The 72,089-nt window shown below is 36.5% G+C and overlaps 1 protein-coding gene and 3 long non-coding RNA genes across 5 annotated transcripts in view; 3 read left to right on the plus strand and 1 right to left on the minus strand.

The window, feature by feature from the left end:
• The window catches only part of LOC133789375 (uncharacterized), a 2,425-nt gene extending 840 nt beyond the window's left edge, over positions 1-1,585 (plus strand). The window contains exon 3 of the long non-coding RNA XR_009873544.1: positions 1,337-1,585. This is a non-coding gene — a long non-coding RNA (uncharacterized LOC133789375). The remainder of the gene's footprint in view (positions 1-1,336) is intronic.
• A 10,659-nt stretch (positions 1,586-12,244) lies between these two features.
• On the plus strand, positions 12,245-13,084 carry LOC133789376 (uncharacterized). The gene is made up of 2 exons (XM_062227221.1): positions 12,245-12,625; positions 12,709-13,084. Exons 1-2 carry the CDS (start codon positions 12,527-12,529, stop codon positions 13,057-13,059), a joined length of 450 nt encoding a protein of 149 aa, XP_062083205.1. The 5' UTR covers positions 12,245-12,526; the 3' UTR covers positions 13,060-13,084.
• A 14,169-nt stretch (positions 13,085-27,253) lies between these two features.
• LOC133790413 (uncharacterized) lies at positions 27,254-28,868 on the minus strand. Its single transcript, XR_009874007.1, has 2 exons — positions 27,611-28,868; positions 27,254-27,464 (listed from the first exon to the last, which is right to left on the minus strand). It is a non-coding gene; the product is annotated as an uncharacterized LOC133790413 (long non-coding RNA).
• A 2,797-nt stretch (positions 28,869-31,665) lies between these two features.
• LOC133790414 (uncharacterized) lies at positions 31,666-34,594 on the plus strand. 2 transcript variants are annotated; one of them, XR_009874009.1, is made up of 2 exons: positions 31,666-33,769; positions 33,907-34,594. It is a non-coding gene; the product is annotated as an uncharacterized LOC133790414 (long non-coding RNA). The 2 variants fall into 2 exon arrangements; XR_009874008.1 differs by having other exon boundaries at positions 31,666-33,566.
• Positions 34,595-72,089: the final 37,495 nt, after the last annotated feature.

Raw genomic sequence — 72,089 nt, forward strand, 5'->3', positions numbered from 1 at the left:
TATAAAAAATTAAGAATAAATAATTATATATATAATAAATTATTTGTTGATTAATTTTTAATAATTTAATGAATTAAATAATAAAAGTTTGATATAATATTATCTAAATAAATAATTTAATTTAATTTTTTTATTGAATAATATTGTTAAATATAAATTACATGAATATAGAAATTGATAATAATATTTAATAAAAGTATAAAAAAATTAAGAATAAATAATTATATAAATAATAATTTAATTTTTTATTAATTTTTCATAATTTAATTTATTAAATTATAAAAGTTTGATATATTATTATTTAATTAAATAATTTAATTTAATTTGTTTATTGAATAATATTGTTTAATATAAATTACATTAATATAAAAATTGATAATTATATTTAATAAAATTATAAAAAATTATGAATAAATAATAATTTATTTTTAATTATTTTTTATTAATTTAATTAATTAAATAATATCTAATTAAATTATATAATTTAATTTGTTTATTGAATAACATTATCCAATATTAAATAGTTATAAATTACATGAATATAGAAATTGATAATTATATTTAATAAAAGTATAAAAAATTATGAATAAATAATTATATAAATAATAACTTATTTTTTGATTAATTTTTAATAATTTAATGAATTAAATAATAAAAGTTTGATATAATATTATCTAAATAAATAATTTAATTTAATTTGTTTATTGAATAATATTATCTAATATTAAATAGTTATAAATTACATGTATATAGAAATTGATAATAATATTTAATAAAAGTAGAAAAAATTAAGAATAAATAATTATTTAAATAATAATTTAATTTTTGATTAATTTTTAATAATTTAATGAATTAAATAATAAAAGTTTGATATAATATTATCTAAATAAATAATTTAATTTAATTTCTATTCATGTCAAGTTTTTATTTCATATATTTGTTGGTAGCTTTCATTTATATCAGCAATAATAAATTTCTTTATATTTTTTTATGTAACTTATCCATATCATATTTTATACTTTCATAAACTTAATTCCTAGAATTTAGTTACTCAATGTAATTGATTTTATTATTTTAATTTAAATCAAACAAGTGCATGCATTTTAAGCACTTGCAAAAGTTAGATTAATAAATTGACTAAAATAAATATACTTGTGTATGTCATTGTTGTAAGTGGTATAGAAACACTTGTTTTATACTAGCTACTTTTGTGCTCTCTCCTTTAATCATCTTCAATGGTGAATAATGGTGTATTTTATACTAGCTACTTAGTTTTATATTATTTTGGTTTGAATTTTTTTCGAGTATCTTTTGGTATTAATTTTTTTTTTATCAGGACAGCGACACACCCACGACCCCGACACACACACGACCTTGGCACACCCTCAACAGATGTGGATATATTTTTTGTAATTAATATCTTTTGTATTTTTTGAATAATTTATTTTGTATTTGTTTAGTGTATAATATTTGAGTTTTGAGTCCTTTAGTTAGTATCCTTGGTATGTAAATCTTGACATCTATTGTTAAGATATATGTGTTTGTTCTTACTTTATTTTTTAATCTTGGTATGTAAATAATTATAGGACTGTTTTGGTTTAAAATAAAATTTAAGTGATAATTTAAATTAATTTATAAAATATAATAATAGATGATTTATTATTAAGTAAAATATAGTGTTTTTGTTAATATTGAATAAAGAAGATTTAAACTTGATCAATCAGATTATTAGCACCCATATTTTCTTTATCACCATTTTCTTAATTATATAATATTAATTAAACTAAGTGCTAGAAAAATATACAAATTCAATTAAAATTAATTTAAATTTTAAAATATTTTTTTAATGTTTGAATCATTTTTAAATTTTAGTAATAAATTTTGAATTATTTTTTATTTTAAAAAAATTTGTAATTATTTTTAAATTAAAATTGAAACAAACTAATTATATCACGTCTGTGTTACTCTATTGCCATTATTAGCGGCCATACCAAATTTTTTGAACTACTTGTTAATTATTGTAAAAAAAAAATGCATTTAGTCAAATAAGTGAAAGTTTTTATACTACTAACTAACTTTCACCGCAACTTGATATTTTTAATAGGGAAACTAATTTTGTTTAGATTGTGAAATTTTTTGAAACAAATTTAAGATAGTTTATTTAATAAAAAAAGTGAGTATAGAAAAAAAAAACAACAATAAGTGCATATTATCATGTTATTTTATTCTTTTTTCTCCTTTTGCTTGAACATATATTATTATTATTATTATTATTATTATTATTATTATTATTATTATTATTATTTGTAAAAATAGAACAAAAAAATTAATTAGTAGTTAATTTATTTTCTTAGTATCGGTATGTTTGTGATTGATGGTTGTTGACTACAACCATCAATTACATGGATATCGGCACATAAATGATAAGGTTAAAATATTATTAATAAAATTTATCTAATTATTTAAAAATATAAATTAGTCTTAAATTCAAATAATAATTAATTTATAAAATTATTATTATTATTATTACAAATAAAAAAATTATGAATAAATAATAATTTATAAATTACATGAATATAGAAATTGATAATTATATTTATTAAAAGTTTAAAAAATTAAGAATAAATAATAATTTATTTTTTAATTAATTTATAATAATGTAATTAATTAAATAATAAAAGTTAGATATAATATTTAATAAAATTTTAATACATAATAAATTAGTTTAGGAAAAAAAAAATTTGTTTATAAATAACATTATCAAATAAAACATCATAAAATAGCATAAGATATTATAATATTGCATAAGATTTCAAAAATGATAACAAATCTCCTTTGTTATCCATTTCCATTCACATTATTAAAACTCACACTCTTATAACACTTTAGATGGCGATTGACAAGACTTGGACAACATTGAGAAATCGTGGTTGTCAAGAATATTGGAATGGTCTGCAAGCTTTTTTGAGGATGGCGTCGGAACATAAAGATTCTGATGGAAGAATTAGGTGCCCGTGTGTGAGATGCAATAATAATAGATTTGAATCTTTGGATGTAGTTCGGGCACACGTATTCGATAGGGGTTTTCATCAAGCTTATGATAAGTGGATTTTTCATGGTGAGGTGGAAGAAATTGTTGCTGATGAGGTGGTTGATGAGAATGAAGACGATGAGATGATTCAAGTTGTGGAAGACTTCCTTTTACCGACAACTGAGGAAGTAGAAAGGGATCCCGGTGGGAGTCAGTATTATGACGAGTTATATGAGGAGATTGAAGCGGAGTTGTATCCTGGCTGTGATTGGATTTCATCCCTGAACTTTTTAGCAAAGTTATTGCATCTAAAAGTTAGAGGGAAGATGCCTAACAACATATTTGATGAATTGCTGAAGTTGTTAAAGCTTGCCTTTCCTAAGGAGAACAAAATCCTCGGATCGTACTACGAGGCGAAAAAGAGATTGAAAAAATTAGGGTTGGGATACGAGTCCATTCATGTGTGTCAGTATGATTGCTGCTTATTTTACAATGAGCATGCATCTAAAGAGACATGTCCAGTATGCGGAAGTAGTAGATGGATTACTTCCGAAATGACGAAAGGAAAAAAAGTTCCACACAAGGTGATGCGTTACTTTCCGTTGACCCCTCGGTTGAAAAGATTATGCAGTTCAAGGATTACAGCAAAACACATGATATGGCATCACGCCGGGAAATCAAAAGATGAAGGGGTGATGCGACACCCGGTGGACGGCTCTGCGTGGAAGGACTTTGATGCCAAGCATCCTGATTTTTCAAGGGATCCCAGAAATGTTCGTCTGGGCTTAGCTGCTGATGGATTTAATCCATTTGGCAACATGAATCTTGCATACAGTATGTGGCCTGTGGTGTTGGAAAACTATAATCTGCCACCATGGTTGTGCATGAAAGACAATTATTTCATGTTGACCCTCCTTATTCCTGGGCCAAAATCACCCGGTAAGGACATGGATGTATTTCTGAGACCATTGGTGGATGAGATGAAGGATCTGTGGGTTAACGGAGTTGATACAAGAGATAGTACGACCAACAGGATGTTCAAGATGCGGGCAGCCCTTTTGTGGATAGTGAACGATTTTCCAGCTCGCAGTAGTTTGTCTGGATGGAGTGGTCAGGGATACAAAGCTTGTCCTACGTGTAATGAGGACACAACTTCCATCCGAGTGATCGGTAAGACTTCTTACGTTGGTCACAGAAGATTCTTGCCAAGTACTCATCGAATGAGAAGAGACAAAGAGTTCGATGGAGAAGTTGAGAGAAGACGTCCTCCGAGACGGTTTACTTGTGAGGATATACTAGAACAAGTTAATGCTCTTGCAGCGCAAGTTCCAGGAAAACATGTCCAGTTTGGGGGTGTGAAACGTAAAAGAGGAGTAGATGAAGGTAATTGGAGGAAAAAAAGTATTTTTTACGAGCTTGAGTATTGGTGTACAAACAAATTAAAACACAATATAGATGTCATGCATGTTGAGAAGAATGTGTGTGATAGTCTCCTTGGCACCATCTTAGACAGTGATAAATCTAAGGACACCACTAATGCCAGACATGATTTGAAAAAGATGGGTGTGAGAGAATCATTGTGGATTTATGAAGATGAGAATGGGAAGCTGATGAAGCCGCACGCTCCTTATGTGTTAACTGTGACAGCCAGAATCCCGTGATCCGTAAGGGGAAAGACCGGGTAAGCTGTGCAATCCCACACCGCCTGGGGAAGGTCAAGTGTAATGATTCTAAGACTGAGTAGGTATGGGACTACACAGTTGAAGAGGGCTTAAATGGATTGATGGGTACTACCTATATCAGGAAGGTGCATCTTCTTTTCGGTAGCCCATCACTTGAGAACTCCATGGTTAAGCGTGCTTGGCCTGGAGTAATCTAGGGATGGGTGACCTCCTGGGAAGTTTTCCCAGGAAGTGTGCGAGTGAGGACAAAGCACGCTGGAAAGACTTGTCTTGGTTTGTAGGGCCAGTCGTCATTCGAGAAAGCAGCCATAGTGATGTGGGGCGTCACATAACTTTAAAGACTACTTGGATAAATTCGTCGTTGTGTATCAGAGAAAACGGTTTCTTCGCATGAAGTTCTCCTCGATACACATGCTCAAAGCTCCGAATCGGACCGCCAAGTAAGTGTTTAAGTTACAAGTTACTTTACTTATGTATATAGCTAACTTTAGTGTTTATGTTTCAGTTAAGAATGAACGGAGCCTTAACCTATCAAGATATCCGAGCCATTAAGGCCTTAAAAATAATAAGGGAGCCAAGAAACACCGTAGGAGCCCTAGAAAGGATCACTAGAAGATTGCTTTTGTTTCACCAAGAGATAGGTGGCCTTCAAGAGGCTAAACAAATAATGCTAAGATCAACGGAACAATATGTATTAGTAATTAGGTTGTTTAAGGATTTTCATTCTGTAATAGCAGCCTTAGAAGAAATATGGGAAGAAATGCGTGAGGAGGATGAATTGCCTTTAGCAATGAGATATTATTTCCTCTTAGTTAGGTTTACCGCGAAATCTGAGTTTCAATTCACCAATGAGCAAAAGAATAGGATTCTCACCAACCTACCTATAGGACGTTTCGATGCTCATGATAATGATGATTATGAGCAAATAGATGATGATATGTTAGATGACGGATCAGATGTAGAAGATCCCGATTTTTAGATTTGTAGTTTTTATTTGTTTTATTTTTTATTGTAATAAGTGAATTGTTTTCCAAATGAATAACATGTTATTTGAATATCATGTGTGAGTTTGATTTTTTTTTTTTCGCAATCATAATAAATACTAAATAAAATGAATAATGACTAAGTTCGGTGAGGGTGGATACAAATCAATGAACCTGGTTTCCTTATTGAGAGTTAGGGGGCCATAGTAGTGGGAACGATTTTACTGATCCCAGCCCTCCCTCAATATGGTTAACTTTGGAACAAAGATAAGTTTCGAGCCTGAGAATTAAGTCATATAGGATGATTAGAAACACACTTAGAAAATAAAGATGACTTGTTTTTCTAAGTATAGAAACCCGCTCTAATAATAAATAAAGACCTATATAATTTTTCATAAGAAGTCATAATAAATAGGTCCGAGTTATGTTTGTTTTAGAATAAGTTTTTGCCTTAGAGCCTATTAGGAAAAGTTCTAACATGTTTCTTTCAACTGTTAGAACTCTGCTACGATGTCTCTCCGAAGATCTGCACGCACCAACGGAAACGCCTCCAACGATGCTCCAGCGACCAATGCGGTTCCTACTGTTCGCCGAAGGGGAGTGCGTGCCACTGCTCGCCGCAACGCGCCGGCACAGCCAGCTGACAACACTGCAGAGATTGCCAGACTACGACAGCAAGTCGAGGAACTTCTGCAGCAACAACGCCAACAGGCTCAATCTCAGCCTCAGCCTCCGCCACAGCCGCAGCCACAGCCAATGGCCCCAGCACCCCAAAAAGTTGGTCCGTATGGGGGATGGCCTATGACGAACTACGCTCCATATCCAGTACAGCACATGGAGCCAGTGTACGAGAGGTTCCGCAAGCAGCACGCTCCGAACTTCGAAGGGACTACGGACCCCTTTGAAGCAGAAGAGTGGCTAAGGAATGTGGAGTCGATCATAGCCCACATGAACCTCAGTAATGCTGACCGCATATCCTGCGTCTCGTCTTTACTCAAGAAAGATGCCAGGATATGGTGGGATTTGGTCCAGCAATCCCACGATGCTGCCACCATGACGTGGACCCGATTTGTGGAGCTCTTCCACAAGAAGTACTACAATTCAGCGGTACTTGCTACGAGAGTTTAGGAGTTCACCAATCTGAAGCAAGGGAATTTAACAGTGGCGGAATATGCTCATCAGTTTGACCGCTTAGCCAAGTTCGCGGCAGAGTTAGTTCCAACCGATTATTTGAGGGTGAACAAATTCGTGAGAGGACTCCGACCAAAGATCGAGATGGGGGTGAAGCTAGCAAACCCGGGAAACACTTCATATGCTGACGTTCTCGAGACGGCAATTGAAGTAGAAAGGTTGCAGGCCAATGTCAGCAAGGAAGAAGCTAGCAAGCCTGAACCCAGACAGCAGAGCCAACCTCAGGCCAGTCGAAACAACAATCAGCCTAGCAATAGCGGCAACAATCAGTCCAACAACAACGGTAACGGACAGAAGAGAAGGCATCCTGACAACAAGCAATCTGACAACAATAAAAGGGCACGACCAAATAATGGGGGAAATAAGTCGAGCTACGTGGAATACCCGTCATGTGCCAAATGTCAGAAGAAGCACCCCGGAGAATGTCGTGCCAACACCAGGGAGTGTTTCAATTGTGGTCAAGAGGGGCATCGCAAGAAAGATTGTCCTCAGCAAAAGCCGGAAGGAAAGAAGGACGAAAAGATGGTTCCTGCTCGGGTTTTTGCTTTAACCAAAGGAGAGGCGGATGCTAGCAACAAGGTGGTCACAGGTCAGGTTTCCATCCTCGATAATTTATGTCATGTATTATTTGATTCGGGTGCCACTCATTCGTATATTTCGTTAGGAATGATAGATAAACTAGACAAACCTAGTGAAAGATTTAGAACTAGGTTTGTAACCGAGTTGCCTTCGGGCAAAGTAGTTCTATCATCACGAATTGTACGAGGCGTGCCAATCAAGATTGAGGACAAGGAACTAGAAGGAGACCTGATAGAACTGATGATCAAAGACTTCGACGTAATCCTAGGCATGGATTGGCTAGCACGGCATGGCGCAACGATCGACTGCAGACGCAAGAAGGTGATGTTCGAGACTCCTGACGGCCAGAAACTGTGCTTCATGGGACAAGCTTCAGGACTACGCACCCCGTTAGTATCATCTCTCAAAGCTCAGAGAATGATGGAGAAAGGATGTCAAGCATTCTTAGCCAACATCACGAATGTGGAGAAGGAGACATCACTCAAAGTTGGAGATGTTCGAGTCATACAAGAATTTCCAGAAGTATTTCCCGATGACTTGCCAGGATTGCCGCCAACTAGAGAAATAGACTTCACGATAGAATTAGTACCGGGCACCGAGCCTATCTCTAAGGCACCATACCGGATGGCACCTACGGAACTCAAGGAGTTAAAGACACAGCTACAAGAACTCCTAGACTTGGGTTTCATTAGGCCAAGCCATTCACCATGGGGAGTTGGAAGAGGACATGCAGAGCCGGTATCCGGAGTTATTTGGTAAGTAAATTTCGAGGACGAAATTCTTTTTAGTAGGGGGGAATTATAGAGTCCAAGAACTTTACTTAGCTAATTGTTTAGTAGTATTATAGTATGTTTAGTGTTATCTTTGTTACTATGGATTTTTGGTTCAGACCGGGAATTATTTGGACACTCATAGTAGTACTTATAGATTTTCTAAGTTTAACCTATAGTTTAAGAATATTAAGTATAACCTAAGGATTGATTACGTGACTGATATTAAAGATTATATTATAAGGTTTAGACATCAACCAATAGGATTTTAAGCACATGTTATGAATGGTAATTAAGGATTAAGTATTTTGGAGGATTAAATTAAATAAGGGTAAAGTTTGAATGATATAGGGTCAGTCAGCAGCTTTGTATACGTTGAAGGCTTAGTCAAGGTTGTTTACTCCATTCAAACTTAGCTAAAAATGTGTAAATTCGTGTTTAAATATTCAGCGTGTGCCGATATATCGCAGCTATAGGGGTGATATATCGCAGCACGTAGATACGGAAAACACGAAACGATGCACGGTCGCCTCGGGCATACTGGCCCAAGCGATATATCGCCTACAGGGAGCGATATATCGCCTCCTCCAGTATGTTTTCAAATGTTTTTGAATTCATTTCCTTTCAGCCATTCAAACTCATTCAACAGTCCAGCATCTTTTGAACAAGTCTTCAGCCTCTGCTGAATGATTATTCAAATGATTTTCACCTAAAAAGCCATTATTTTTATTCAAGTAAAATCAAGATATTTTCATTCCCAAACTCTATAAATAGGACCTAGTACCCAGCCATTAATCACCATTTGCTCTAAGTTCAGAAGCTGCTAGTGTTAAGAGAGTGTGAGAGTGTAAACACCTGGTTTGGGGAAAAACTATAAGCTTAAACATCATAAGCTTATCAAACACTTTGGGAAGTGAGTTCTATAGTATTTCGGTGGAGGTTAGATTGATCTTGCAAATCTTTGAGGTAACCAAAACTCTAGTTCCTTTCTGTATTATGTTTCCTTTCTCTTGGTCTTCTACTCAATTTCCTAACCTCATTCTTATTTTGGTTAGGGAGTCCAAGTTCTTAAGCACTTAAGTTGTGGTAAGCATATTTTCTTTTAATGGTTTAGTCTTCCTATTCTCTTTCATTTCATCTCCTTTCTTTAGACTCACTCTTGTTCATTATGGTTTTAGGAGTGTTCCAAAAAGTCCCAACTCAGTCCATTTTATCCCGGTAACTTTGGTAAGGAAAATAGGCTAGAATCTATATGTTTATGTTTATGTTATCATATGTGTTATGTTATGATATGTTATGAATGTGTTATGAATTTGTTATGCATGTGTTTGTTGTAGGCTTGGGCTTATGCCCTATTTGACTAACAAGACCCCAAAAAGATTGTGGGCATATGCCTATTTAGCTGGTAGGACCCCACTAATCTCATGGGCATAAGCTTGTTTAGTCTATGGGACCCCAAGTAATAATGGCCATTATAATAAGTGTATTATGTGTTATGATACGTCTTTACGTTATTATGAAATTATGTTTATGTTTATGACTATGTGTTAGATTTTTCCTTGCTGGGCATTAGGCTCATTCTTTTCTGTTTATGTGCAGGAAATAAGCTTTAGAGGTGGAAAGATTCGTGACGCTTGGAGGATGTGTATCGATGATGAATGGAGTCAAGGGGCCGAGCGTTATTCAATTCGAGGATGTAGTCTCCTTTTAATTTTTATGGTTTTATATGTATTTTCCGCATTTTCTTATGTAATTCTTTTCATTTAAATCATGTTTTGTTTTTAAAGACAATGGGATCTCAAATCCTTCTTAGCATTCTGTTTATTTGTAAATAACTCTTATTTTGCAAGTTACTCAATAAATTATGGTATTTTCGTAAAAATGTAAGATTTATGTATAGTTTCGTTAATGGTCCAAATAGTCTAGAGTAGTGGGTCGTTACATTAACTCCGGCGCAGAGGCAACAATTTTGTCAGTTTATAAAAGGAGTTAGATTTCCAGATGGTTTTTGTTCAAATTTGAAGAAGAAAGTGTCCGAGAATGATACAAATATTCTTGGGTTGAAGTCACATGATTGTCATGTGATAATGCAACGATTACTTTCGCTCGGTGTTCGTAAGTTTCTTCCAAAATCTATATCGACCACTATTGCAGAATTGTGCAATTTCTTCAAGCAAATATGTTCGAGGACTTTAAATGTTAAAGATATGGAGGAAGCACAAAATGATCTTATTCAGATATTGTGCAAGATGGAGTTCATTTTTCCTCCAGCTTTTTTTGACATAATGATTCATTTGGTATTGCATTTGCCAGAAGAAGCAATATTGGGTGGTCCGGTATTTATGAGGTGGATGTATCCTTTTGAAAGATACATGAAAAAATTAAAGAATTATGTGGGAAATAAAGCTCGCCCTGAAGGGTCGATTGCCGAAGGCTATGTTGCAGACGAGGCTTTGACCTTTTGTGCAATGTATTTCAAAGGCATTGAAACAAGATTTAACCGTCTTGATCGAAATGAAGATGCAACTTATATCCCACGAAATCTTGCAGTTTTCCAATCTCAATGTCGTCCACTCACAAAGGGAACTTTGAAGACTCTCGATCATAAGACTCGTGAAATAGCTGAGTGGTTCATCCTTGAGAATTGTCCTGAAATTGAGCCTTATTTAGAGTAAGTTTATTCTCTTATAAATTAGAACATGTGTGGTTATTATCATTTTTTTTGTTATCAAGAATCGTAACACTATTCTAATTAACAGCGAACACCTACAAGAGATTAAACAGAAATACCCAGATGGTGATCATGATCGTTTGCATAGGAAAAATTTCTGTTTGTGGTTTCATAAAAAGGTAGCTTTGAACTTTGAACTTTGAATAGTGATTTTATTAATGATATATTTTGTGAATCTAATATCATTCTATGTATTTAGATATATGACATGCACAAGCTTGGGTCTTTGGATAACGGTGATGAACTGTTAGCTTTAGCATCTGGGTCAGATCATTTGTCATCCTTTTACCAAGGTTGTATAGTCAATGGTGTTCGATTTATTGCACACGATCGAGACAAAAAGCGCACCACACAGAATAGTGGAGTGTCTGCTGCCGGAACAGAAGGTTTTAATTTTTACGGCACGCTTGAAGAAGTGGTGATACTTTCTTTCACTGGTGCATATTCAGTGGCATTATTTCGGTGCAAATGGTTTGATACAAATCCAAGAATGAAGAAAACAGTCATTGAAAATAATGTCACCAGTATAAACGTCAATGGTGAATGGTACAAAGATGAGCCGTACATACTTGCTACTCAAGCTAAGCAAGTTTTCTATCTCGATGATTTACTTAGAGGTCGTGATTGGAAAGTTGTAGAAGATGTGAATCATCGACAGATTTGGGACATTAAGGACAATTCTGATGAGGTTAATGATGTTATTGATGTTGTACATGAAACAAGTTCATCAAATTTTTTGTTGACTGTGGACCTCGGAGAGTTGATTATGCAATCTGATCAACCTGCTGCATATGTTGGAGCTGATGAAGATGGTGACGACGAAGCTGATATGTCAGAACATGAGGACGTTGCAGATGCAGAAGATGAATTGGTTGTTGAACTTTGTGAAGATGAAAATGTGTCTCCGATTACTGATGGAAATGATAGTGATTACTCTGTTTAGTTTTTTTCTATTTGTGTAACAGAACTATGTATTTAAATATAATGAAGTGTTTTTTTGTAATTATAATATAAGATATTTGAGCTTTGTGAAGATGAAAATGTATCTCCGAATACTGATGGAAATGATAGTGATTACTCTGTTTAGTTTTTTCTATTTGTGTAACAGAACTATATATTTAAATATAATGAAGTTTTTTTTTTGTAATTATTATTATTATGAATTCAATGTGATATACTTCTATTTAATGCTAATTACTAACTAATAAATTTTAAACTGAAGTATAATGTCAGCTGATATAGCTACTTATCATGGCGAAGATGGTGGGGGTCAAGACCCGCCAGATCCTTCTAGGGTACCAACATCTTGCGAGTCAGGTTAAATATTGCATATCAAAATTATTTTTAGAAATTATATTGTTAGATAAATATAACATCAATACTAATACTGATTATTGTTAATAAATTTTAAAGCCCCGTCGACGAGAAGAAAAGGTCGTGGCCCTGCTAGTAATAATGTTCTTGAAGAACGAAGGAAAAAAGCTGGGAAACCATTGGATCTAGAGCTTGATCCTGTGACCAACAAAGTGGTTGGGCAGGAGGATCAAGCTTTTATTCGCATGTTGGGAACTCTAGTTTCCATGTTGTGTCCGGGGCATTATTTGGATTTTGCCGATGCACCTCAACAGTTTAAGGATCAAGTGCTTGATCGTATGAGGGTAAAAAAATTACAAATCTTGTACTTTTCATTATTTAATTCCATTATTTACAAGTTATCTAATATTTTTTTTTCCTAATGCAGTATTACTATAATATAGACGGTCATCCACAACGTGAGTCAGTTCTGGCAACTCTCAACAAGGAGATGGGGGAAAGATATCGCGAGAGAAAGAACTATAGACATAGACACTTCAAAAGTCATTATGCTGGACCAGAAGATTTGGAGAATGTCCTCTCTAAGCCACCTGACCATTGCACTAAGGAGGCTTGGCAGCTTATTTGTGAAATGTTTTTGAGCGAAATATTTTTGGCTCGTTCCGCTAAAAATCAAGCAAACAGAAGACAAATGAAGTATGTAACAACACAAGGCACAAAGTCGTTGGCAGCTAAGCGTCACGAATATGTAAGTGAAGATGTTAATTTAATTTTATAAAATAACACATTCTGAAACATTTTGTTTACATTTGTATAGGAGAACCCGCATGCGCATGTTGTTGATACTTGGAGGGATGCTCATATGATAAAATCGACAAAATCTTTTGTCAATGAGGCAGCTCAACAAGATTATGTAAGTGAATAGTATTGTTTTCTTGTTTCTAATGTTTATAATGTTTCTAATTTTTGTTTATAATGTTATCTTTATACAGGAAAAAATGGTGGCTGAGGTTGAGAGGTCACAGAATGAGAGGCAAAGTCAACAGCAGAGTGAGGCATCTCTAAATGTATCTGGTGTTGATTCGTCCCCGGTCGATCAATACGAGATACTAAGTAAAGTACTCGGGGAGAGATCTGACTACCAAAGAGGAGTGGGTTATAGGGCGAAAGGGAAGGCAAAAAGGACATCCTCTAGCTCTACAGATCAAAGTCAGTCCCAAGAAAATACTGCTGCTTCGCCTAATGAAGATATGAGAGTTATGGCTTTGCTGGTGAAGGCAATTCGTGAGACGTTTGAGACTTCGACAACTGTGCATCCCAGTAAACTGTATAACCCAATGTTTGACAGTTTTCTGCAGAGGCATTTGCCACCACAATCCGAAGGTGCTTCGTCTTCTCAGTCTCCGTCACAGCAGTATCAGCCTCTGTCACAGCAGTATCAGCCTCCGTCACAGCAGTATCAGCCTCCTTCACATCAGCAGTATCAGCCTCCTTCACAGTAGCAGTTCCAGCCTCCTTCACAGTATCCGCCGCAGCAGCTGTACCAGCCTCATCCAATGTATCTGCCACATATGTCGTCGCAACAACCTCCTCAGTATCAAAACCAATACATTTTTGGACCCCATTCTCAGTCTCCTCCACAATATTTTAGTTTTACCGATTTTCCAGGAGGATCGATGCAGCCTCCGCCACAGCCACAGCCTCGAGATCTGTTTGGGGACCTCACGCTCGGACGATCATCACAACCACCATATATTCCTTCACCGCCACTGCCACGGCCGCCACAGCCACCGCCATCGTCACAGCCATCGTCCTCACAGCCAGACCAAAATGTTGAAGATGAGGACAATTTCAATATTAATCTTAATGATTTTCTTTAGTTACTAGTTTATATATTTGGACTGAATTAATACTTTATTTATTTTTAATGACTATAGTGATATTTACTAGGTTGATAAATATTAAAACTATTTATATTAATTTTAATGTTAGTTATGTTTAAATTAATTAAATGTTTATTTTTATTAAATTATATTATAAATTATTTTTAAAAATAATTAAATTTAATAAATATTAATTTATTTAAAATTTAATTTAAAAAAAATTATAAATACAATAATAGCGGCGGACCCCGCAGCTAATACTAATGCCTCGGACATAGTTATTAGCGGCGGGTTCCGCCGCTAATGTCCGCCGCTAATAATTGATTATTAGCGGCGGGTGTGTCAGTCCGCCGCTAATAATCATTATTAGCGACACTTTTTTAGGCGCGGGGTATTAGCGGCGGAGGCCCGCCTCTAAAGTGTATTAGCGGCGGATGTGGCAATTATTAGCGGCGGAGTCCCCCGCCGCTAATAATAGAATTTGTTGTAGTGACAAGCCAGCCGCCTGGCTCTTTTTTTTTCCCCATTTTCATTTTGTCTCGCACCCTCTTCTTCTTCCCTATTTTCATTTTGTTAACCCGCTTAACCCAAAAATAACATGAGTAACTGTTTAAGAAATTAATATTTTAAAATATATTTTATAATTTTTATTGTTGGATTAGCTTATACAGGATCTTTATTTATTTTAATGTATATCTAATATTAAACAAATTAATACAAGATAGCCTAAAACATGTTTCTAAAATTGAATTCAAAGAGAAACAAATAATATAATACTTACAGTATACGTAGCGGAATTAAGAGTCATTCCTTCAGTTTCTCTAACTCTTGTATCCTTTCTGTCGCAGAGTATTATCAAGAAACTAAACCGATCTTCTATTTTCTTCACAATCTTCTAATGTATCCTTAGAACCACCTAGACTAGTGTGGGCAATTCTCAACACATGAGATAGATATAGAGAGAAGAAGAGAAAATAACAAAGAGGCTTAGAAAATGACTTGTGTTTAGAGAGAATCTAAAACTATCAGAAAATCTGACTTGAGACTTATCAAACTTTTCTTTTTGACTTCTCTCTAAGCACTCCTTTTATAGACTCAGTTAGGTCATTTAATTTAATTAAAAAACCAATAAAATAATAGTCATTTTGAAGCCCTAGGTCGAAATTATCATGGACTATAGGCCTGTGAAATTTCCTATTTGATTATAAGCCCATTGGACTTAAAATCAAGGCCTGTATTATTTTCTATTGATTTAATTAATTAAATAATTATTTAAATCCTTTATCAAATTAATTATTTATAATTTGAACATTGATTTAAATTTATTTATTAATTTAGATACCAATTTATCTTAATTAATAAATCTGACATAATTTTTCTTTTCTTCTCAAAATTACACAACTTTGTGAAACTATCCAAAATTAACCTGGTCAACTTTAATAATTCTAATTGATGATTAAATCAATTAATTGAGACTATCTAGATGATTTTATCCAAGGTACAATGGGGACCATGGGCCTATGAAATCAAGCTCCAATAAGTTATCATAAATCTAACAAATAAATTTACTAACTTATTAATTCCTCGTGACTCCACTATAGACTCGAAATTGCACTCTTGAATTCATAGAACATTCTATAATAAATATAGATACGTTATTAATTATCCATTGTTACAACCATAATTGTCACTCAATCCTCTATAGACGATCTACAATGAGATGTGACTAAAATACCGTTTTACTCCTCATTGTATTTTATCCTTAAAACACTTAGTTCCTTGTAAATGATATTTCAGTAAACTAATTTAATTACTGAAATGAGATCTCTATCATTTAACACCTTGAACCAAACTAAAAGGAAACCATCATTTCACTTCTTCATCAGAAGTTATAGATGTTCATATCTATGATTAACACTCCCACTCAATTATACTACCGAGTTCCCAAGATGTAAGTATGGGCTAGTCCGTAGGGTAAGCTGGTAACGAACAAGTCACACTACAAGAAAAATAGTTTTTAGAGGCGGAAATATTACCGGCGGAGTTATTCCGCCGGTACTGTGAAGAATATTAGCGGCGGAGTACTGGGTCCGCCGCTAATACAAATGCCGGAGACTGGTTTCAAATTTAATATCGGCGAGTATTTTACCGGCGGATCCCGCCGGTAATGGTATATTCTGGCGGGGTAATACCGGCGGACCGCCGGTATTTTGTATTACCGGTGGGGTAATACCGGCGGACCCGCCGGTATTTTATATTACCGGCGGAGTAATACCGGCGGATTCCGCCGGTGATATTGTATTACCGGCGGGTAGTACCGGCGGGTAGTACCGGCGGAGCCGCCGGTGATGTTTTATTACCGGCGGAGACCCGCCGGTAATACTGTTATAATTTCTGTAAAGATTTTTCCCCACCCCATTGTCTCCCTCACCCGTTTTCTCTCCCTCATTCGAACATTTTTTTTGCTCATATCGTCTCAATCCCACGAGCCGCCACATCTCACCTACCGGCCGCCGCACAGCCTCGCGGTCACTACCTCACCATCTCAGTTCAGGTATGTATTCTTTTTGCTCATTTCTTGTTTCGTTGTTACTCGATCATTTAATTTCATTGTCCTCCCCAGTTAGTAAAAGTGTATGTGAACGTGTTTCATTGTGTTCGTTAGCGAGCAGCCTTAATTCTGTTTTCTAGATTTGTTCAAAACTTCCTAATCTTCTATGCTTATGAAACTGAAATTATGTTCAAATTAACCCTTTTCTGCATTGTGGTAGGTGATTTATGTTCTCTCTTTCTGATTTTGTAGGAAAGGGATCAAGCTAAACCGGTGGTCAATCGGGACTGCAACTTAGATAAATTGCTCGAGAAATTCGAAAGCTGGGTTTACTCTTCAATTGAGGTAACTAGAATCGCATCAAAAAACAATAATTCCTGCACCATCTTATATGACATTATCCGAAGGATGTGTTTCCTGTACAGCAAATAAATGGTAAAATGTACAGCAAATAAATGGTAAAAGGGAGTAGTCAAAACATTGGTGAAGAAAAATCATATAGAAAGAAAAATGCCTTTATCGGTTTTAAAATGCCTTTATCGGTTTTAAAAAAACAAATACAGCCATATTTTACTTTATCTAATTGATTATTTCATTTAATTTTTATTTCCCACTTATATTTAAGAGCCCACCATTACACATCAACCATTTTTTTTTAATTTGAGCAGAATACCTCATTTGAACATATATGTTCGGTAAAATTTAAGAAAAGAATTAAAAAAAAAACATTTTTAATTATTTATGGATTTATCAAAATTGATTGTGTGTATGTATTTTTATTTCAGACTTGGATCGTTTACAGTGTTGGGGTTTGAAGGTTTTACAGTGTTGGGGTTTGAAGGTTCTTTGAGGTTTTTGGCAAGTATGTATCTTTGTTTACTCTGTTTGGATAAATAGTATGTTTGTCTATTTACTCTTTTTGTTTACTCTGTTTGTTTGTTTATTCTATTTTTTATAAAATAAATTATTTTATAGTATTTGACTGGGATTTTTATAAAAAAAAAAAAACATTGATAATATGTTTTTTATACAATTTACAGTTCGTGCTTTGCCGCTGTTTATTCTGCTAAGCTTGATAATGACATGAATATATTAATGGTTAATTATTATGAATGAAAGAGAAACTTGATAATGATGTTTTAGTCTTTTAGATTTGCATATATAAGTTTGATAATATTCTCAGACACTCAACCATTTGAGATAGCCTAACTTGTAGAATAAAACTCTTTTTTAATAATGTACAAATAATTTAAAATTTTGTAGGAAATAACTCAAAATTGATATCAACAAAAAATAAAACTAAAATTTTCGAAGTTAACAACACACAATTTTGAAAAAGGTGGAATATAAAATTTTCTTTAAATAATAAATTATTGATGTTACTTAAATAGTTAATATTATTAATTATTTAATTTAATAATTAATGTTACATAATTAATAATATTAACTATTATTAAATTATTTTAATATAGAAATTGAAAATTTTATTTAATAAAAGTTTTTACAATTAATAATGATTAATTAAAAATTACTACATATATTATAATAATTTATTTTTTATTAAATAACATTATCTAATTGAATAATTTTATCTAATTTAATACAAATCTTAAAAATTAATAATGATCACTTAAATAGTTAATATTATTAATTAATTAATTTAATAATTAATGTTACATAATTAATAATATTAACTATTATTAAATTCTTTTAATATAGAAATTGAAAATTTTATAGTAATAAATTTTTTTACAATTAATAATGATTAATTAAATATTACTACATATCTTATAAAAATTTATTTTTTATTAAATAACATTATTTAATTGAATAATTTTATCTAATTTAATACAAATCTTAAAAATTAATAATGATCACTTAAATAGTTAATATTATTAATTATTTAATTTAATAATTAATGTTACATAATTAATAATATTAACTATTATTAAATTATTTTAATATAGAAATTGAAAATTTTATAGTAATAAATTTTTTTACAATTAATAATGATTAATTAAAAATTACTACATATCTTATAAAAATTTATTTTTTAATTTTTTAATTTTTTAATTAATTAAATAATAAAATTTTGATTCAACATTATTTAATTAAATAATTTAATTTAATAAGTCTTTAAAATTAATAATGATTAATTAAATAAATAAGAAATTATTTTAATTTATTTATTGAATATTATTATCTGATATTAACTATTATTAAATTATTTGAATATAGAAATTGAAAATTTTATTTAATAAAAGTTTTTACAAGTAATAATGATTAATTAAAAATTACTACATATCTTATAATAATTTATTTTTTATTAAATAACATTATCTAATTGAATAATTTTATCTAATTTAATACAAATCTTAAAAATTAATAATGATTAATTAAATAGTTAATATTATTAATTATTTAATTTAATAATTAATGTTGCAGAAAAAATAAATTATTAAAAATTACTATCTTATAATAATTTATTTTTTCTGTCCCGGTATGCTTATGATTGATGGTTGTTGACCACAACCATCAATTATAGGGATATCGACACAGAAATGATAAGTTTAAAGTATTAACAATAAAATAATGAATGAATTGTTTTTTTTAATTTGAATAACATTTTCTAATAAAACATCATAAAATATTATAATATTGCATAAGATTTAAAAAATGATAACAAATTTTTTTGTTATACATTCCTTTTCACATTACTAAAACTCACAGATTCTTGTAACACTCTAGATGGCGATTGACAAGACTTGGACAACATTGAGAAATCGTGCTTGTCAAGAATATTGGAATGGTCTACAATCATTTTTGAGGATGGCCTCGGAATATAAGGATTCTGAAGGAAGAATTAGGTGTCCGTGTGTCAGATGCATAAATAATAGGCTTGAAATTTTACCTGTTGTCGAAGCACATGTATTCGATTGAGGGTTTTATCAAGGTTATGAGAGGTGGATTTATCATGGGGAAGCAGAACTAGATGTTATTGATGTAGTTGATGATGATGAAGTTGACGAGATGATTCCCATAGTGGAGGACTTCCTCTTACCGACAACTGAGCAAGTAGACAATAGTGGCGCAAGTCAATATTACGACGAGTTATTTGAGGAGATTGAAGCTGAGTTGTATCTTGGTTGTGATTGTATTTCTTCCCTTAACTTCTTAGCTAAGCTATTACATTTGAAAGTTAGAGGGAAGATTCCTAACAACATATTCGATGAATTATTGAAGTTGTTAAAGATTTCCTTTCCGAAGGAAAATAAAATTCCATCAACGTACTACGAGGCTAAAAAGAGATTGAAGAAATTAGGGTTGGGATACGAGTCGATTCATGTGTGCCAATATGATTGCTGTTTATTTTACAAAGAGCATGCAAACAAAGAGGAATGTCCAGTTTGTGGAACTAGTCGATGGGTGACTTTTGAAAAAACTAAAGGAAAAAAGGTGCCGCATAAGGTGATGCGTTACTTTCCATTGACACCCCGGTTGAAAAGACTATACAGCTCAAGGCTTACAGCGAAGGACATGCTATGGCACCACACTGGGAAATCGAAAGATGATGGAGTGATGCGACACCCGGTGGATGGGACGGCGTGGAAGAACTTTGACGTCAATCATCCTGGATTTGCAAGTGATCCTAGGAATGTTCGTTTAGGCTTAGCTGCTGATGGATTTAATCCATTTGGAAACATGAACCTGGCATACAGCATGTGGCCTGTGGTGTTGGCGAACTATAATCTTCCACCTTGGTTATGTATGAAAGACAACAATTTTATGCTGACCATCCTTATTCCTGGTCCAAAATCACCGGGTAAGGACATAGATGTATTTCTAAGACCATTGGTGGATGAGTTGAAGGAGTTGTGGGCTAACGGAGTTGTTACGAGAGATAGTACGACCAACACTATGTTCAAGCTGCGCGCAGCTCTTTTTTGGACAGTCAATGATTTTCCAGCTCGAAGTAGTTTGTCTGGATGGAGTGGTCAGGGATACAAAGCTTGTCCTACATGTAATGAAGACACATCTTCCATTCGAGTGATCGGTAAGACATCGTATGTTGGTCACAGAAGATTCTTGCCTAGTACACATCGAATGAGAAGGAACACTGAGTTCGATGGACAAATTGAGAGAAGACGTCCTCCGAAACTATTTACTTGTGAGGAAATATTAGAACAAGTGAACAACCTTCCACCCCAAGTTCCTGGAAAACACTTGCAGTTTGGAGGTGTCAAACGTAGAAGAGTTGCGGAAGATAGAAATTGGAGGAAAAAAAGCATCTTCTACGAGCTTGATTATTGGAGTACAAACATTTTAAAACATAACATTGATGTCATGCATGTCGAAAAAAATGTGTGTGATAGTCTCCTCGGCACAATCTTGGACAATGATAAGTCTAAGGACACCACTAATGCAAGATATGATTTGAAGAAGATGGGAGTAAGGGAATCATTGTGGATTTATGAAGATGAGAGTGGAAAGTTGATGAAGCCGCATGCTTCTTACGTGTTAACTCCTGATCAGAGACAACAATTTTGTCAATTTATTAAAGAAGTGAAATTTCCAGATGGCTTTTGTTCAAATTTGAAGAAAAAAGTAATAGAGAATGAAACAAATATCATTGGGTTGAAATCCCACGATTGTCATGTTATAATGCAACGATTATTGTCTGTGGGTGTTCGTAAGTTTCTCCCAAAAGATATATCGACCACCATTTCTGAACTATGTAGTTTTTTCAGGCAACTATGTTCGAGGACTATAAATGTTACAGATATGGAGGAAGCACAAAAAGACCTTGTTCTGATATTGTGCAAGATGGAGTTGATCTTTCCTCCGGCTTTTTTTGATATAATGATTCACTTGGTCTTACATTTGCCTGAAGAAGCAATTTTGGGTGGACCGGTATTTATGAGATGGATGTATCCTTTTGAAAGGTACATGAAAAAATTGAAGAACTACGTGGGAAATAAAGCTCGTCCTGAAGGGTCAATAGCTGAAGGCTATGTCGCTGATGAGGCTATGACATTTTGTTCGATGTATTTCAAAGGGGTTGAAACTAAATTTAATCGTCTTGATCGCAATAAAGATGAGGTGTATGTCCCACGACACCTTACTGTGTTTCAATCTCAATGTCGTCCCCTAACAAAGGGATCTCTCAAGCCTCTAGATCTTGCGACTCGTGAAATGGCTGAATGGTTCATCATTAACAATTCACTTGAAATTCAGGGTTACTTAGAGTAAGTTTATTCCCTTTAAAGTGAAATTTATGTTTATTCCAAATTATTTTATCTAATAGTCAAAGCATTCAAATTTACAGCGAACACCTAGTAGAGATCAAACTGAAATTCCCAGATGGTGATCATAATCTTTTACAGAAGAAAAATTTTCGCCAGTGGTTTCATAAGAAGGTAAAATTGAGATTATTTTTAAACATTTATTATTGTAATGATATTTTTATCATTCTAATATAAGTTTATTAATTTATTTAGATATATGACTTGCACAAACAAGGATCTTTAGAGAATGGTGATGAGTTGCTAGCTTTAGCATCTGGGTCAGATCACTTGGCAACATACTACGAAGGTTGTATAGTTAACGGTGTTCGATTTATCGCTTATGACCGAGATCAAAAGCGCACCACACAAAATAGTGGAGTGTCTGTTGCGGGAACTGAAGGTTTTAACTATTATGGCACGCTTCAAGATGTACTGGTCTTATCTTTCACTGGTGCATATTCAGTTGCATTGTTTAGGTGTAAATGGTTTAACACTGATCCAAGCAAGAAGAAAACAATCACTGAAAATAATATCACCAGTATAAACGTCAGTAGCGAATGGTACAAAGATGAGCCTTATATACTTGCTAGCCAAGCTAAGCAAGTATTCTATCTCGATGATCTACTTAGAGGCCGACACTGGAAAATTGTTGAGGATGTCAATCACCATCAAATTTGGGACATCAAGGACGATGAAGCTGATGCAGATGTTGATGTTGTACATGACATAAACTCATCAAATTTTGTGTTGACCGTGGATCTCGGTCAGTTGGTTATGGAATCTCATGAACCTGCAACATATATTGGCACTATACAAAATTCACCTGCTGATCAATTAGATGAAAATTTTATAAATGACGACTTAGGCGAAGAAGAAGAAGTCCATGAAGAAGATGAATTGCTAGTTGATATTTGTGAAGATGATGTTAATCATGTGTCTCCGATTGATGTTAATTTAATTAATGATGAAAGTGATAGTGATTATTCTACTTAGTTTTAATATTTTTGTAATAATGACAATTGTTTAAAATATAATATATGAGACTTGTAATCATGATGTTCATTTCCATTGGTGATATTTGATACTAACTAACAATTTAATACTAACTAATCATTTTTGTTCCTAAGTACAATGTCAGCAGATATAGCCACCTCTCATGGCGGAGATGGTGGAGGTCTAGACCCGCCAGATCCTAGTAGAGTACCGTCTTCCTGCGAGTCAGGTTAATAATAATTTTCAAATTTTGCTCATAGCTTGAAAGTCAAGCTCAACGAATGTTTAAATATAATATTAATATTTCACATTTTGGTTATTCTTGAAAATGTGGATAGCTGAAGTGCCGAGAAGAAAGGGTCGTGGCCTGGCTAATTCGAAGCCACTTGAAATTCGACGGCGAAATGCCGGGAAACCACTAGATCTTCAGCTTGATCCTAGGACGGACAAAGTGGTTGGCTTGGAGGACCAAGCTTTTGTCCGCGAGATAGGCCTCCAAGTCACTTTGTCGTTGCCAGGACATTACTTGGATTTCGCTGATGTACCTCAACAATTTAAGGAACAAGTCGTACATAGGATGAAGGTACAAATTTAGAACAAGTCTTGTGGTATAATTTTTAATGTAGAAATCATTTACAAACTAAACTAACATGTTATTTTTAATGTAGTATTTTTATAATGTTGATGGTCATCCAGAACCCGAGAGAGTTATGAAAATTATCTACACAGAGATGCGCAAAAGATATTCTGAGAGAAAGAACATCAGACATACTCACTTCAAAAAATATTACTCTAATCCGGAAGATTTGCAGAGTGTTTTAGTTGCCCCACCTGACCATTGCTCCAAGGAGAGTTGGAAAGATATTGTTCAGTTGTTTTTCAGCCCAAAATTTATCGCGCGATCCAACCAAAACAAGAAAAACAGAAAAGAAATGAAGTATACATCGACGCAAGGCACAAAATCGATGGCGGCTAAGCGTCACCAATTTGTAAGTAAAAATATTAATTTAATTTAACAAAATTTTACATTCTAACTTCCTATCTCTAAATTTGTATAGGCGAACCCTGATGAACATGTTATTGATACTTGGAAAGATAGCCATTTGAGAAAATTGACAAAAGTTTTTGTCAACGACACAGCTCGAGAAACTTTTGTAAGTTTATACTTTTGTGTTATTATTTTCATTAAACTATGTTACTGATGTGTTTCTAACACTTTTTATGAACAGGAAAAAATGACGGAAGAGCTTGAGAGGGCACGACTTCAAAGCCAGTCTCAAGGACCGACGGAGGGATCTGAAACTGGATCTGCTGCTGAATCCTCGTCGATCGATCAGTACGAGATTATGAGTAAAGTACTTGGGGAGAGGTCTGACTTTCAAAGAGGAGTAGGTTACAGCAAAGGCAAAGGGAAAAAATCAGCTTCTAGCTCCACAAGTCAAAGTCAGTCACAGGCCCAACCTCGGGAAGACATTGCTACTATGGCAGAAATAATTAAGTCAATGCGTGAAGAGATCCGGATGTTGAAATCTCAACAAGGTCCATCTGGTAATCCTCAGCATACCAGTACAGAAACTGAGTCGCGGTTTGAAAGCCTTCTCCAACGATATTTACCATCACAACCTGAAGGTGGTATATCTTCTCAAAGTCCACCTCCTTGGTCGATGCCACAACAACAACAACAACAACAACAACAACAACAACAACATGTGTATCCACCTCAACAGAATTATCCAATCACGTACGGACGTTCCTCCCAGTCCCCTCCTTTATATTACCCCGACGTCGCTACCGGATCTCAGACATCACATCCTAGGCGTCGTGACTTCGGGGATTCATTGCAGCAGCAGCATCCACAGCAGATGTATGGTCAATTTGTGAGTCCATCGCAGCAGCAGAGGTATGGTCAGTTTGAGAGTTTTTTGCATCAGTCTCCCTCGCCGCGACCACATGCTCGACAATTTAGATCATCTTCGCAGCATCACTCTACACAAGCACCACAGTTTGCTTCACCACCGTTGCCACGCCCTAATACTAGTGATCAAGATATTGATCTTAATGAGTATTTTACACCAAGTTGGCCTGATCAAAACAATAATAATTAGATTATGTTTTTTAATTATATTAAGACAATTGAAATTTTATTATGTTTATGTTATAATTACTTTATATGTAATTAAAATGAGACAATTTGTATTTTCTTATTTTAATTTTATGATTAATTACAATGTTAGTTTTGTTTGATGAATATTAATTGTGTTATTAATTATAATATATGTTAAATATTATTATTTTTAAATAAGTATTATATGTATATTTATTAAAAAATAAAATAAAATTAATTGTTTTATTTTAATATTAGTATTTTAATACCGGCGGAACCTGCCGGTAATAAACCAGTCAAAAACGGTGTCAGCGTTGCACATCACCGGCGGACTCCCGCCTCTATTAATCCGCCGGTAATAGTGAAATACCGGCGGGTGGTGTCAAACGGTCGGTAATGGTGATAATACCGACCGTTTATTAATGGCGAGACTTTACCGGCGGAACTCCGCCGGTAATAACAAATACCGGCGGATATACCATGTATTACCGGCGGGCTCCTCCGCCGGTAATAGTGATTTTTGTTGTTGTGTCAAAGAACTCAAATAATACAATCAGTTAGAATAATAACCACTCAGAATTGAGATTGAATTGACCTATGGTCAACTATATGATATGACTAGAATAGATAATAACGGTATGTTTACTTATCTTATCAACTGTCAATATCGGTCATGTCCGATGTAACAAATACATCCGATCTTTTCTACTTTGCTAATGTTCTGGAAAGAACATAACACTGTAATGTGTAAGTAGATCATATCGTAGATTGGCAAGTCAGTGTAAATCTGGTGCACTGACTAATCTTAGGACTAACTTATTTTGAACATATAATCATATTTATATTCCACTGTGATTACGTCACTATAAATAAAATTAGCTATATACTCGGGATTTAATAGAAGTTTGTATTAAACAAATAATCATGAAAATAAAACATGTGAGCAAAGTGATTGACCAAGTCAAAAAGTGATTTCTATTCTTTTATTGATAATAAAATGAGAATACAAAGAATTTGGGTTTTAATTAGGGCATAAAACCTCAACATTTATATGATTAAATATATGTAAAAAATGATAAGTAACCCTAAAGACTAACTAATTTTCTCTCCATTCTAGTATTTTGTTGTATTGTTTTAAAATTATTTATGTATATGTTGTAGTGGTAGATTTTATAAATTTTGTATAATTATATTTAATTGTATTGATTTTGTGTTTGTGTCATATAAAACGCTTAATTGTGTGGTAAATGTCGTGTGTGGCTAGGTCACACGACATGTTTATTTAATGTGTTCATGTTTAGGTTTTTAGTGAGTACTCGTTTGATAATTGTATCGTATTCATATTTGCAATCGTATTATATTCATGTTGATCTGAATATCACACTATAATACAAATTGCCAATCTTAATTATAGTTACATTTCTCATTACACATTGTTATATATTAAAAAAAATATTATATTACACGAAGATATACGAAAAACAAAAATCATATAACTAATAAAGTCGTTATAGAAGTTGTGGTATATATGTATATATATTTAGGAGGTTCGTACGGTAGAACTCTGAAAAAGTTTCTATTTTTGAAACATTGATAAGTTATAACTTAATTTTTTTTATAACGATGTACATTATAATTATAGCGAACATTTTATAAGTTTTCAAGAAACTTTGAATAATTTAGAATATCGAAATTATAATTCAAGCAGTCTTTTCACGTGCGTATAAAAATTGAAAACAACACGCTTGCAATAGATTGTTTGAAATTTAATTTCAGTACTCTAAATTATTATTCAAAATTTTCCAAAAATTTGTGAAAAATCATTTATACTACTATATATACCATTATATATATATATAAAAAATTAGAGCAGTTACAATTTATTAATGTGAAAAAAAAAAAGAACACCAGTCAGTAAACGATCCATATATATTTATGTACTCTCAGAGAGGAACTTATTTATATATGTTATTGGAATAATCTTCTGTTTCCCAAGTATTTATTTGTTCTTTTAATAAGATACTTCGCTTTAATATTCCATTTTAATTCCCAGCGCATAAACATGTTATTGAAGTTTATTGGGGGTAAACTATACTACATATCGTACTTTCGTATATAATATATATATATAGTACAATATAAGTGCACATTTGAGATTATAAAATAACTTTATATATATTCTCGATTAATTTCATTTAATAAGAAAGTTACAAATAGCATTGTATTTCAATAGATGTATTTTATATATGAGTATTACTTTAATAATCACTTTGATGAGCAGATCATTCCAGTATTCTCATTAGGGCTTTCCTGCACTCCATGCATGGCCGGACGGCACGTATACACAAACAGCAGCAATTATTTATGCTGAATAATATAACACAACTAATTATATATATATATATAACATGCATTAATAATATATATAAGAACAACACACAAAATAAAACAAAGTACATAATATTTATAACTTGAGTTATTATAATAAATAAGAGTCAAGGAAATTAGCTTACTCGGTCACATATAGAATATTATTATTACCGTTGTCATTATATGATTCCATTTTAAGGTTCAGATTTCATCAGGGGCCTAGACAGAGATGGAGTTTTGGAGGTGTATGAGGATGATGATGCTGGTGGTGGTGGTGATCGATGTAATATGGAGGGTAATGAGATTGGAGACAAAGAAGATCGAGGGGGTGTTTTGGGTATTATTGAGGATAATGGTGATATGGTGGGTAAGGATATTGGTGGTAATTTGGTTGAGGGTAAGGATATTGGTGGCAGTACTGTTGGGTTAGGTAGTTTGGGTAAGGATATTGGTGGCAGTGATGGCTTAGGTAGTTTGGGTAATATTGGACCAAGAATAGGTCTCAAGAGACCTTTTTGATCTAACAATGGTTTTTGATGATGATCAGAGGACTTCTCATCAGGATCATGATGAGGATTATTTGGACCAGCCTTGGCCACCTTGGTTGATCCGATGATACATAACAAGGCCACAACGAAAATAAGCTTAATGTTTTTCATAACAAAAACTCTCTTCTTATGAATAATCAGTGAGAAGTGAGATGTAAGTGACTGTAATAAGATACGTATTCTGTTCACAGTATATATAGGTGATCGATGGGGTCGATGGATCGATGGATATGCACCGTCCACGCATATGCATCGATCGACTAATATTAACAAGTTAGGTACAGTAATTAATTATTGCTTTTGTGAAGGGTTAGCTAGGAAAGTAATTTTAATATCATACTTCCTATAAAACTAATAGTCAAACAAGTTCTTCGTCATGAAAGAGAGTATGCACTATTAATCTATAATGATAAATATAAATCAATGATACTATTAGAAAATTAGACAACAAGTTCACAACTGGTAAAGAGTCTTATACAATAAATTGCAAAGAAATACCAAATAGATAACTCTGAAGTAGCACCGTCATTAAATTCACACATTCTGTTTCTTTACAAATCTGCATCTTCTTGTATAGCATCCAAATATCTAGTGATAACAGTTATGAATCTATTTTAATAAATTTACAAAAAAAAATATGAAAAATGGATAAGTATATTTTTAGAAAATATAATAATAATATACAATTAAGTTTAATCAATTGCAATTAAAATGAAATACCATGAAAATATTTGTATGAGTTACAAAGCACGATAAAGAAAAAAGTAAACTTATAAATTAGAAATAAATAAGAAGAGGAAAAAAAAAACTTATCTTTGTGTTGATTACTCAATGAAAAAAGTCCAATAACTAAAACTGAAAGTCAAAATTTCCACTTACTTACAATAACAATTTATCATAATAAAACTTATAATAACAAATAACTTCAATAACTTAAAAAAACAACAAGAACAACAATAATAATAAAAAAAAAAATTGTCAAAATAATAATAAAAAAAAATTGACTGACCTAATTAAAATAAATATCTCAAAATATTATATCATAATATTAAATTTAAGATAATTATTGTATAAATATATATATATATATAATAGACCCAAAAAAGTAACTCCGAATATTAAAACAAGACAACTACTACAATTGTTTATTAAATTACATCGAGCTGTAAAGTAATAAAAATAAAAATAATAATAAGAATAATAATATCTTTAACTTCCCTAATAAATTACTGGAAAAAATAAAATACCGTATAATAAGCAATTAAAAACTTAAAAGAAAAGTAACTGTTAATAATTATCTCAATATGTAACGGTTAAAAGAATTTAAAAACTAAAAACGTACCTTATCGTGGGTATTCTTATTCATTATGCTAATTAAAGTGTATAAATTAAAAGTGTATATAGAACTACTCTATTTTTTATTATTACGTTCTTAGCAAATTCACCTCCAAAATTAACCACCTAATTATAGGTGTGCTTATTATTATAGATCTAGTTAATTAATTTAATTACTAGTACTGTGGAGTAGTCTGCATCAATTTTTGTTTTCCTTTCAAATTACATACATATTTTCAAAATTTAATTGAAAAATAATTTTCTAAAATTTATATTTATTTATGACAGAAATATATATATAAAAAAAATCTTATTTAAAAAATTACGACTAGCTATAGTGTGTGGTCTCATCACACTAATTAGTAAGTTTCTTTGACTTTTAAATTCGGCTTGTCTTCAAAGAGTAGAGTAAAGATTAATAACTACTTACCAAATAATAACTAGAAAAAAGCAAAGTTCAGGCACACAGCCATCTGCCAATATTGCTGTTAATTAATTATAGCATGCAAGCAACGGTATATGAATGAATTTAATTAAATTTTTTTTAAAATATTTAAATGAAGTTTTTATTAACTAATATATAAATTTTGGGATATTTGCGGCAAAACCTCATGTTCTTTTGCAAAATTTATGTATATGGCTATAATAATTATTTGATAACAAAATACATTTTGTTGACACATTTTTTCATCAACAAACAAGAGGATTAAATGATTAAAAAGAAAGACATAACTAGCTCTCTTTATATGTATATCATATCATACATATCCAACGACACTAAATGACCAATTTAAAAAAATATATTATTCAATAAAAACAAACTACATATAGGTAAGTGGCTAATTTGTTAGAGATGCGTATGGGACTAGTTATTTATTAGTTATAGGGTTAGGTAAATTATTTGTTGTTCACCCGGTTTTTCATCAAATACAAGATTTAGAGCATAAATCCAAGAATAGATATATGAAAGAAAAAAAAAATAGTACAATGTTTATACTGGTTCGGCCCAAAAATGTCGATTCATATCTATTTAGTCACTTTTATTGATATATAAGCTTGAGCAACCATTGAACTAGCATTGCCGATGTATTCTATAGTCCCCATTTTCTTTTAAAACTATTTTTGTACATAGAATTGAGTTTCCAAATTTTTCGGCACTGAGAGGTGCGTCATCCACTCGGGTCCTTCTCCTCTTATATATAGTGAAAATAGTGAAAAATTTAGGGAAATCTACAAAAATGCACTAAAAGTTTAAAAAAATCTGAAAAATACGGTACATTACAAAAATACGGAATTTTTGGATAAAAACACGGAATTGCAAAATTGTAAATACGGAGTGGCAAAATCATAAATAAAAGCTGTAAAATACAATTTCTTGTGATCAACGTTTACAAACTAGTAAATATATGTTACGAACTTGTAAATATCTGTTACGTGTTTGTAAATAATATTTACAAAATCAGTTATAGAATTGTAGATTTTTTTTTTTTTTTAGATAAAACTTACAAACAAATTCGTAACTAATTTTTTTATTTTTGTAACAATAGTTTAAAAGTCTAGTTTTACAACTAAGAAAGATATTTTTGTAACTAATATTTACGAAAATATTTTATAGTTAAGAAATCATAAACAAAATATACATAAAATTATTATACTTTTTCATATTGTTACAATAGTGTACCAAAAAATTACATGAACCATCATATTTATGCTATACAACTTAAAAATATAAATTTAAGATATTCATTATTTATAAAACACTTTATTGAATATAGTGGTGAAATACAATATTTTTTTAAAAACAAGTTTTACATTTTTGTAACAATAATTTACAAAACTAATTTCACAACTAAAAAATTTATTTTTGTAACTCACATTTATATAAATATTTATAAATTTATTTAACATGATTATTACAAAGATTTACAAAACTAATTTTTTAACTTTAAATATATTTTTGTAACAAAACTTGAAACTTGGATTAGATTATGATTTTGGTTTAATATTGAGTGTTGAGACTTGACTAGCTATGATTTAAAAAATATATATAATATTTTTATAAAGAATAATAATATTGTGATTGTCTTGAACCATATATTATAACATATAGTTATTAATATTAATTTTAATTAACAGCATATTGTAATTTGTATAAATATTTATTTATTTTTTGAGTAATTGTATAAATATTAACTTTAATATTAATAAATATATTTATTTTAAATAAAAATAAATTAATCTACTTTATTTTTATTGAAGGTAGTAACTATAATTATTATTACTTTTATTATTATATTAATTGATATGCTTAAATTCTTATTAAAATTTAAGACAAAAAAATAGAGCGAAGGTAAATATATATATATATACACAGGTGGGTGGAGAGAGCCATATTTTTGTAATTTATTAAAGGTACCGTATAAAACAAATTTTTTTTTATATTACCGTAGGAGATGTAATTATCCCATTAAACTTCATTTGAGCCGTATTTTTATAATTTATGGGTGAAAAAAACCGTATTTTTGTAATTTATTAAAGGTACCGTATAAAACAAAAACAAAATTATATTACCGTAGGAGAGATGTAATTATCCCAAAAATTTAAGGTTACATTTAAATTGTGAACCCAAACTATTGGGCTTGGCCCAAAAATAGTACATACAAAGTTATAACCAAATTGATTCGATTTTATCTTCATTAAGTGGCCACTCTGTATTCCACTACCATTCCTCTTAGCGTATGGTAGCCTGTTATGCGCTAACATGACTAGAAGAGCATGAGTAGATGATCAAAAAGCGTCTTTATTAGCATATGGATGCCTACTTTGTGAACACATGATTGCTATAAGCATCTTTTCTCTTGAGGAAATAGCGACCATAATGTGTCAAAGAATAACAATGAATAGGATCTTGGATATGGTCGCTATTTCCTTAAGAGAAAAGATGCTTATATATGTGAATTCAAAATCAACCATATGTGCTATTATTCAATGTATTCACTTTCTAATTGAATATTTGCTTAAAGAAAAAACTAAAATATTATTTTAATTTTAAAAACTCTTATTCAATCTTTCATAAAATTTAAATATATATATAGATACATATGAAGATTATATTTTTTATTCTCCTAATAGTGCCCCATGCCTTTATTATAAGTTTGGATCAATTAGTTTTATTTGTTTGTTCTTTTTCAATAAGTTAATGTAAAAATCAACTTCACTCGTGTTGTAAAAAAAATGGTCTTGTTTTGTACCATATGTTTTATCAAAATACAAATTTTGTATCATATGTTTACAATAATGATCATCTCGTACTTTATAATTTGAAATTATACTCTTTTGGTATCCTATATATGCTTTATCAAAATACATAATTTAGTATCCTGAGTTGTTCAAATTTATTTAACAATTTTTTTCAATGTGAATAAATTACCCTCAAATATAATATATAAGTAATCAAAATCGATTCAAAAAAATTTATAGTCAAACTTATAAATTTTTTTAAAATTACAAAATAATTCAAAATTTCACATGTGTAATGTTGTAAGTTGAGTTATCCCGTTTACTAAATTATTTTAATCCACAACTTTTTCGATAAGCAGCTTTGATCTTATTTTTTATTTTATTTTTTTTTTTAAAAAAACTTTACTGATCTAGACTTAAAGTCAAAACTTATATAAAAAAAAAAAGCTGCAATTTTATTATTTGTTTTAAGTAAATCAAACAAATAGAGTAAAGTTAATTGTTATTTATTTATAATTTCAAAAAAAAAAAGAAGCATTAATACATATCTAACTCGAAATCATACCAACCAACCATTACAAGAATCATATCGATCAAGCAACATTAATTAAAATAATTTGTGAAAATCTCTTGATTTATTACTATGTAGAGGACCAATCTATTTGTTTATTTGTTTATTTATTTATTTTAATTTTAAAAAATGGATCCTTGTTGGGCTATGGAGACCTCAGGCATGGGCCTAGCCCGCCTTAACATAGGATCATCCCTAACATGATATACTATCTGTGTAGTAGTGGTTCAGTCGCTCTTCTTAGTAGGCAGGGTGATATATAATCAAATTAGAAGAGGAGGTGTTTATTCTTCCTGAAAAATTTCTAAGCCTGAATCGACTCAGTTCTAAATACTTTAGGTTAAGGAGCTATTCTTCGGAATTCTAATTGAGATATTATAGCATATTTATCTAAACCACTATTAGGTACTTATTTTCCCTTGCTTTCTTATTGTAGAATACTATTGCGTATCTTGAGATTTAATAGGATATACCAATATATTTTGATAATGTCTAGTCGTACGTATGTTACTTTTACTATTTTTCCTTTCTGTATACAACATGGTTTAAGTCATATTCATAATTCATCAGATGATATATTACTCTCTTTCCAAGAATTTAATTACAAGGTAGAAGCAATCTACTATAATTCATGTAGTGGTTCTTTTAATTATTTTAGTAATACTCTACCGCTGTTACTTTGTCACTTCCTGTACTTATGACTATCACCATGGTTACTGATTATTCAATTCTTCTCTTTATATAGCTTTACAGTTCTATAAGCTGAATGTGTGGCATTAATGGTGGCTTTGGACTGGATTCTCTCATTAGGACTTTCGGTGCATGTGGTTGAAACAGATTGTCTTGCAAAGTGTGTCTGCTTACACTAAGAGAGCAACATTTTTCAATGATGTAGGGTCTTTGTTAGAGGATATAGCAAGTCTGTTGTTCAGATTTCCAGGATACCTAATCCCCATGTTTGTCGAACAGCCAATGTGGCTGCTCATGGAATAGATGTGCATGCTCTTAGGATGGATAGACATCTTGGGTGGTTAGATGACATCTCATCTTTTATTAGGGATGCTTAGTTTTTTTTAGGTTGTACGATTTTTTGATTATTATCAATGAAGTTATCATTGCGAAAAAAAAAATTAATTTAAGGTACTCTAATAAAATAAGCCATGATCTTAATAATGTCATTTATTGACTAACCCACAGTCTTGTGATAACATTTTGTATAAAATGTTTTATATAAGTTTTAATGATATCATCACTCTGAGTACAGCGCTCTAATGATCATTCCCGTATTCTAATTAATTAGGGCATCCCTGCACTGCATGGCCGGATGGCACGTACGTACGTACACAAACAACAGCAATTATTTATGCTGATTATATATAACACACATAATTATTAATCATATATAAAAGAACACTACACACAATTAAAAACTTCATAAAATAAAAGTTTATCTATATGTTAGAAGATACATATATATCTAAGGCAATTAAAATTATTAACTATAATTAACTTAAGTAATCGATATTGTCAAAGTTAAAGAAACGAAGATACATATAGTAAACTCACTCGATCATATAGATTGATTACTATAATGATGACTTTGATTCCATTTTAAGGCTCAGATTTCATCAGGGGCCTAGACAGAGATGGAGTTTTGGAGGTGTATGAGGATGATGATGCTGGTGGTGGTGGTGATCGATGTAATATGGAGGGTAATGAGATTGGAGACAAAGAAGATCGAGGTGGTGTTTTGGGTATTATTGAGGATAATGGTGATATGGTGGGTAAGGATATTGGTGGTAATTTGGTAGAGGGTAAGGATATTGGTGGTAATTTGGATGAGGGTAAGGATACTGGTGGCAGTACTGTTGGTTTGGGTAAGGATATTGGTGGTAATTTGGATGAGGGTAAGGATACTGGTGGCAGTACTGTTGGTTTGGGTAAGGATATTGGTGGTAATTTGGATGAGGGTAAGGATATTGGTGGTAATTTTGATGAGGGTAAGGATATTGGTGGCAGTACTGTTGGTTTGGGTAAGGATATTGGTGGTAATTTGGAGGAGGGTAAGGATATTATTGGTGGCAGTACTGTTGGGTTAGGCAGTTTGGGTAAGGATAGTGGTGGTAGTACTGTTGGGTTAGGTAGTTTGGGTAATATTGGAGCAAGAATAGGTCTGAAGAGACCTTTTTGATCTAATAATGGTTTTTGATGATCATCATCAGCGTTGGCCACCTTGGTTGATGATCCAAGCAGACATAACAAGGTCGCAACTAAAATAACAAGCTTATTGTTTTTCATACTCACAATCTCTCTCTCTATATAGCACTATGTATTATACTTTAGTGTACTTGATAAATAAACGGTGAGAAGTGAGTTGTGCGTGAATGTACGTAAGATGCTATATATATATATATATATATATATATATATAGGTATTGAGGTCGATCGATCGATGGATGCACCGGGCAGGCTCTTGCATCTACTAATAATTAAATAATAATAATAAGTTCGGTATACTGGAATTATTATTCTTTTAATAAATGGTTTATATTAGGGCGAAGTTGAGAACTACCCATTTTTAGGAGTAGTTAATTAAAATTAGACACTAAATATATTTAGTTGAACTTTACCCATTATTATCATGAGATTTCCCAAATTATCCTTATATGAGCACATGATTCTAAGTGTTGTTGTAATGTGTATTATATGTGTCATATTATAGTTAAATTGGAAATACATTCTAATTGTAGTATGTTTAAGGAGAAAAAAAAAACATGTAATTGAAGGGGTATAATGGGTACATCAATTAAAAATCTGAGTACTAAAATAAAAGTTAAAAATAGTGGGTAAAAATTAAAGTGGATCATTTAAAATGGGTACAGGATTTAATTTTCACTTTATATTAACTAGGGCATGAATTTTAATTCTAAGATTTACCACCTAACGTAGCTAATTACAATATATCTACACATTGAGTTTATTAGATCTATAGCAATTGATTAATGCTTCTCTTCATCTATTTTTCTTTTCCTATCTATTTAAACGGCCGAACTATGAGGTTTTGGGATTTTACATATTTTGCCCATAATATATATAAGGGTTTATATTATTTTGGACTCTGTATTTTGTCTCATTATTTGTTTGGACCCTGTGTTTTGACAAATTACTTTTTGAACCTTATGTTTTGTAAAATTGTTAAAATAGAACCATAAACTCAATTTTGATAAAGAAAAAATTGAATATAACAATACAATTTTTAAGCAGAATGATTTTATTTTTGTTCTGGATTGTTAGTTATTTGGTAAATTATTTGTGATTTTACTTGAGAAAACATTGACCAAAATCGGGTTTAAGGTTCTATTTTAACCATTTTACAAAACATTGGCTCCAAAAAGTAATTTATCAAAACACAGGATTCAAACAGATAATGAGACAACACACAAGGTCTAAACAAATATAAACCCTATATATAATATATATTTATGTATAAATAAACCAGTTGATGTTTTTTGGACATGCCTCAATTTTTCATTTCCCTTTCAAAATATAACAAATAATTTTCCAAAGGTTATAAATCATACTGACCATAATAACTTGTCTATTTTAAAAATTATGAGTGTGGTTGTATAGTGTAAATAATTTGGTTTCACTTATTAGTCATAAATATGCTTATTAATGTACGTGCTCCTCTTGTTTGACTTTTAGATGGGTAAAAAGATTAGGGAAAGATACATGAGACATGCTAATAATATTGCAATAGCTAGTGAATGGTTAAAATTGGATTTTTGAATCTAGTGAAAATATTTTTAGATATAACCCTACAGATTAATGCTCGTTGGAGATCCATATACTTACCAGGTCAATAATCCTGTAAATAAAGTTTTTAAGGACACAAATATTTTGATATAATTTGAATTCAAGGGACTATTTTGAACTATTGAGAAAACACATGATCTAAAAATATAAATTTTTAAATAGAGCATTTATTGTAAAATTAAGTGAAAACACAATATTGTTAACAAAATAGTATAAACAAAAAGAAGTTGTGTCAAATAACTTGGAAAGAGTATAAGCTACCTATACATAATATTGTTAATTAGCTAATAATTTTAAGCCATTTAATTTATAGCTTAGTAGACATAGTATTCTTACAATTTTTCAATAAAAGTTGGTGATACCAAACTTTTTTTAATTATTTACTTAATTAAATTTAATTACAAAATATGTTATATTATTCGTCAATAGCAAATTATTCGTGTCATTCCATACTTTAATATATCTTTATATAAAATGTGTGTAAATAAAAATATTTGATTTTAACGATTTTTTTTTTGTTAACTTTAATATAATATTCTAAATATTTAACAAAATATATCATTAATTTTAATTAAAAATAGATAATTATCAATTATATTAATATAAATTTAAATATTATAAAATATTATTATAATAATAATTAATATAAAACTATATATTTAATAAATATATTAATATAAATTCAAATGTTATAATTAAAATATTATTATTATTATAATAATATATAATACAAAATAAAATATTTATAATAATTATATTAATATAAATTCAAATGTTATAAAATATTATTATTATAATATTATTAATACAATACTAAATATTTAATACTTATACTAATATAAATTTAAATATTATAAAATATCATTATAATAATAATATATAATACATAATCTTAATTTTTATTTAAAAAAATCATTATATTTAAAAAGAAAACATGTCATTTTTTTGTCTCCATATTTGTAAGTGTGTACAATAGGATATTTAAATCTGATTTCGACATCTTAAATTATCTGGAATTTCTTGAAAAATTTGTGGGTCTCTTATAACTATATTATACACCATCATGTAAAAAAAAGTAAAGTTATAATTTATTCATATACTAAAAATACTAAAAATGCATATCGTAGTTATTAAAAATAATCACTACCCAACAAATTTCAATATATATATCAAACCACACCTAAATATATTCCAAGTAATATATATATATATAAATATTTATATATAATATATATTATTAAAAAAAACAATACCACGATGCAAGTGCCTAATTTGTTAGAGAAAACTTACAACGAGCACTCATTTGATTTAATTTGTTAAGGTTAGGTAAGTTATTTAAATGCTGTTAAAAATAAACCATGTGCTATTATTGAATTTATTCACTCTTACTAACATTCGCTTCATTTTTTCTGGTTATTATCTGTTTAAAGAAAGAAAAAACTAAAACATTTATATGTTAAAAACACTTATTCAATCCTTCGTAAAAATTAAAAATCAAAACTATATATAATTCTCCTGACAGTGCTCACACCTTTTATTATAAGATTTTTGGAACAATAATTAATTTTAATTGTCTCTTATATTTTACTAATTAAGTCAAACGTGCAGCTCATGTAACAATTAGTTTTGTTACACCCAAATTTCAAGAATAAAATAAATAGCCTTAAAATGTTGACTCGAAATAGCTATGCTCATGTATATAGATACTAGCAATACGCACTTATACAAATTGTTAAATGGTTCCAGGTCTACTATCAACACTCTAGTTTACTACAAATTTGTTACTAGCACTAGTCATATTGTTTGAGCTTGAGTTGTAGGCTCGAAGGCACCAACTTTTTCCGAAGAACGTACTCAACCAAATTACTATATGAGGAGGTAACTGGAACGGTGAGCTCGAAACCTGGAACGATCTCGAAAGCCCGTCAGTACTGCGATCGAGCTCAGCGACACGTTCTGCACGTGCGAATGTTGTTAGAAAATCTCTATTCCATAGGGATTTGTTATTATCAGATATTAAATACCCATTATCATGAGATATTATGTAACCAATGCATTTATTGTATTTATTTCAAATTAGTATGATTGATTGTAACTTCTCTAAATCAGAGGAAGATATTCTCATGATCAGATCTCTATAAATAGTCTGGTCTGATTCATTTGTATTCATGCACAAATTAAACTCGATAAGACTATGCCAAATTGCTTTCTGAAAAAGTTTTGAGATAGTGTAGTGAAAATAATAATAGTGACTCGAGACTAGACAGATTTTAACTGCTGTGCCACGTAAAAAGCCTTTGAATCATTCTATTTTTTTTGTATCTTTGTTTAGTACTCTTTAAATCTAAGTTGACGAAAAACGATGTCAACAAGTTTCATTGTATTTTTAGGATTAAAAAAAGAAGAAAATAAGCTAACTATGAAAATTTTGTATATTTTGTAAAATTTTCATTTATAAATATTAATGGGAAATATATATAATATTATATAATGTATTTGATAAATTCTATAATCAATGTGCTCCGTAATCATACAATTATTGAGAACAAATAATATTTAAAAATATTAATGGGAAATATTAATGTATATTTTGTAAAATTTTCATTTATAAATATTAATGGGAAATATATATAATATTATATAATGTATTTGATAAATTCTATAATCAATGTGCTCCGTAATCATACAATTATTGAGAACAAATAATATTTAAAAATATCTGGTAAATATATATATGCTATAAAAATATTTTTTAAAAGCAAAATAAAAATATTAAATCCAAACAGTTTCTAACTAATATATATATTTATTTGTAGTAAGAAGCTGATATATTTATCAAATAATTTTAATCCATAACTTCTTAAATAAGTCGACTTTTTAAAAACTTTATCAATCAGATAAATCAAAAGTTAAGAAAAAAAACAATTAGAATAAAGTTTGTTATTTATTTATAAAATGAAAAAAAAAATATAGAAGGATTTATAAATGTCTAACTCGAAAATAATGCAAGCATTAAAAGAAGAATTTACACTATTTTAGACCATTTGTTTTGATTTATTACCTATGTTTTGATTTATTACATGATCGTACATTTAAAAAAAGTTATTTTTGAATTTTATATTTTCAAAAAATTACCAATTAGGACCCTAATTGATTTTGGTAAAAACTTATTACAAATATGACAAAAATACCCCTCGAGTTTTTTAAATGATTTGTTAAATATAGTAAATAAAATAAAATGTAAATATATGAAACTATAATAAATAAATAAAAAACAATATAATTTAATATATACAAGAATAAAAAAAATTATTAATATATATAAATTTAATTCATCATAAAATTTAAACAAAAAACCTTTTAATTAAAAAAATTAAAACTCAAACGTGACTTCTTCCTATTCCTCCCCACCTCTTCTTCTTCCTCTTTACATGACAGATGAAAATATTTAATATTAAGAAACTTAATTAATTTAAGAAGATGAAACTATTCAATGTAATTAATTAGTTTTTGGTTTTACTTAATTTATTAATTGTAAATATTAATTTTTATTTTTATTTGATTTTTAACTAATTTAATAATTCAAAATATTGATTTTTTCATTATTATTATTTGAATTTTTTTTACTAATTTGTGAAAGTAGGGGCATTTTAGTCATATTTTAAAAAAATTGACCAAAATTGAGTTTAAGGTATTATTTTGTTCCATTTTGTAAAATATAGGGTCCGAATTGTCATTTAAAAAACTAGAGGTTCGATTGATAACTTTTGCACAACATATGAACCAAAATTAATGGTATTTACCTTATTTGAAATAATATATGATTTTAAATTAATTTAAAATAATTTTATTTTGTATGAATTATAAAAATTCTAAAAATGTATTAAGGTATTAAAGTTAATGTTATAAATTTAGGTATTAAAAAAATAGAGTAAGGGTATTATTTGGAACTAAATTGAAGAACTAAATCTTAGTTTTTAATATAGGAACATATAAACTCTAGTCGCGAGGCTAAACATGTATATTCTCCTTTATAATATTGACTAGTGCCCAAAAATACATATTTATTGATTTTAATAGTCAAGAAAGAAAATGTGGCATTTTTGAAAGAAAATGCCCAATCGCAAGCCCAGGCTCGCATCCTCTCCAGCCCCTACTTCTTTCTAGCGCGCCAGGTGGCACTCTCACAGCTTGCCACGTGTCTTCCCCAGCCCAGCTCCGACCCGCGCTTGACCCGCGAGCCACCCGGCCATCTCTGACTCGACTCGCGCCTGACCCGTGTCCCCCCAGCCTGACTCGCGTGTTGACCCGGTCAAATAGGGTCCTCTCTTCAGCTCTAGCCGCGACATGTGCTGTAACGCCCTGGTTACCCCAGGTATGGGAAAAAGGAATCTCCAGGATAAGTAGTGATGGCTGATCCTGATCTTCAAGCAACTGGGTGAGCAAGTCGTCGTCGATCGGCCTCTCACCTCCCCACAGCTTGTGCATGAAAATCTACGAATAGAGAAGGGGGATGAGAATCTACAGCCAAAAGACCAAGAAAGTGTAAAAGTTGGAATAACGTTGCTCATGTATAAAAACTAAGCTTTTATATGACCAGCAGCATTCTAACAAAAACACTAAGTTCTATGTGAGCAGTTTGGAAAATGGATTAAAAGCAAAAGTGAAGAGTTTTTTCGAGAACAACTTTTCGACTCTGAAAGGGCGGGAAAACCCTATTTTTTCTACATGCTTAAAAATCGAAGTTTTTACTTCGATTTTACGCCATAAATCAATAATCCTAACTTCCAAGCCGATTCCTAAGTCCCATGTAGTGTTTTTCCTTATCCTATCATGCTAATATCTATATGCCCATTTACCCCAAAGCAGTTTCTTTCAAGAACATTCAAGAACTCAAGATATGAAACATATATAAAATGGATATTGTATGGCATTTCAACGACTGAGAAGGTCGATAAACTTACTTGGGTAAAGATTGGAGCAAGTTTCTGAGACACTAAGTCGGTTTGGCTGGGCAGGAACTTTGCGGATCATCAAGGTCGTCTGGGTTTTTGAGTTTTCTACGCCTTGTTCTTCAGTGTTCTTGAGGAGAAAGTGAAAAGTAAAAAGTGAAAGAGATTCTGAGGGGTTATTTATATTTATCGAGGAGCAGTTGCCAAGGTAATCATAAGGGGTAACTTTCCAAGGCATGGGAAACTGCAAAGATATGATTGGTTGCCTTTTTCGAGAGGGCATACGAAAAGACGGTCGCCTAAGTTTACTTTATGCTAGTCGCAGCAAAATAAACTTAGGGGGTAAATGTTTATCCAAAAAAATGGCTCCTGATGACGTGGCAGGAGTGACTTACACGTGGCTGGCACGTGGTAGTTTCAAGTGAATGAATATTATTCGACCATCGACCAGAAAATTATTGATTCGTTAAGCCTCACGCTTAGGTGCGACCAGTCTGGTCGCACGCTTTCATTTACTTCCTTGTGGATACGCAATCTTGTACTATTTGCATTAATTGTATTTTCCTTTATTACCTTGATACGCAAGTCTTAATTGTAATTAAGGCCCATGAGCCCATGTAACATTCTTGAGCCTATAAATAAGAATCAAAAGGCTCAAGGAAGAGACTTTTTTACTTTTGAACTTTGATCTTTGTACTCAGATAAAATAATATAGTGTGATTATTCGCCGAAGTGGTGATCTTCCCAAAGCTGGTGAAACTCGTGAACCCTAGTTCATTGATCAGAGTGTTGGGATTCAATATCAATAAGAACATTAAGTGGACGTAGGTCATTACCATCCAAATTGGGGCCGAACTACTATAAATTGTTTGTGTCATTTGCTTTCCATTTGATTTTTCATCTTGTTTTCATCTCATTTCTTATTGTTTATCTGACTTCGTGTCGTTGATCAATTTAAGGGTCAACATAATTAAACATAGATATTTATTAATTATATTAATATAAATTCAAAAAATCTAAAATATTATTATTGTAATAATATATAATACAAGAATAGATATATAATAATTATATTAATATAAATTTAAATTATATAAAATATTATTATGATAATAATATATAATCCTAATTTTTTATTAATTATATTAATATGTATTCAAATATTATAAAATATTATTATAATAATAATATTTCATACTTATATTAATATAAATTTGAATATTATAAAATATCATTATAATAATATATAATACATAATCTTAATTTTTATTAAAAAAAATTAGTATATATGTTTAAAAAAGTTATCATATTGTAAATATATATTTTTAAAAATCACAAACAATGTTTTGGTTTAACTTTTCATCTAATATGTTTATGTCATTCTTTTATATATAATATTGTTTATTTATTTAAAATTTATATGACAATGATATAAATTTAATAAAAATAATTAATGAATTCTATAAATAAAACTAAACAAATTTATTTGAATCTAGTATATGATAAAAGTGTGTAATTTTAATTAATAAGATGATTCCTCACCTTGTTCATGTACACAAGTCAAGTCATTTTTTTCTTTCTAAAATGTTTTATATAGTATTTATGATAAGTTTAGAGTAAAGAAAAAATGTCCAATATACAGTTATACACATATATAATACTCAATTAAGTTTGAAATTTAATTGCTTGTTACTAGACAATACTGAGATATTAGTACAATTTCTATACAAGTTGTTGTAGACAGATGTTAGCTATATAATCGCAATAAATATGTATATATTCTCCGCCTATATATATTTATATAGATGATGGACAAAATCAGATTGCAGTGATGACTATATCTCTTTTATATAAAAAGTGTCTAGATAACGAAAATTAATGATTTTAACGGTTTTTTTTTGTTAATTTTAATGGAATGCTCTAAATATTTATCGAAATATACTTTTAAAACTAACTAAAAATAGATATTTATTAATTATATTAATATAAATTCAAATCTTATAAATTTTATTATTATATTAATATTTAATATAAGACTACATATGTAATAATTATATTAATATAAATTTAAATATTATAAAATATCATTATTATAATAATATATAATACAAAACTAAATATTTAATAACTATATTAATATAAATTTAAATATTATAAAATATTATAATAATAATAATAATATGTAATCCTAATTTTTTACTCAATATATTAACATAAATTCAAATATTATAAAATATTATTATAATAATATTTAATACAAAACTAAATATAAAATACTTATATTAATATAAATTTAAATATTATAATAATATATCTTAATTTTTATTAGAAAAATTATCATTTATGTTTAAAAATATTATCATATTATATATATACTAGATACAAGCAACGTGCAATATGCACGTTTGCTTAGTTTTATTTATAGAATTTATTAATTATTTTTATTAAATTTATATTAATGTCATATAAATTTCAAATAAATATTATATTTTAATTAAATAATTTATTTATTTTTGTTTATGTTTATGTTTGATCTAGTTTTTGAATTTGGAAGGGACAACAAGAGATCATATATTATATGTTTAATGTAATATTAAATATTATGAGTGAAATTTAAATTTAAATTTCTTGCTAATTTTTTTTAAAAAAGAAATTTGTTGCTAATTCACAGTATATTATATTATATATTTAATATTGTTACACCCAGATTTCAAGCCTTAAGAATTGTGATCTCGAAAGCTGGATTCGTCACGAATGGGCTCGTAACGTCTAGAACGCGTGTCCACAACCTAGGCACCGAACCAACAAAGCAGGGGCAACCTCGAAGATGGTAACCTCAAAATCCTCACAAGCTCGAAAGACAGACATCGAAGTACGTCTGTTCTCGGATGACCTCGGATCAGGGTTCCGAGCCTGACATAAGTATGAGCTAGAAGCCACATGATATCGGGGAAAGTGCTACAACTCGAAAGTCATTAAGAAACCTGGGTGGGCACGGCACTGACGATGTAGATTGATAAGTTTGAATATCTTAGTGAGTCATTTTGGAGAGACGCAGTCTACATTCATTGTTGTAAATCCCCTATAATAAAGGGGTATTTATTATTCAGTTATACGCCCCCTGATCTTCAGGGGACGTTCCCTTGTATATAGGAGTTACAGGCTTTTAATGCCATTAAATTTATTTACATATACAGAATAACTTCCCGAAATGTGTGGGATAGTATTCTGAAATCTCCTCTATAAATAGAGAAGTCATGCACCATTGTAAAGGACCGAATTTTTGTGATCTTGAGAGAAACTCTGGAGAATTCATTCTTGAAGAATTTCCAGAAATCATCTTAAGTTCTAATAACAAAGACTCGTGGACTAGGCAGAGTTAACTGCTGAACCACGTAAAAAAATCTTGTTTGTCTTATTTTATTTTTCTGGGCATAACTATTTACTGTTTTCGTGCTCTTTATTCACTGTTGACGAAAAACGGCGTCAACAGTTTGGTGCTTTCATTGAGAGCCTTAAGCATTCAGTCCCTGAACAAGTTATGGCCGCTAACGGTCAGAACGTTCCTGATGAAAATTATCTGAGACGCCCTGGGAAACAACCAATGGTAAACCCGGATGCTGAAGAGAGAAGTGAATCCTCCGATTCTCGGGGACCACCCGCACCACCAAGGGATGAGGATATGTATTACAATCCTGAGCGGTACATTCCCATTGTGGAACTTGAAAACCGGCAGCTGAAACAGCAGTTGGCAGAAGCCAACAAGCGGAATGAGGAGTTAGCAAGGATAGCCGCAGAGGCGCAGGCGGCTCAGCCCCCGCCTCCGCGTGAAAACCAAGCTCCTCCTCCGAGGGACGTTCATGTTCCTCCCCGCAGGCCTCGTGGGCGTCCATGAAAGAATGCTGCCACAAGAAGGCTAGAACAACCTCCGGCACCAGCAGAGCCATCCGCTCCCTCGAGACCCCAGAGAAGTACCCGAGCTAGGGCCCCGGTTAATCCACCTGCGGGGGTACCTGCGGGAACTGAGAATAACCGAGCCCCTACAGAGGCTCGGACTCAAGTCCCTGGGAACACACAGAATGCAACCAACCCATCTCGAGCAAACTCCGGACCGTCCAGGCTGCGAAATGGGTGGCAGCCACCGTCACCCATACGGTTCCCTCCATTGCCTATAAGATATCCTTCACCTCCTCGCAGGAATGCTCAACCAGTTCGAGATGAGGACGAAAGACGTGCGGGGAGGAGACAAGGGAACAAGGAGGCTTTTCGGGAGCGGAGAGGCGCCCTATCTGAAAAAAGTCAAATGTCCTGATCTCGCACTGCAGAAACGAGGCGGCATGAAAGAGACCCATCTCGAAATAAACATGTGACAAGTTTTACTAGTGACGACTTTAGAGATACCAGATCGGTCAGCATGCATGATCGAGGTCGAAAGAACACTGGGAGCCGCAGGAATCGCTCCGACCTACGGGAACACTTGAATCAGAGTCGGGGTAATGTTAACCCGATAAACCCGGACTTGAGGGATCGCTTAAATAGGCGTAAAGACCCCCCTGCGGAGACGCGAACCTGGAATAGTGATCGACGACAACCAATTCCAGGCAATACCCCTCGCATACTCGGTCCAGGAAAGAATTAATCAGTTAGAAAAGGCCTTCAGGCTCTTGAAAAATGAGCAAGATCAGGGTCGATATGAAGATTCTGACAAGGAGCTTGAACCATTTGCTCCCCATATTTCCAACACTCCGTTTCCCCAGGGATTTTGGATCCCTCACGTCCCAATGTTTGAGGGAAAGTCCAACCCGTATAGTCATTTGAGTACATTCAATACCATAATGAGAGCGAGTAACGTGGGTTACAAGCCTAGATGCATGTTATTTCCAGCATCACTGACAGGACCAACCAAAAGCTGGTTCGAAAAATATAGAAGACACTCAATAACTTCTTGGGATCAGCTGTCTAAAGACTTCAAGAAGCAGTTCAAAGCCATGATGGGGGTTAGACCTAAGGCATCAACTCTAACTAACCTTCGGCAGCAGCCAGGCGAGGCATTGAAAAGTTACCTTACAAGGTTTAACTTGGAGGTTGCCCGAGCTCGAAATGTGGATGACATCGGTCATCTAATGGCTGTCCAAGCTGGAGTAATGCCAGGAAGTGCTCTCTGGGACGACATGCAGAGAAAACCGGTGAGGTCCCTAACCGAGTTTAACAAACGAGCACAAAGGTTTGTCAATGTAGAGGAAGCGAGGTCGACACTTAATGTGACGTCCCAGCACGTAACTACAATGATAAACGTAAACTCTGCCTCAACTTTGACGGACCCACCAGCTTCAAAGCCTGCTGCGGAAAACCCTTCCAAGAGAAAAAAGAACGAGGGGAATAACCCCGAGGCCGAGGGAGGAAAGAAAAAGAAAGGGGAGAGATATTTCTCCGTGTACAGAGTGTACACCGAGCTCAATGAGTCTCGGGAGAAAATATATCTAGCTAATGAAAACCAGGTCCCCTTCAGGCGTCCAGACCCAATGAGAAATCAGAAGTCCAAGAAGGACTCCAGCAAATATTGATGATTTCATAGAGACACCGGGCATACTACTGATGGATGTCGACAGCTGAAAGATGAGATCGAAGGATTGATCTCGAGAGGTTATTTCAGACAATATGTCAAAAACTAGAATACTAATCAGGCGTCTACGAGCCAGAGGGCGGCCGCGCCACAGCCCGCACAAAACAACAATTCCCAAGCTAGGGAAGAAGATAGGCCCCCTCCAATTGATGGAGAAGACATGATAACCATCTCGGGAGGGCCTCATCCCGCGGGCATGGGCAGAAATGCCCAAAAAAGATATGTGAACGAGCTAAAGACTGGGGACGGGTCTCCTTATGAACCCGAACCTAGAGCTCCAAAAAGTCAAAAGATTGAATCCTAACCAATAACCTTCATTGAGGACGATGCGTCCCATGTTCAGTTTCCTCACCATGATCCACTGGTCATCACCCTCCAGCTGGCAAATAAAAGGGTCCAGCGAGTTCTCATAGACAATGGGAGCTCAGTTAACATTCTCTATAAGGCAACCCTAGAAAAGATGGGACTCTCCCTTCGCGACCTGAAAGCATGTGCGACTACACTATACGGCTTTTCAGGAGAAGGAACCGCCTGCATGGGATCCATCGAACTCCCCGTGACCTTGGGAGACTACCCAGTCTCAACAACCAAGATGATGGAGTTCGTAGTAGTAGATCTACCTTTAGCCTACAATGTGCTGCTCGGGAGACCCGCCCTGGTTGGGCTAGGGGCAGTCTCGTCTGTAAGGCATCTAGCCATTAAGTTCCCGACCCCTAGTGGCATCGGGACGTTGAAGGGAGATTAGTTAGCTGGAAGGGAATGCTACAGCATTTCCTTAAGAGGAAAGAAACAGATGAGCGTGCAAGCACTCGTCATTGTTTAGAATAAAGATGGGATGGTCTTGGAGATTGATGAAGAAATCGATCCAAGGGTTGAGGAGAAGGTTGACCTCGAACCCTTAGAAGAGCTCGAAGAGTCTGATCCCTCGAAAAAGGTAAAGGTTGGAAAACACCTCCAGGAAGAAACCAAATAGCAACTAATTTGCTTTTTGAAGAGAAACCAGGATGTCTTCGCATGGTCACATTTGGACATGGTAGGAATAAGTCCGAACATAGCGAGCCACGTGCTAAATATTGATAAAAGCTTCCCTCCGAAGCAACAAAAGCGAAGACAGCTGGATGACGACAGGAATAAGGCACTGAAGGAGGAGGTCGACAGGTTAAAAGAAAACGGATTCATTAGGGATGCTTTTTACCCTGACTGGGTAGCCAATCCGGTGTTGGTCCCAAAACCTAATGGGACGTGGAAAACCTGTATTGATTATTCAGACCTCAACAAAGCTTGCCCGAAGGACTGTTTTCCCTTACCAAGGATTGACCAGCTCGTGGATGCCACGACAGGGCATGGACTGATGTCGTTCATGGATGCCTATTCTTGATATAACCAGATTCCCATGCATGCCCCCGACCAGGAACATACGAGCTTCATAACGGACAAGGGGCTATACTGTTATAATGTCATGCCATTTGGGCTCAAAAATGCTGGGGCCACATACCAGCGGCTCGTGAATATGATGTTTTCGGAGCAGATAGGGGACAACATGGAAGTTTATGTTGATGACATGCTAGTCAAGTCTCAACTTAACGATAACCATGTTGACGACCTCGAAGAGTGCTTTGGCGTGCTCTAGAAGTATAACATGAAACTAAATCCTCAGAAGTGCTCCTTTGGGGTATCATCAGGAAAATTTATGGGTTTCATTATAAATGCTCGTGGAATAGAAGCTAAACCAGACAAGATCCAGGCCCTAATCGATATGCCCTCACCTCGAAGACACAAAGATGTCCAAAGCTTGACCGGTAGGATTGCGGCGCTAAGTAGGTTTATTTCGAAATCTACAGACTGTTGTCTTCCGTTTTTCAACCTATTGAGGGGAAGCAAGAAATTTGAATGGACAGAGGAATGTGAGCTGGCCTTCCAAGAACTTAAGAAGCACCTCGCAGAGCCTCCCATCTTATCAAAGCCTGTCACGGGCGAAGTACTATACTTGTATCTTGCCACTACCGAACATGCAATAAGTGCAGTGCTCGTGCGAGAAGAAGACAAGGTACAAAGGCCCGTATATTACATCAGCAAGAGATTACTGGGGGCAGAGTCGAGATACCCCTTGATGGAAAAGCTAGATCTCATCTTAATTCATTCGTCTCGAAAACTTCGACCCTACTTCCAAGCACACCTCATCCATGTATTGACTGATCAACCACTTAGGCAAGTCCTGTCTAAACCGGAGGCTTCGGGTCGACTTCTTAAATGTGCGGTTGAACTCGGACAATTTGAGATCACCTACCACCCGAGGATGACCATTAGGGCACAGGCATTGGTAGACTTTATAGTGGAGTGTACTGGCTTTACCAACGATGAAGTTTTAACCCCGGCCCACGAGCTGTGGAAACTATACGTTGATGGGTCATCTAATGAAAATGGATCGGGGACAGGGGTCATTTTGATTACTCCCGCAGGGAGCAGATTTCATTCTGCCTTAAGATTCGACTTCAATGCATCGAATAACAAGGCCGAATACGAGGCTTTACTGGCGGGACTTCGTATAGCCAAAGAGCTCAAAATTAAAGCAATACATTGCTACAGCGACTCCCAGCTTGTGGTTAACCAAATCATGGGAGAATACCAGGCTCGTGGCACAAAAATGGCAGCTTACTTAGAGAAGGCAAAATCTGCATTGGAACATTTCGAGTTTTATGCGATCGAACAGGTTCCCCGAGAGAAAAACTCAAATGCAGATGCCTTAGCTCGGCTCGCTACTTCCACCGAGAATGATGAGCTAAACGTTGTGCCAATAGAACACCTCTCGGCACCTAGCATTAACGAGACGGAGGAGGAAGATGTGTGTATGATTGAGTCCGAGCCTACCTGGATGACCTCGATAGTCGAATATCTCGAGACTGGAGTCCTTCCAAAAGATCGGAACCAGGCTTGAAAGTTAATGTATCAACTTCCCCGTTACACCATTTTGGATGAAAAACTGTATAGGAGGGGATATTCCATGCCATTACTTCGGTGCGTGACCCCACCCGAAGCCAAGAAGATCATTGAAGAAATTCATGAAGGGTTCTGTGGAGACCATACTAGGGGGGCATAGCCTATCAAAGAAAATCATACGCCAAGGTTATTTCTGGCCTACCATTAAATCGGATTCTTTCGAGTACGTAAAGAAATGCGATAAATGCCAGAGGTTTGCCACGATTCCTCGAGCTCCACCATCTGAGCTGACCATGATGACTTCCCCATGGCCATTTGCGGTATGGGGAATCGACCTCATAGGCTCTCTCCCAACTGGCAAGGGCGGTGTGAAGTATGTTGTAGTTGCCGTAGATTACTTCACAAAGTGGACAGGGGTTGAACCGTTGGCAACAATAACTTCCAAAAAGGTCCTTGACTTCGTGGTAAAGAACATCATATGCCGATATGGGATGCCGAGGAAAATTTTATCCGACAACGGAACCCAGTTCGATAGCGACTTGTTCACCAACTTTTGCAAGAAGAATGGAATAATAAAGAGTTTTTCGTCAATAGCCCATCCTCAGGCGAATGGCCAGGTCGAAGCTGTAAACAAAACTCTCAAGAGTTCGCTAAAGAAAAAGTTGGAGGAAGCAAAGGGACAATGGCCCGAAGAATTTACCCAAGTCCTATGGGGATATAGGACTACAGCTCGAACATCAACGGGACATACCCCATTCTCTCTAGCATACGGTTATGAAGCTATGTTGCCTATCGAGGTCGAAATCCCAACAATTCGAACTCACATTTATGACCAAAGCTCGACCACACTCAACTCGAAGAAACCTTAGACTTGATCGAAGAAAGAAGAAACGAAGATCAGCTGAGGAACGCTGCCTACCAGCAACGAGCTACCAGGTACTTCAACAAGAGGGTTCGAGATCAAAAGTTCGGTGTGGGAGATCTGGTGCTAAGGCGTGTATTTTTGGCAACGCGAGATCCAGCAGCTGGCATGCTCGGGCCAAATTGGGAAGGACCCTACCAGATAGAGTCAGTCATCCGACCCAGTGTCTACAAGCTAGCGAGATTGGATGAGAGCCTTGTACCGCGATCATGGAATGGAGAACACCTAAGACCTTACTATCAATAGTGTAGGAAGGATGTTGCCTGTAACCATGCTTGTTTATATGTACTGTTTTGCCTACTTTTGGTTTTTGTTAAATAAAGAGTTATTTCGTCTGATATAATTTATTTTTGCAAACCCTCTTAATCTAATAACCTATGGTCACATTCATAGGATATTAAGGGGGCATCATTGGTATATATAAATACCACCAGCTTGAAAAATAAAGTAACATATATGAAATACATACAAGTGTTTGGATATAACCAAATGCACGAGCTAAGGAAGTTTGGATATAACCAATTATCAAAAACGTACAAGGTGTTTGGATATAACCAAATGCGCGAGCTAAGGAAGTTTGGGTAAAACCAAATTATCAAAAACATACAAGTGTTTGGATATAACCAAATGCGCGAGCTAAGGAAGTTTGAATATAACCAATTATCAAAAATGTACAAGTGTTTGGATATAACCAAATGCGCGAGCTAAGGAAGTTTGGGTAAAACCAAATTATCAAAAACATATAAGTGTATGGATTACAAACCAATCACAACCTTAAAAGGTTTGGAGCAAACCATCTAGAACTAATCGACGATAAGTTGGAACCTAAACCTACTTCGAGGTAAGTCGAGATCGAGGCTGGAGTATCTTATAAAAAATATATAGTTTCGAACTCATAACCTCGGAGAGATAACCGAGGACGAGAAAAAGTAACTAAACAATAAGATATAACTAAACCGTTTGCGTTACACACCATACAAGTACTTTCGGGTTCATGGTTAAAGTAATATCCGACCTTGATGAATAACGAGATCGGAAGCGGATAATTCGAGCAAACTGTGCATGAATGCATTGAGCCTCGAGCCTAAATCCAAACTATGTTTATACGAATAAATAAACATACGCGATTCTTTAATATAAAATGTGCAAAATATTTCAAACCAAGAAATGAAAAGCATGAGTATTAAAAGAAAAAAGAAATTGTATCAGCCCTACGGGCATAAAATAAAACAATTACAAAAATAAAGGGACGCAGCCCCGAGATGAGATTCAAGAAGGAGTAGTCTCCTTGGCCTTCTCAGCATCAGCGGCACTAGACCCCTCAGGATGAATAGCATGACTATCCTTCTGAGCAACCTCGGTGGCGGTCTCCCGAGCAGCCTCCTCCGCCTCAAGCCGAGCATTCCACTTATCTAGGAGCTTTGCCTCAAGAGGGCCTAGGAAGCTGGTATCGAGGTCGTCGTTATTGGCCCATATTCTGTACATTGCCAGATCGACCGCCTGTCCTTCTTCTCTTTATACTCGGCAAGGAGGCGAGCCTTTTCACCCTCAATTATATCAAAAGTGGCGGCCTGGTCTTCTTCGAGCTTTTTGTTAGCCTCTTGGAGCCGAGTGTTCTCCTTCTCAAGCTCCGCAAGCCTGGCATTCTCCTTCTCAAGCTCCGCGAGCCTAGCATTCAACTTCTCAAGCTCGGATGCCTTGGCCTTAAGCTCCTCAACTCCTGCCTCAAGCTTTGCATTTGCTACCTTCAGGTCATCACTCACTTTGAGTTGAAGATCCTTCGCCTCCTGAGCATAGGAATTGCTCGAATGGATCTCATTGTTCAACTTATAGTTGAGCTAGGCAGAAACAGCAAGAGTCTGACACACACAAAAAAAAAATCATCATTAACACTCGGACCATCTATAAATATAACTAAGAAAAAAAAAAGGGAAAGAAAAGTTACTACGGCGGCAAGCTCGATACTCTTCTCATAGAGGGCGGTGCAGTCTCGGGCGTTGTTCAAAAATTGCCATTAGGGAGCGTTGAAACTGCTAAAGCTCTGGCCGATTCGGGACAAGACATTCGAGCCCAGTGTAGCCCCATGGGATCCAGCAGCATTGTCAATTACATACTCCTCAACGTAAATAGAAATTGACAGCTTGTGAGTTAGAGAAGCAGAAGGCTTTTTGGGAGGTGGATCGAGTGTCGGGTGAACCAATACAGGAGGTTGAGGCTCGGCCATAACGGAGGCACCATTGTGAAGTTGGCACCACAGTGAAGCTCGTGGCAGGCGAAGCACGGGGATGAGGTTTTTTTTCGGTCCTCTTGAGGACCTTGGTAGGTCGGTCAACCTTTCGCGACCCCCTGGGGCGCTTGCTCCTCTTGGCACCGCCACTCTCGAGGATATTGTCAAGGTCGGGATTCATCTCACCTACACAGTCACACCACAATGTGAGTTATAACAAAAAAGAAAAAGTATATAAAGTGACTCAGCATCGCGTAGATATACAAAGTAATGAAAGGGCGAGTGGAGAGAAACCTAACTGGAACTCTCCTCCGAGCTTGAACTCGGAGACCATGAAATTCCCCCATCTTCAGAAGAGGCGGGGGGAGTACCTTCCCTATAGGTGGACGTCAACCTCGAAAGGTCCCTATAGTCATTGGTCCCATATTTGACGGCTATTTCGTCCCACACCTCATTCAGACTGTACATAGTGTCATACTTCTCGAGCCAACTATCAAACCTATGAGCCCGATCATCTACCCAAGTCCATATATAGAAATGGTCCCTATCGTCCTTGCATAATACTAACCTATCGGGTTTGTGTTTTAATAGGGTGGGGGACCACATTTTCGAGCTTCGGATGACTGTACCTTGATCATCCGAGCCCGAGCTCGAGGCTTCGTCGTTGGCCTCGTTCCCCAACTGCGGGCTCCGTCGGCGAACCGAAGGCGGGGGCCTCACCTCTCTCCTTGGAGGGAGGATGCCTGTTGGCAAAGGCACGAGCTCCCAGAGGTCGTACTTTTTGTTGGACCAATCCGAGGTGGATTGGCCATCTCCCAAAAGCTCGCAAGCTCGGAGCTTACTCTCATGCAAAAGATATGAGAGAGACCTCCTGCCATAAGGGAGTTGGAGCATAGCCTCTCTATGCTCGTTCATCACGTCAGTGGGAGTAGGACGATGATAGTTGGCTAGAAAATAAAACACATTTCAACTAAGTACGAGCCTACAGACAAAAGTCCGAGCACAGAGATAAAGAGGGTTGGGGTACTTACGAATCCGTCTGAATGAATAGTATCGAGATGGGGATAGGCCATCTGTCCAGAAGAAGGCCTTCTTAAAGTCAGGAGGACAGTTGGGAAGATCCTCGAACACCTTTTTCTCCTTGGGGTAGCTCAAAAGATAGTAGAAGTTGTCCCCTCCTCGAGCTCGGGAGGGATTGCTTTTCAGACAGAAGAGATACAGGATCTCCTTTGGTGACGGTCCTTCCCACTTCAACTCGTGGTACAATGACTTCAGGGCAGACAGAACCCTGTAAGAATTAGTGTTGAGTTGGAATGGAGCCAACCTAACAAAGTTTGTGAAGTCCTTGAAGAAAGACTTCAAAGGCAGTAACGCTCCTGCCTTCATATGCTCCTGGCTCCAAGCTGCATACCTCAGCTTGTTATCAGGATTTCCATCTCCTGGGGCATGGCAGCTTCGCTCGCTAGAAGTAGGGGCTTAACATCTTAAGGAGCTTGATAGTATAAGACCGTGAAAGGCCAGGACATCGTTTATCTGACCTGTCGAGGTAACCGAGCTCCAGTAGTGCTCGGCCTTGAAGAACTCCCTCCATGGTTGCAAGGTAGAAGGCTCCCCCATCAGTGAGAATTGGAGCTCTCCTGGGTTGTACGCGATGGTCACTTTTAACCTAGGGTTGAGGAGGATCGGCCTAGGCCCTGAATCAGTTTCTGGATAAAGAGCCTCTCGAAGGATTCTCCTCTTCTTTTCTATGACCTCGATGATTTGGCGGCGATAGTGAGCTCGGGTTTCTTCCTATTCACGCGCGAGATCGTATTCACGAATCAGACGTTGGTTCCAAGCAAACAGCAATTCTGGGCTCAGAGTTTTTGGCGAATACGGAATTGCCAACAGCGACCCCCACCGTCTTTCCAGATTCTATGACATCTAGCGAGAAAGAAAAAATGGTGAGGGCCATGCATGCAAGGATTCAAGAATTACGAGCTTGGCAAGACATGCTCGGAGAGTGCTTGGGTACAAAACGGGCTCGATACTGGAAACCCGATTAAGGATCAGAACGTGTATTCTACGAGAAAAAGGAGGGGAGTGGATCAAATTTTTGAGAATCCCGAAATATCAGGGAAAAAGGTGACGGTTATTCAGAAATGGTAGTCTTGGGTATCGTGCATTCTTTAAAACCAAGATCTTGTACCCGATATCTTGGTGTGCAAGATATGTCTTTTAAATTTTGAAAACCCAGAAAAAAAGAGACCTTGTTTGAGCTTGTTCTACATCAAAACTGGATTTGGAACTAGTGACTTAAACCTAGCGTGGAAACTTAAACTTAAATGCCTATCGGCCAGAGCTTCCTAGCATGTCAAACTAAAAACTAAACCAGTACATTCCGAAAAATAAAAGAACAACACAGACAGAAACCAGCATAAAGGAAAATGAAAAGATCATCAGATACTTACACAATGATGGCGATTGCAGAGAAATCGTTGATTGAAGGAGAGGCTGCAGGTATAACCTTACGGTCTCGAACAAGCTAGCGGTCCTTTGTTTCTTTGGCTGGGAGAACATGCAAAAGCAAAAAGCTCTCTGGGATGGTTTCTGGTTTTGTCTCTTTTCTTTTTTCTCTGAGGAGTGTAAAATAAGAGGAAGAAGATGTCCAGGGCCTTATATATAGATAGTAAAAAGCGGTAAAAAGGGATTAATCTGAGCCATTGGCCAGAATCCTTATAAAATCCGACGGCCAGGGACAAATGACAAGATGGCACCGAAAAGGTGGCAGGCGAACGATCGTGGGCGTATTTCCAAGGTACTCGAGTACCTTGGATGAGCAATACCCAACTGACATGTGTCCACCCTCAAGTATGTGTGACAGTGCGGTTCCCGAAGAAAGTAATTCAAAAGTTTCCTTCTCATAGGATTCGAACAAATACTTTTGAGGGGGCAAAATGTTACACCCAGATTTCGAGCCTTAAGAATTGTGATCTCGAAAGCTGGATTCGTCTCGTAACGTCTGGAATGCGTGTCCGCAACCTAGGCACCGAACCAACAAAGCAGAGGCAACCTCGAAGATGGTAACCTCGAAATCCTCATAAGCTCGAAAGACAGACATCGAAGTACGTCTGTTCTCGGATGACCTCGGATCAGGGTTCCGAGCCTGACATAAGTATGAGCTCGAAGCCCCATGATCTCGGGGAAAGTGCTACAACTCGAAATTCATTAAGAGACTTGGGTGGGCACGGCACTGACGATGTAGATTGATAAGTTTGAATATCTTAGTGAGTCATTTTGGAGAGACGCAGTCTACATTCATTATTGTAAATCCCCTATAATAAAGGGGTATTTATTATTCAGTTATACGCCCCCTGATCTTCAGGGGACGTTCCCTTGTATCTAGGAGTTTGTTGACGCCGTTTTTCGTCAAACAGTGAAAGAAGAGCACATAAACAATAACTGATCATGGCCAATTGAAATAAGACAATACAAACACATGATTTTTACGTGGTTCAGTAGTTAAATCTGCCTAGTCCACGAGTCTCTGTTATTAGTACTCAAGATTATCTCTGAGAATTCTTCAGCATGAATTCTTTAGAGTTTTCTCTCCAGGATCAGAATTTCGGTCCCTTACAATGGTGCTTAACCTCTCTATTTATAGAGAAGATCGAAGAATACTATCCCACATATTTTGGGTAGTTACTCTTTTTGTGTAAATCAAATAAATGGCTTTAAATGCCTATAATCAGATATAAAAGGAAACGTCCCCTGAAGACCAGGGGACGTATAACTGACCAAATAATATCCCACGATTCTAGAGGATTTACAATAATAGATGAGGATTACATTTCGTATAGACATCACTTATATATATTCAAGGTGGTTATCAGGTATCTCCAAGGCTTTAGCTTCCCAGGTTTCCCGTCATCTTTCGAGCTAAAGGCGTCCTCCGAGGTCACATGGCTTTCGAGATCGTATGTGCGTCTAGCTCGAGACCTCTGATCCGGGGTCATCCTTGAAGATGAATGCGTCTCCGGAGCTACCTTTTCGAGATCATGAACACTCCGAGATCACCATATTCGAGGTCGTCTATGTCCTACAGGCTTGATATTTAATCCTGGAGCATATTTCCAAACTTATGAGTCCACTTGTTTGCGAATCCAACTTTCGAGGTCATATTTAACATAGCTCGAAATCTGGGTGTAACATCTTGCCCCCTCAAAAGTATTTGTTCGAATCCTAAGAGAAGGAAACTTTTGAACTACTTTCTTTGAGAACTGTACCGTCACACTTTTGAAAATGGACACGCGTCAGCTGGGTATTGTTCATTTTTGGTACTTGAGTACCTTGGAAACATGCCCACGATAATCCGTCTGCCACCTTTTCGGCACCATCTTGTCATTGATTCCCATCCGTCTGATTTAGCAAGGATTTCATTCAACGCCCCGGATTAATCCCCCTTTTTCATCTATATATATGAGACCCCACTCTTCATCTTCGTTTTTACCTTCGTTCACCAAAAGCAAGAAAAGAGGAAAAACGAAACCAGAGACCTCTTTATAAAGTTTCTATTCTGTGCATGTTTTCTCGGCCAAAGAAACAAAGAAACCCTGGTCTGTTCGAGTCCATGAGTTCTTATTTGCAACCTCTTCTTCAATCAACAATCTCTCTGCAATCACCTTTATTGTGTAAGTATGCAATCTTTGTTTTCCATTTTGTCAGTTTTTATTCATGTTGTTCTTGCTGTGTATGTGTATATACTAGTTTACATCCTTAGCATAATATGATAGGAGGTTTTGATCCGATAGGCTCTTATGCTTTTTAGACTTCCAAACTGGATTTACATCACTGGCTTATACCCAGTTTTCATATTTGAGTGAGGTTCCTATTTTCTGGGTTTTGAAATTTTTTTAGGCGACGTTTCTTGTACACTAAGTTTTCGGGTAAAAACATGGGCCTTGATAAATGCACGAAACCCAAGGCTGCCTTTCCTGGTTAACCGCCACTCTCTTTTCCCTTGATTTTCGGGATTTTAAAAAAAAATTCTACTCTCCTTCCTTTCCCGTGGAACGCACGTCCTGACTCTTTAATAAGGGTCTTAATATATAGCTTGTTTTGCTCCTTAACCCCGAGCTCGTAAGTTCAGGTTCGAAACTCTTGCATGCATGGCCCTCACCATTTTTTCTTTCTCGCTAGATGTCACAGAATCTGGAAAGACGGTGGGGGTCGTTGCTGGCAATCCCTTACGAGCCAAAATCTCCGAGCCCAGAATCGTTGTTCGCCCGGAATCAATGTCGGATAAGAGAATACGAGCTTGCGCGCGAGCAAGAGGACACTCGAGCTCATTACCGCCGCCAGATAGACGAGGTCATAGAAGGGAAGAGGAGAGTTCTTCGGGAGGCGCTCTATCCGGAATCCTATTTAGGACCTAGGCCGATTCCTCTCGATCCTGCATTAAAGGTTATTGTCGCATACCATCCAGGAGAGCTCAAATTTTCACTAATGGGGGAACCTTCTTCCTCGCAGCCGAGGAGAGAAATGTTTGAGGCCGAGCACTACTGGAGCTCGGTTACCACAACTAGTCAGATAACTGACATCATGGCTTTCCACGGCCTTAGCCTGTCAGGCTCCTTGAAGTGTCGACCTCCGGTCAACCATGAACGAAGCTGCTTCGCCCCTGGGGGCCGCGACGCCAGTGTGAAATACGCGGCCTGGAGCCAGGAACACATGAGGGCAGGAGCTTTGTTGCCCCTGAAGTCTTTTTTCAAGGACTTCATGGATTTCGTTGGGTTGGCCCCATTCCAACTCAACACCAACTCTTACAGGGTACTGTCTGCCCTGAGGTCCTTATACCACGAGATGGGGTGGAAAGGACCTTCGCCTCAAGAGATCTTGTATCTCTTTTGTCTGAAAAGTAACCCCTCCCGAGCTCAGGGAGGGGATGGCTTTTATTACCTCTCGAGCTATCCCAAGGAGAAGAAGGTCTTTGAAGATCTTCCCAATCATCCGCCCGATTTCAAAAGGGCCTTCTTCTGGACAGACGGTCTGTCCCCGTCTCGACACTATTCGTTCAGGCGGATTCGTAAGTATTCTTGTTATCTTTATTTCTGTGCTCGTGACCTTAGCTCTTAGATCTGTACTTAGTAGAAATATGTTGTCTTTCAGCCAATTTTCAGCGTCCCACTCCTGACGATACAATGAAGGAGCATAGAGAGACCCTGCTCCAACTCCCACATGGCAGGAGGTCCCTCTTATACCTTTTACACGAGGATAAGCTCCGAAAGTGCGGACTTTTGGGGGAGGGCTAGTCCACCTTTGACTGGTCCAATAAAAAATATGAACACTGGGAGCAGGTGCCACTGCCCACAGGCGCCCTTCCTCCGAGGAGAGAAACGAGGCCGCCACTTCCAGTTCGCCCGAGGAGTCCACTGTTTGGGAATGAGGCTAATGATGAAGCCTCGAGCTCGGATTCGGATGAAGGTAAAGTCCTTCCTACCTCGAGAATGTGGTCCCCCACCTTACTAAAACACAGGCCCAATAGGTTAGTCTCGTGCCCATAGGATAGATACCACTTCTACATATGGAGTTGGGTAGATGACTGTGTCCATAGATTTGATAGTGGGCTCGGGAAATACAACACCATGTATACCACGGACGAGGTGTGGAACGGGATAGCTGTTTAGTATGGGACCAACGATTATAGGGACCTTTCGAGGTTATCACCCACATATAGGGAAGGCACTCCCCCCGCCTCCTCTGAAGACGGGGGAATTTCATGGTCCCCAAGCTCGAGCTCGGGGGAGAGTTCCAGTTAGGTTTCTTCTATCATCACTTTATACGTCTGTGATACTGAAACAACTTGTATGCTTCTCTTTTATTAACTCACTCTGTGTTGTGACTTGTGCAGGCAAGATAGACTCCGACCTCGACAACATCATTGATGGTGCCGGCGCATAGAGGAGCAAGCGCCCTAGAGCGGGGGCGCAGAAGACCGACCAGCCGGGCAAAGGCCCCAAGAGGTCCAAGAAAACACCTCCCCTTGCTCCGCCTGTTTCGAGCTCCATCGCTGCGGCGACTTCCCAGGACGGCGCTTCCACAACGGCGCCGTCCTCGCAGGTCTTCACCTCTGCTGTGGCACCGACTTCGCTGGTTGGTCCCTCCATTATGGCTGAGTCCCAACCTCCTGTGGTAGGTCAGTTGTAACGCCCCAAACCCCAGGGACCGTTACGGTGTGCCTTGTAAACAGTGCTAAACTCGCTAACCGAGTCATTTGGCCAAAATCGTGAACTAAGTATGATTAGCGGTTTAGGGATTAAAAACTTTGGTGTTAAGATGTAACGTTTCACTATAACGTTTAATTTATACATTGGGATCCCGAAAATAAAGTTTCAGAGTTTATTACAGAAAATATTTACAACAGGCCGTTCTAAGCGGCAAAACAGGGTTCAACCCTAGTTCCACTTTAAACTTCGGCCGTGGCGGACGAGCAGCTGCATATGTACACATCATCACCTAAGCTCTTCAACTCAAGGATGGTCCAGCTTCCTCTTGCCTTTACCTGCACCACGTAGCACCCGTGAGCCGAAGCCCAGCAAGAAAACACAGTATAACATGATATAGTATCAACAATAGCCACAGTTGCCATTCGGAACCAACGGTCCATACAGATAGGTGACAATAGCCAAAAGTCACAATATTGAGCATCGCTCCCTCTAGCCATGTGACGATAGGGTCACCAGGGCTTAACTGATAAGTGATTCTTTCTTAAATTTTATTAGGACAGGTGCAAGGTGATTAGTCACCAACATAACCTTCCTCACGACTCTAGAGTCGAAACTATGGACAACGTCCCTTAGCCATGTGACAAACGGTCACCGGGGTCATATACCTTGGCTATAGTCATCTAGTCGTAGACCAGGCAAGCGCTTATAGTTCTCATTGGCCTTCCGGTCGGTCCAGCATTAATACCCCATATGAGTCATTCAATGCCGACCTTGATTGGATCCAATCTTTATTTGGCCCGGCGTTCACAACGCACTGCCACTTCTGACCCTTGGGTCGGTGAAACACGACCAGTGCTCAGCCCATGGTGAACTTAACTAATAAGTCACAGCTTCACAGACGGATCTGACACCATTGTCGATTCTGACTAATAAGTCAGCGCCATACACAGGTAAGCCATGCCGCCAAACATATATCACATGTCTATTATCCATAAACAAGGTATTCAGCATGCTTACTTAACAGGTATTAGTACAATTAGGACTATGCATAAACACAGAGGTTCAAGCTCTGAACAATATCATACCCAGTATACAAAGCATGTCCTAATCACATGTTTCTCATGCATCAGATGCAATATATCCTGCAATCAACGTGCATCAATGCCAGCCATGCATGCCACGCTTAATAACCAACCAACATGCATCAAGAATAGCCATGCATGTCATACTCAATAATCAACCAACATGCATCATAATAGCCATGCATGTCATACTCAATAATCAACCAACACGCATCAATAACAGCCATGCATGTCACATATACACAGGGTGCAGTTTTCTTACCTCAAAGTCGAGCTAGAACGATTAAAAGAACGATCAACTTCTAGTCCATTAGCGGTCACCTAGTCATAACCAAACATAAAACCTCATCAAAATGAGTAATTAAATACTTCCAAACCCAACCCAAGCCTCCGGAATATCAAATCCCACTCAACTAGGTAGTAGGTTCGATCCTAGGCCCTTAGAGTTAAGTTCCCATCACAAAACCACCATTTAGTATTTTTTTTTCCCTTAAGGGCCGCGGCCCTACATGGACCATGCCGCGGCGCGCCTCCCTGACAGAGCCTCCACCACCTTCTTCAAGCTAGGGCCGCGGCGCCCAAGAACAGGGCCGCGGCCCAACTTCGCACCAGCCATTTTTCTCCGTTTTTCCACTTCTAAAACCTTCCAAAAACCCATCTAAACATCTCCAAATCATCAAGTCAACATTACCAAACTTCTCAGTGGTCCAAAACCACCAAAACCTGAAGCTCAAACCAACCAAAAACTCAACAATTCACAAAGTCCAATCCTAAGCTTAAAAACTTAAGAAACTCAAAACTTAACTTAAAAAAAACAGAGCACACCTGAGTTCAAAGGCTAAAACTCACCTCAAACACAGCTTTGAATCCCCTTTGATGGTTGTTATAGGTTCCCTAGCTGCCACCTTTAATCCCCTAGCTCAACACCTCCATTTGAGCTCTCAAAATTCAAAGAAAGGTGAGGGAGGAAGTTTGTACGGGATGGAAGGGAAAAAGAGAGGATAGGCTCTGTTTTAGTATCAATCTACAGCCCTTTATGTCATATATATCCTTAGGGTCAAAAGACCAAAATACCCCTAAGCCAAATAAACCCCTCTAAAAGCTTCCGAGGGTAAAACCGTCCTTTCCCGTTTATCTCGTTAATTATAATTAACGCTCTCTAATTCCCGCTATTCTCAATATCCTAAAATTCCAATAATTCATATCCCATTACCCTAAAATCCCCGGTAACGCTCTAATCATTAAATTCACCCCGAGACTCACCCCGAGCCCCGAACTTAAACTCGTTATGACTAGACCGAACACTTACATCTCATGATCGTCTCATGTCGATTAGCTCGAACCAATCCACCTTATAGTGTGGCTATATTAATTAATCACAATCATGCACCCAAAATATACAATTACGCCCACAGTGGCCAAATTACCAAATTACCCTTATAATTAACATATGAGCCCATATGCATGCATTCACCATCATATAATAATATAATTCACGTAAACATGCATATAATCATTAAATACTATAATAAATCAATTATGGCCCTCCCGGCCTCCTAATCAAGGTCCTAAACCTTATTAGGAAATTTGGGGCATTACATCAGTCATCCTTAGGTCCGCCTTCTAGAAGGCCTTCTGCTTCTCGAGCTCAGAAGCTATCAATTTCCACCCACATGGATGCATATGTGGTCGATAATGCCGCTGGGTCCCACGGATCTACGCTGATCTCGGATATTATGTCCCGGATCGGCCAGAGCTATGGCAGTCTCGAAGCTCCCCAATGGCAGTGCTTAAATGACACCCGAGACTGCACTGTTCTCTATGAGAAGAGTATCGAGCATACTGCCGTGGTGAGTATCCTTCTATAGTCCTTCCTTTTCTGCTTATAATCACACTAACCTGGAGCTAATGGTGGTTTCTTCCTTTTTCAGGCTCTTGCCTTCACTGCCCAGCTCAACTATAAGCTGAACAATGAGATCCACTCGAGCAAGTCTCATGCTCAGGAGGCAAAGGATCTCCAGTTCAAAGCATGCGATGATCTGAAGGCAGCGAATGCGAAGCTTGAGGCAGGAGCCAAGGAACGTGAGGACATGGCCACCGAGCTCGGGAAGCTGAAGACTGAGCTCGAGGAGCATAAGAGGGAGATCACCCAGCTCCAGGAGACCAATAAAAAGCTTGAAGAGGAAAAGGCTGCTACCTTTGACATCATGGAGGATGCAAAGGCTCGTCTCCTTGCTGAGTACAAAGAGAAGAAGGAACAACGGTTGACTCGGCCATGTAACGAATGTGGGCCTACAATGAAGATCTGGACACCAGCTTCTTAGGTCCTCACGAGGCGCCACTTCTTGAAAGGTGGAATGCTCGGCTCGAGAAGGAAGAGGCTGAGCAGCTCGAGAAGGAGAAGGCTGATCAGCTCGAGAAGGAAAAGGCTGCTCGGGACGCTGTTCCGAAGGGGGCCCAGGAGAATAGCCATGCTATTCGTCCTGAGGAATCCGGTGCTGCAGATGTTGAGAAGGCCAAGGAGACTCCTCTTCCTTGACTCTGATCTCGGGGGAACCATTTACTGGGGCTGCGTCCCCTTATTTCTGTAATTATTTTAATTTATGCCCTCGAGGCTGATACAATTTCTTTAAATATTACTTATATATGCTTTACATTTTTTGGCTCGAAATATTTGGCACATTTTATATTGATGAATCAGTTATGTTTATTTAGTCATACAAACATATTGTGGATTTAGGTTCGAAGCTCAATGCATTCATGCACAGTTTGTTCAAATTATCCGCTTCCGACCTCGTTATTATTCAAAGTCGGATATTACTTCAACCATGAACCCAAAAGTACTTATATGGTATGTAATGTGGATGGTTTGGTTATATCTTTTTTGCTTAGTCACTTTTTCTCATCCTCGGTTTTTGCTCCAAGGTTAAGAGTTCGAAACTATTTTCTTTAAGATATTCCAGCCTCGATTTCGAAATAGGTTTAGGTTCCTACTTACCATCGATTAGTTTTTTTCTTTTGGATGGTTTGTTCCATACCTGTTAAGTTTGCACATCTGATTAACTCCAAACGTTTTCGGTTTTTGATGATTCGGTTATGTCCGAACTATCTCAGCTCGCGTATTTGGTTAAATCCAATTACTTTATATATTTTTTATACTTCGGTTATGTCCGAGATAATTCGGTTATGTCCGAACTATCTAAGCTCGCGTATTTGGTTACATCCAAATACTTTATATGTTTTTGATAATTCGGTTATGTCCGAGATAATTCGGTTATGTCCGAACTATCTAAGCTCGCATATTTGGTTACATCCAAATACTTTATATGTTTTTGATAATTCGGTTATGTCCGAGATAATTCGGTTATGTCCGAACTATCTAAGCTCGCGTATTTGGTTACATCCAAATACTTTATATGTTTTTGATAATTCGGTTATGTCCAAACTATCTAGGCTCGCGTATTTGGTTATATCCAAATACTTTATATATTTTTGATAATTCGGTTATGTCCGAACTATCTAAGCTCGTGTATTTGGTTACATCCAAATACTTTATATGTTTTTGATAATTCGGTTATGTCCGAACTATCTAGGCTCGCGTATTTGGTTACATCCAAATACTTTATATTTTTTTTGTATATGTTATTTTATTTTTTAAGCTGATGGTATATGTACCAATGATGCCCCCTTAATATCCTATGAGTGTGACCATAGGTTATTAAATTAAGAGAGATTGCAAAAATAAAAAGAAATAACATATTTGAACGAAATGGATCTTTTATTTGATGGCATTCAAAAACAAATAAACTAATACAAATAGAAACTCATGGTTATAGGCAACACTTTTCCTACACTACTGATAGTAAGGTCTAAGGTGTTCGCCATTCCATGCTCGCGGCACTAGGCTCCCGTCCAATCTCACAAGTTTGTACACACCAGGTCGGATGACTGACTCTATCTGGTATGGTCCTTCCCAGTTCGGCCCGAGCACTCCAGCTGTCGGATCTCGAGTTGCCAAGAATATGCGTCTTAACACCAGATCTCCCATTCCGAATTTTCGATCTCGAACCCTCTTGTTGAAATATCTGGTAGTTCGTTGCTGGTAGGCAGCGCTTCTCAGTTGGGCCTCTTCTCTTTTTTCTTCAATCAAGTCTAAGGTTTCCTCGAGCTGAGTATGGTTTGAACTTTGGTCGTAAATCTGAGTTCGGATTGTTGGGATTTCGAATTCTATGGGCAACATTGCCTCGCATCCGTATGCTAGAGAGAACGGGGTATGTCCTGTCGAGGTTCGAGCCGTTGTCCTGTATCCCCAAAGGACTTGGGGAAATTCTTCGAGCCACCGTCCCTTTGCTTCCTCCAACTTTTTCTTTAGAGAACTCTTGAGAGTTTTGTTCACAGCTTCGACCTGGCCATTCGCTTGAGGGTGAGCCATTGATGAAAAACTCTTTATTATACTTTTCTTTTCACAAAAATTGGTGAATAGGTCGCAATCAAACTGGGTTCCGTTGTCGGATACGATCTTCCTCGGCACTCTGTATCGGCACACGATGCTATTTACAACGAAATCAAGGATCTTCTTTAAGGTTATAGTTGCCAACGGTTCAGCCTCCGTCCATTTTGTGAAGTAATCCACGGCGACTACAGCATATTTCACTCCTCCTTTGCCAGTCGGGAGAGAGCCTATGAGGTCGATGCCCCATACCGCGAAAGGCCATGGGGATGTCAACATGGTCAGCTCGGATGGTGGGGATCGAGGTATCGTGGTGAATCTCTGGCATTTGTCGCATTTCTTCACATACTCGAAAGAATCCGCTTTAATGGTTGGCCAGAAATATCCCTGGCGTATGATCTTCTTGGACAGGCTATGCCCCCCAGTGTGATCTCCGCAAAACCCTTCATGAATTTCTTTAATGACTTTCTTAGCTTCGGGAGGGGTTACGCACCTGAGTAACGGCATGGAATATCCCCTTCGGTACAGCCTTCCATCCAAGATTGTGTAACGGGGAAGTTGATACATCAACTTTCGAGCTTGGTTCCGATCTTTTGGAAGAACTCCATTTTCGAGATAATCAACTATCGGGGTCATCCAGGTCGGCTCTGTTTCGATCATACACACATCTTCCTCTTATGGCTCGTTAATGCTAGGCGCTGATAGGTGTTCTATGGGTACGACATTCAGCTCTTTATTTTCGGCAGACGTAGCGAGTCGAGCTAAGGCATCTACGTTTGAATTCTGCTTGCGGGGAACCTGTTCGATTGTATAGAATTCGAAACACTCCAACGCTGATTTTGCCTTCTCCAAATAAGCTACCATTCTCGTGCCGCGAGCCTGGTATTCACCCAAGATTTGATTAACCACAAGCTGGGAGTCACTGTAGCAATGTATAGCTTTAGCTTTGAGCTCCTTAGCTATACGAAGTCCCGCGAGTAAAGCCTCGTATTCGGCCTCATTATTCGACGCTTTGAAGTAAAATCTTAGGGCAGAATGAAATTTGCTTCCCATGGGGGTAACTAAAATGACCCCTGCCCCCGCTCCATTTTCATTTGACGAGCCGTCGACGTAAAGTTTCCACAGCTCGTGGGCCGTGGTTATTACCTCGTCGTCAGCTATACCAGTACATTCCACTATAAAGTCTTCCCCTGTGCCTTAATCGTCGTTCTCGGGTGGTAGGTGATCTCGAACTGTCCGAGCTCAACAGCCCATTTAAGAAGTCGACCTGAAGCTTCTGGTTTAGACAGGACTTGCCTAAGTGGTTGATCAGTCAGTACATGGATGGGATGTGCTTGAAAGTAGGGGCGGAGCTTACGGGATGAATGAATTAGATTGAGCGCAAGTTTCTCCATCATTGGATATCTTGATTCTGCCCCCAGTAATCTTTTACTGATGTAATAAACGGGTCATTGCACCCTCTCTTCTTCTCGGACGAGCACCGCACTTATCGCGTGTTCGGTAGTTGAAAGGTATAGGTACAGTATTTCCCCCGTTTCAGGTTTTGACAGGATGGGTGGTTCCCTAAGGTGCTTTTTGAGCTCCTGAAAGGCCAGCTCGCATTCCTCTGTCCATTCAAATTTCTTACCTCCTCTCAGTAAGTTGAAAAATGGAAGACCACGATCTGTAAATTTCGAGATGAATTTGCTTAGGGCTGCCATCCTGCCAGTCAAACTTTGGACATCTTTGTGCCTTCGAGGTGAGGGCATGTCAATCAGGGCCTTGATCTTGTCGGGGTTAGCCTCGATTCCTCGAGAGTTCACAATGAAGCCCAGAAATTTTCCTGAAGATACCCCGAAAGTGCACTTCTGAGGGTTTAGCTTCATGTTGTATTTCCTGAGCATGCCAAAGCACTCTTCGAGGTCCTGACTCTTGGTTCTTGTTGAGTTGAGACTTTACAAGCATGTCATCAACATAAACCTCCATGTTGTTCCCTATTTGTTCTGAAAACATCATGTTTACGAGCGACTGGTATGTGGCTCCAGCATTCTTGAGCCCGAATGGCATGACATTATAGCAGTATAGCCCTTTATCCGTGATGAAGCTCGTATGTTCTTGGTCGGGGGCATGCATGGGAACATGGTTATATCTAGAATAAGCATCCATGAACGACATCAGGCCGTGCCCCGCCGTGGCATCCACGAGCTGGTCAATCCTTGGTAACGGAAAACAGTCTTTTGGGCAAGATTTGTTGAGATCTAAGTAGTCAATACAGGTTCGCCACGTCCCATTGGGCTTCGGGACCAAAACTGGATTGGCTACCCAGTCAGGGTAAAAGGCATCCCTAATGAACTGATTTTCCTTTAACCTGTCAACCTCCTCCTTCAGTGCTTTCTTTCTGTTTTCGTCCAGCTATCTTTGCTTTTGTTGCTTTGGGGGAAAGCTTTTGTCTATGTTTAGAGCGTGGCTTGCTACATTCGGGCTTACTCCTACCATGTCTGAGTGCGACCACGCAAAGACATCCTGGTTTTTCTTCAGAAAACAAATTAATAGTTATTTTGCCTCATCTTGGAGGTGTTTTCCGACCTTCACTTTCTTCGAGGTATCAGTTTCTTCGAGCTGAATTTCTTCGAGCTCCTCTAAAGGTTCGAGGTCAGCTTTCTCCTCAATCCTCGGATCAATCTCCTCGTCAATTTCTAAGACCGTTCCGTCTTTGTTTTGTATGATGACGAGTGCTTGAGCGTTCGTTTGTTTCTTTCCTCTCATGGAGATGCTATAGCATTCCCTCCCTGCCAATTGGTCTCCTTTCAACATCCTGACTCCGCTAGGGGTCGGGAACTTAAGTGCCAGATGCCTTACTGATGAAACTGCCCCCAGCCCGACCAGGGTGGGTCTCCCGAGCAGCACATTGTAGGCAGATGGTAAATCTACTACTACGAACTCCATTATCTTGGTCACCGAGACTGGATAGTCTCCCAAGGTTATGGGGAGCTCAATGGATCCCATGCAGGCGGTTCCTTCTCCCGAAAATTCGTACAAAGTAGTTGCACATGCTTTCAGGTCGCGAAGGGAGAGTCCCATCTTCTCGAGGGTTGCTTTATAGAGGATGTTGACTGAGCTCCCATTATCTATGAGAACTCGGTGGACCCCTTTATTGGCCAACTGAAGAGTAATAACCAGCGGATCATGATGAGGGAATTGAACATGGGAGGCGTCTTCCTCGGTGAAGGTTATTGGTTGCGTTTCAATCCTCTGGCTTTTTGGTACCCTGGGTTCGGGTTCATAAGGAGACCCGTCCCCTGTCTTCAACTCGTTAACATACCTCTTTTGGGCATTCCTGCCCCCTCCTGCGAGATGAGGACCTCCCGAGATGGTTATTACATCCTCTCCATCTATCGGCGGGGGCCTATCTTCTTCCCGAGATAGGGAGTTATTGTTTTGTGTGGTCGGAGGCGCGGCTACTCTCTGGCTCGCGGCCGCCTGACCAGTATTCTGGTTTTTGACATAATGCCGGAAGTAACCTCTCGAGATCAACCCTTCGATCTCGTCCTTCAGTTGTCGACATTCATCGGTTGTATGTCCGGTGTCTCTGTGGAACTGACAATATTTGCTGGAATCCCTCTTGGATTTTTTATTTCTCATCGGGTCCGGACGCCTAAAGGGGACCTAGTTTTCATTAGCCAGATATATGTTCTCCCGAGACTCATTGAGCTCGATGTATACCTTGTACACGGAGAAATACCTCTCCCCTTTCTTTTTCTTTCCTCCCTCAGCTTCGGGGTTACTTCCTTCGTTCTTTTTCCTCTTGGAGGGGTTCTCCGAGACAGGCTTTGGTGCCGCTGGGTCCGCCGAGATTGAGGCAGAGTTGATGTTTATCGTTGTAGTTTTGGACTGGGAGGTCGCTTTGAGCGTCGACCTCGCTTCCTCTATATTGACAAACCTCTGCATTCATCTGCTAAACTCGGTTATTGACCTTACCGGTTTCCCTTGCATGTCGTCCCAAAGGGCACTTCCCGGTAATACGCCAGCTCGGATAGCCATTAGGTGCCCACTGTCATCCACGTCCCGAGCTCAGGCTACTTCCAGATTAAATCTTGTTAAATAACTCTTCAATGTTTCGCCCGGTTGCTGCCGGACGTTAGTTAAGGTGGATGCTTCTGGTCTGACCCCTACCATTGCTCTGAACTGCTTCTTAAAGTCTTTAGACAACTGCTCCCATGAGGTTATTGAGTGTCTCTTATACTTTTCGAACCAACTTTTGGCAGGTCCTGCTAATGATGTTGGAAACAACATGCACCTGAGCTCGTAACCCACGTTACTGGCTCTCATGATAGTGTTGAACGTGCTCAGGTGACTACACGGGTCAGTCTTTCCTTCAAACGTAGGGACGTGAGGAATCCGAAAGCCTTGAGGAAATTGAGTGTTAGAAATATGGGGAGCAAACGGCTCGAGCTCCTCATCAGAGTCCTCATATCGACCATTTCCTCGTTCATTCTTTAAAAGCCTAAAGGCTCTTTCGAGCTGATCGATTCTTTCTTGGACTGGGTCAGTAGGAGGTGCTGTCTGGAATTGACTGTCATTGATAGTGATTCCAGGCTCGCATCTCCGCAAGGGATCTCTACGTTTATTCAAGCGATCCCTCAGGTCTAGATTTGTTTGATCTCCATTCCCCCGACTCTGATTCAGATGATTTCGCAAGTCGGGACGATTCTTGCGACTTCCAGTATTCTTACGACCTTGGTCGTGTTTACTGACGGACCTGATCTCTATGGAATCATCACTAGTGAAACTCATTGCTCAGTTATTTTGCGATGGATTCTTTCCACGTCGCCTCGTCTCCGCAGTGCGAGACCGAGACGTCAGACTTCTCCCAGATGGAGCGCCTCTCCGCTCCTGGAAAGTCTCCCTGTTTCCTTGTCTTTCCCCCGCAAGCCCTTGATCCTGATCTCGAACAGGTTGAGCGTTTCTGTGTGGGGGCGAAGGATATCTTATGGGTGATGGAGGGAACCGTATAGGCGACGGTGGCTGCCACCCTTGTCGCGGCCTAGAGGGTCTAGAATTTGCCCGAGATGGGTCAGTTGCATTCGGTGCGCTCCCAGGTACCTGAGTCCGAGCCTCTACAGGGATTCGGTTATTCTCAGCTCCTGTAGGCACTTCCATAGGCGGGTTAGGCGGGACCCAAGCTCGAGTATTCCTCTGGGGCCTAGGAGGAGCGGATGGCTCTGCTGATGCCGGAGGTTGAGTCAGCCTCCTTGTAGCAGCATCCTTTCGTGGACGCCCGCGGGGCCTCCGGGGAGGAACATGTACGTCCCTTGGAGGAGGGACTTGGTTTTCGCGCGGAGGCGAGGGCTGAGCCACATGCGCCTCTGCAGCTATCCTTGTCAACTCCTCATTCCGTTTGTTGGCCTCTGCCAAAAACTACTTCAGTTGTCGATTTTCAAGTTCCACAATAGGAACGTACCGCTCAGGATTGTAGTACATATCATCATCTCTTGGTGGAGGAGGTGGTCCCCGGGAATCAGAGGACCCACTTCTCTCTTCAACATTCGGGTTCCCCATTAGTTGTTTTCCAGGACGTCTTGGGTAATTTTCCTCAGGGGTGTTCTGATTGTTTGTGGCCATGATTTTCTCAGGGATGAATGCTTAAGACTCTCAATGAAAGCACCAAACTGTTGACGCTGTTTTTCATCAAACAGTGAAAGAAGAGCACATAAACAATAACTGATAATGGCCAA

Source organism: Humulus lupulus, chromosome 7, assembly GCF_963169125.1.
Source record: "Humulus lupulus chromosome 7, drHumLupu1.1, whole genome shotgun sequence".
NCBI lineage: Eukaryota > Viridiplantae > Streptophyta > Magnoliopsida > Rosales > Cannabaceae > Humulus > Humulus lupulus.

Coding starts and splice junctions, on each gene's coding strand:
- LOC133789376 (XM_062227221.1), top strand. CDS start 12,527: ATGTTGGGAACTCTAGTTTCCATGTTGTGTCCGGGGCATTATTTGGAT. Junction 12,626..12,708: donor AAGTGCTTGATCGTATGAGG/GTAAAAAAATTA, acceptor TTCCTAATGCAG/TATTACTATAATATAGACGG.